At 25.4% G+C, this 60,948-nt stretch overlaps 1 protein-coding gene and 1 long non-coding RNA gene across 2 annotated transcripts; one reads left to right on the forward strand and one right to left on the reverse strand.

Moving 5' to 3' along the window:
* The first annotated feature begins 30,315 nt into the window (after positions 1–30,315).
* Positions 30,316–32,310, forward strand: LOC145841017 (uncharacterized). Its single transcript, XR_014370134.1, has 3 exons — positions 30,316–30,474; positions 30,701–30,804; positions 32,039–32,310. It is a non-coding gene; the product is annotated as an uncharacterized LOC145841017 (long non-coding RNA).
* A 14,824-nt stretch (positions 32,311–47,134) lies between these two features.
* LOC145840616 (large ribosomal subunit protein uL18m-like) lies at positions 47,135–55,853 on the reverse strand. Its single transcript, XM_082947928.1, has 5 exons — positions 55,798–55,853; positions 54,525–54,732; positions 52,101–52,190; positions 47,691–47,856; positions 47,135–47,390 (listed from the first exon to the last, which is right to left on the reverse strand). The coding sequence occupies exons 1-5, from the start codon at positions 55,835–55,837 to the stop codon at positions 47,250–47,252; spliced, it is 645 nt and encodes a 214-aa protein (XP_082804054.1). The 5' UTR covers positions 55,838–55,853; the 3' UTR covers positions 47,135–47,249.
* Positions 55,854–60,948: the final 5,095 nt, after the last annotated feature.

Here is a 60,948-nt window from a genome sequence, read left to right on the forward strand (position 1 = left end):
CCAATTAAGTAAAATTCAAAAAGTTTAAAGTGGTCTACCGAGTCCAAAATTTCGGATTCGTCCGAGTCCAAATCCGAATCTTATTTTGAAATTTACATTCGGCCGAATCCGAATCCGAGTCTTATTTTGAAACTAGGATTCGGCCGAATCCGAATTCGAGTCCGAATCTTGGATTCGGTAGATCAATAGTCTTTAGTATTAGAATAATATAATATTCTTTGTTGAAAGACGAAAAAAGCGCTCAAAAAGTTTGATCCAAGGACCTGGTGTATGAAAAACTTTTTGACTATAGAGTCATACAACAGTACATAGTTTTATGTGAAGCTTATTCAAAGTTTATATTTGTGAAATTAGTTACTCTATAGCTCGAACTAGTGAATACTTTTTTAGACTACTTTATTAGATGTTATGAGACATAAACATACACCTTAAAATTAATAAATTATCTTTAAAATCAAAGTATTTTTTTACAAGATTTATTTGAACGCTTGATTCAAATCTTGGTAAGTCTATATTTTTTTACTTTATTACAAGTTGTCAAGTAAACTAGTACTTTTAGCTCAGTTTAATTTTTGTTAGCTTTAGTTTAAGTTAGATTTAGTTTAGCTTCAGTTTCACTTCAGTTGATCTTTAGTTCATAATAATAATACAAGTTATGAAGACAACATAATGAAAACAATTATGCATACTATTCCAAAGCAAATTAAACTTATGACAAATAGACATTCATTAAAGCTGAGTACTTATGAAGTATGAATTGTTTAAATAAAAAAATTGTCTAGAGTTTTAGTAAATTCAACTCGATCAAATAAGTAAATTTTGCTATAACTGTTAGATTTTTAAATTAGTACTTTGTTTTTAAAAGAAAAAATGTGTGGTTAGTTCTTAGCAGATTTTTTTAAACAAACTACTCGAATTGAATTGTGAAAATACTCCTTTAAGTTTTAGAGGTCTATAAATTTGTTTTAATAAAAATCGTTCTACTTAGTTTAGATTACCAACCAAAATAGTACCAAATTGTAGTTTATTAAAAAAATACAATTTTTTGATTGCATATATTTCTGTAAGTAAAAAAAATAAATAATGATTTATACACGTTTCTGTAAGAGAAAACAACAAGTTCAAAATATTTCTTACTTATTCTTTATTAATTTTAGATAAATAAAGTGCGAAATTATAAGTTAAAAATAATCATTGGTGTTCTGAAATTAAAAAGAAAACATACTTTAATTTTTTTTCTGAAAAATCTTTACTAATATGCTGCTGATGTGATTCAAACTTCACTTAGTTTTACTAAACTAACTTCAAATTTGTTGAAAAGTTTTATATGCATCAGGTGTTTGAGCGTTTTTGTTTTTTATTCTTTTATGATTTATTAATTTTTTTAAAATGAATTTCAGATAAGTTAGTTAGTTGTAATAAATTTAAATTAGTATGACACGTTTATTTATCATTTATTGTTCAATGATAAAATAATGTGCATAAAATTTTATTATTTTAAAATTGACTGTTAGTTTACATAGATTATTTTCGTTACCGGTTAGTTGTTTTTTTTTTAAAGTATTTAATAGGGTAAACAATCTTGTTATAGTTTATCAAACCACAAAAGAGAAGCTTAAAATGATTGATCTCTTAAAAATTCTTACTAGTTTTTTAACGCATGTGGATGGATGGTATAAAAGGCTGTCCATCTGACGTATTAATATAATTTATTGAACCACAAAAAAAAAGATGGTCAAAATAATTGATCCCAGGACCTGGTGCACGAAGAATTTTGCACTATTCAAGTTGCACACCACGGTATTTTTTTAACGTCTTGTTCAGGACAAATGTTAAAAACGCATAAGTTGATTGTTTCTAATAAAACTTAACATAACTACTTTTGTTAGTTTTTATATATTGTTTATTGAACAAAAAAAAAGCGCTCAAATATTTGGTCCAAGGACCTGGTGTACAAAAAAACTTTTCGGTTATCGAGTCATACACCAGGATACAGTTTAAAGTCATGTCCAGGATTTGTCCAGTATTTTAGCAATAACTTGTATACTTTATAATAATACGATAACTCAATTTTAGTTCTGTTTGATTATAAATAAAAAATACATAAGTTAAATTTATTTGACACAAAAACTTTTCTAACAATAAAGTTTGCAACTAATATTTTAAACGTTTATGGTTTTTCGATGTCATATATAACGGACACAAATTGAAAAAAGCATATATTTACCTAAAGTAGAAAGAGAAATGAACAAAACTTTTACGGTTGTAGTTTAGTTAATTAAACTTCACTTTGTGCAATGCTTTTAAAAAGTTTTCTGTTGCTTAAAGTATGTATTAAAAGTTTAAATATATATGTTCTTAAACTTAATCTTTTCACTGTATTGTACACTAATAAAAGTTGGTATTTAACAAAAACAGCTTTTAAATAACTTTTGAAGTCTATTATACTATACACAAGCAAAAAGTAATAAGCTCTTCTAAATCTTTAGTTTTTACAGCTTTATGTAAACAATTTTCATTGCGACATGTAGTAAAATCTTCTTTGAATTAAAAACTGCTTTTAGCATTTGTAGTTTGAAATTAGCTTTCTACAATATTTTGTCTGTTAATCGACTAAATGCGCTTTTAATAACAGTGTTTTCATTTAATAAATCCTATAATTTAAAATATCATTTTTGTTTTTTGAGAACTTTTAAATAATTTTATGATAACAAAGCCATAGGTGGTTATCAAATTTTGTGTTTAAAGTACACAATTGCGTTTTTACTTTTATCTTTTAAAACATTTGCAAGGAGATTTAAACTTAAACCTAAGCTTTAAAAAAAGTATGTTACTTAAAAAGAAAAATAAATTAACTAAAACTAAATTCTGTCAAAAAGTAGAGAACTTTACAATAGAAAATTACATAAAGTCTCAAGTACCTTTAATGAATTAGATGAAGTATGTAATAAAGATCCTAATACAAATAACATAAAAAAATCGGAACAAAGTGAAAAAGTGACTTGGGCAACCAGTTTTAAACAATTTATAAACTTTAGCAAAAATGAACAATGTTATAGTACAGAATCATTAAGATTAACTTATAAGTGACCAAAAACACTGAGAAATATATTAATAAACAAAAATATATTTACAAAAACAGAAAACAACAAAACAGCTGAATGTGGAAAGTGTGCTTATGTGGAAATTTTGGAAACTATAATAAAAGTATGATAAGTAATAATAAAACAATACAAAATATGAAAATTAAACAACATTTAAATTGCAAAAATTATGGAATTTATGCAGCTACATGCAACATATGCAAAAATTTATACATTGGACAGACTATGAATAGCTTTACTAAGAGGTGGAATGCCCACAGAAACATATGGAAAAACAATAAAACTGAACTAAACCATGAAATAAAAGACCAATTTGCTCTAATTATACATTATAATAAATTTCACAAAAACAACATACCAGAAAAGATAGAAAATTCCTACACAATCCAGTTTTTAGAAAGCCCTATAAGAACTAATTTAGACTACACAGAACAATAATGGATTAAAAAAACTAAGGCAAAAATTAATTTAAACGGTGTTTTTAAGGAATAGTCTTAATAAAAAATTTAAAATGTCATCAAATTTTTTTTTTATCAAGTACAATACTAGGGGATTTTTTAATTGTTTGTTGTTTATAGAAATAGTTTGTCTTAGTTACAGTAAACAAAAATAATTTTATAAAGTGTCGTTTTCTCAGTTTCTCAAATTGAAAAATTATAACAAACTTTACTGACTAATCTCAAATATAAGTGTTCCATTAATTTTGCAGTAAAAGTATGAAATTCAGTATTTTAGTGATATGGTAGTTTTTAGTTTTATTTTAAATTTTACTAAAAATATTTAATTTACGGTACTTAATTTTCTCTAGTTGCTAGTAAAATTTTTTGTTTTCTACAGAATTGAAAATGTTTGTTTTTTAATAAACGAAAGATCTCTTCAAAGTGCTTGTATAAGACTGTGACTGATTTTTTTAATGGTTATTACCATTTTTATTTTGTTTATCTAAAATTCAATCCTGTCCGGTCTTTAAAATCAAAAGAGGAAGACTACCTTCATCCCATTTTAATTTCTAAAGTTTCAAGTAGTAAAAAAACGTATATATTTTTTCTTATAAGTTTGTTGGATATCAAAATATTTTTTTGGCCTCAAACTAGTTAAAGTTTTATTGTTTACTTTATTTGCAGCAAACATTCCATCTCTTCATGTCAATTTCTAAATGTTTATTGACTTTTAAAGCTGACATCTGAAATACGCTTAAAACTTATTATTTTTAGCTGGGTAATGGTATGGCGCTATCGCATAGAAAATAATAAAGTATAATTTGATATCGTAAAAAAATTGACATTTTTATAGCTAAACATTTTATTGAAAATTGTTTTTATGCTTGTCATAAGTATACATATACTTTGTATAAATTCTATCCTAGTGTGATTAAAAGTACTTTAATAAAAGCATTAAAATTTGCTGCCTATAACAGATAAAAATATAAACCTAACAATACACTCTTGTAATGCAATTTTAACAAATAACAATGAAACCTGGAAAAAAATAAGTTCAAACCAACAATTTAACGTTAGTATGGGATCTGCGACTTAATAGGACAATTTTTGCGAAACGAAATTAAAAAAAGTAATATTTTTACAGATATTGAATTTAGATTATATAGAGATGAAAGGATAGTGATAATAAAAATCAAATCACCGAGATCAACTGAAAACACTGCTAAACACCTAATAAAATTGTTTAAACAAAACGGTTTTAAAATAACAATAGAATCCGGATTATTCAAAGCAGATTTTTTAGATGTATCATTTAACATATTAAATTCAAGTTACCAACCTTAAAACAAATCAAACTCTCCAGTTTTATACGTATAGAACAATTCTAATCACCCACGACAAGTACTAAAACAACTATCTGAAACGATAAACAGACGACTCATAAAACTTGCTATTAGTGAAGAATCTTTTAACAGTGTAAAAAGCAAATATCAAAAAGCACTAGTTTCAACCACGATAAATTAAAATACGACGAGACTATTCTATAAAAAAAAAACAAAGACAAAGAAAAAGATATATAATATTTTTCAACCCACCATTTAGTTTAACTGTAAGTTCTAAAATAGGCAAACAATTTTTAAATTTAATTAGTTCATTCCAGTGGCGTCGCGTGGTATTTATTTTAGGTGGTGCAGAATTTAAAAAAAATCCCCTACTTTAAAACTCTTTTTTATTTAAAATAAAAACTTTTTTCTATAACAATTACATTAAATTGCTAATGTAACTGGGGAAATTTTGTTTTAAAAAAAAAATTCAAAAAAAATTATTTATGAAAATAACTTTAAAAAAAAGTAAATACTTTGAAAATTAAAGTGAATATAGGAATAAAAAAAAACCTAAGTAATTTAAAAGATTCAAAAAATGTTAGCTTACTTATGAGTATTAATCTTCAAGAAGGCTTTAAAGTTTAAACTAACAGTAAAAAAAATTTAGACAAAACAAATGTATATTATATTGAAAAATACGGCAACTTAAATAGTTCTTTTTTTTGCCTCAATCTTATTCAAAAAATATTTGATTAAACATCATACTAAGAATAATTATTTTACTAATACTTAACTTGACAAAAAAATCTTATTAGACTTGGCAAGAAAATTAAAAAGGCTACAAACAAAAAAAATGTTATGTACAAACTGCAAGTTTATTTTAAGTAAAATTTATTTTACTCAGTAGAAAATAATTGCTTATTTACTGCTGAATATTGAAAATATAAACGAGTATCAACTTATAACTAATTAAAATTTTTGATGTTTTGAAAAAAAACAGCTTGACTACTAAGTTAAAAACACAAAAGTAAAATAGGAAAGCTCATAAATATCAAATTTTACGAAGTCTCTAACTTACAATTTAGATTAAACAGACTAATATTATAATAAGAAAATACAGCAACTGCAATAATATTTATTTTAGCCTCAACTTTAGTTAAAAAATATTGGATTAATTAAACATCAAACTATTAATAATTATTGTACTAATATTTAATTTAAAAAAAAATCTATTATACTTGGCAAGTAAATTAAAAAGTCTACAAAAAATAAAATGTTGTGTACAAATTAATTTTTTTTTTAATAACTTACATTACTCAGTAAAGAAATTTTAAAATACAATTAAGATTAAAAAAAGAAGTTTGATAAGTAAAAAACTCAAAAGTAAAACAAGCAAACTAAATAGTATTAAGTTTTTAAAAGGCTCTCAAGTTAAAACTAGAAGTAGCTTACAGTTTAGATATAACAAACTTATTTTACAATAAAAAACACAGCAACTATAATAATACTTCATGTTTTCATGAATAAAATGTTTTCAGTTCTTTATTAACTGTTTACATTCAACTACAGGATAACACTTCTTCACTGTTTCTATAAGTTCTAAAAGAAAACAAGATTTATAAACAGTAAAATATTTTGCCAAAAATAACTGTTTTATAGTTATTTTCCTTAACTGTGAAATTCTTAACCTGAAAACATGAACCTTTCATTAATGTTGAAGCTGACACTATCACATACTTCTTTTACTGAAGAAGAAAGGCTTTTTTTAACATTCTCTGTACTACTTGAATTTCTTATACTGTTAACTGCAGCTTGAAGTTTTCCAAATGCTATTCAACTTTTTGAACAGTTTAGTCTGTGCATTGCATGGTGTTATACAAAGTTTCAACTGCAGGCATAATTTCTGAAAACAATTTCATTCACTTCCTCTGAGTGAAATCTCTTGGAAACCACAAAAAAGAATAATGTCAATAATTATTGACAAAACTTTTCTGTTTTTCTGAACTTTGGTATTGTGCTTATCAATACTGTCCATATAGCTTTGACTTAAAAAGGAACTAATATTATTTTTTCCTAATAAATTAAAAGAGACCATGCTGTTTATATGGCCAAGTGAACATTCATGGCTTTTGCATCTTGCAGAGATGTTAGAAATATTTTTGAAGCCAGTTTTAGTCCATGCTGCTTTCTTCCCAAAGAGCAAGCATAAGAAACAAAATAGAGCTTTTGTTTCCAAGCATCCGGACAGCCATTGGTGTTTGGAGTAATAACTTTTGTTGAACTTCCTCTTAACTTTTGTACCTATAACAAAAGTTTAAACATTATTAAATCAGCTTAACAATTTTAAAAAGCTCAACTTGTTATATATAAAAAAATATGTAAAAGATATTGTTTTATTTCGATTTAAAGATAATAAATCTGACTATACAAACTTTTATTTCTAATATTTTTTTTCTCTAGGATATAGGTATATCTGAATATTAAAAATCAAAAAAAAGTTATTGTGACAACAACAATTTAAAACTTACTGAATAAACAAAGTAATATACATATCTTTTTCATAAATTAATTTTTAATTACACCCTTTGGTCTTTTAAGATTTCAAAGCAATTTGTATTTAAGTTAAAAAGTCATAAACTTAATTACATTTAACATCTTTAATTTCATTTCTATTTGAATAAGTAATTTATTGTAAGAACTTTCACTGAACAGTGACTGAAATATTTAACTATTCTACTGGTTAAATTTCTTATCAGCATAAAAATATAAATCTGGATTAGAATTTTTAAAATAATTATTTTTAATGACTTTAAATCTTTTAAAGTTTTGGCATTGCATATTAACAAAGCTAAAACAAACAAACTAAACCTCAGAAGTTTTAAAAGTATCTAGTGTTTAAAATATTAAATTAGTATCATTAATTAAAACACCTTTTGAAATGAACTCTTGCTCAATTGAAAGATCTGGGGTTGGTCTACTCTGTTTTAATATAAGCTTTTCAGCCTCTGTTAACTTTGATAACTGGCATGATTAAGCTTAGAAACTGTCCAATTTACTTGACTAGTATTTTTCTGCATTTTCTAGTTATAAAATCTATAAAAATTGCAATTACCTTATTCAACAAAAAATAGTTTTAACTATATATATCAATATTAAGAAAATTAATTTCAATACTAAAGGTTACCACTCTTTGATAAAGGTTACCACTCTTTGATGAAAATTGCCACTCTTTGAGTCATAAGAAACTGTTGTGAGTGACCTTGAAACGCCCTGAGTCACCCTGTGTTTAAAAAAAAATCAAAATTCCCTGAGTTTCCCTGAAATTTTTTAGAATTTAAACAATTATTAAGTTTCACTGAGTACCCAGAGTGTGTGGCAATCTTGAATAAAGCTAAAAAAAAGTTTAAAATAATTTCAAAAAGAAAGAATTTCATTATACAATAACTTCAAGGATATTAAGATATTTTTATTAAAAATATATTTTTACTATCAAGTTTGAAAACAACTGAATTTTTGCTAAACCTGAAAATAAGCTTTGCTTTTAAGGGCATAAGGGGAATGAAACACTATTTTCAGAATTTGATCTTATTTTATGTAGTTTTTACTAAGCTACAAGATGCTTTTTACAGATTTTAAAAATTCAAAATATTGTTTTAGATATAGCTTGTTAAAGTCGAAGGCAACAAAAGGTTCCTTATGAAGCACAAACTAAATCAGCGTTTAAAAAAAAGTGTTTTACCCTTTTAGTTGGTAAGAAAAAAAAGTTTAGTTAGTGAGGCTGTTGAAATTTCTAAGAAATTTAAAGATAATTTTTAAATATGTAACCATTATAGCAGTAAAAAATTGGTTAGTTAGTTTTCATGTGGCCATAGGGGTAAAACACTTATTTTTTAATTTTAAATAAGCTTGTTATTTTCAGAGTAAAAAAACTAAAACTGCTTTAGTCAGCCTGACTTTTTTTCTAATTTGGTCTGTTTTAATTTATCTTGGGTCATCTTGAGTTTTTTTAACATTTCTAAGTTGTCCTGATTATGAGGCAAGGCAACTATGTTTCAACAATTTTATCTAAAATTTTTGCTTTGTTTATGAAAAAGTTAAACCAAAAGTCATATAAAGTAGACCAAATTTTTTTATTGTTAAACTACTCTAAGTAATCAAAGTTTCTTGGGGGTTAGACAAATATTTTAAGTTAAGGCTATTTACTTTATTTAAATATGTGACTGTTTCAATAATAATAATTTCTATTTAACATAAATCTAAATTATTTTTCTGTAAGCATAAACTATAAGTTTATAAAATACTTCTTAACATTTTTTTTTTTCAGAAATCAAATTTTATATTTAAATATAATATAACTAAATATTTTATCAACTTTATGATAACAATAATCAGTTATAGTTAAGTTTATCTATGCAGATTAGAATAGAAAATCAAATTTTTAAGACTTTGGTGATTTAGGTTTTTTATCTTTTTTCTTTTCAAAATGTGTAATTTATGACAATTTTGTTCTTTTATAGTCCCGTTTTAATATAAAAGACCTCTTAAGTTTAAAAAATCATGAGGGTACATAAACTTAAGATTATTCCTTTGCAGTAGCTTAGCTTTATTTTCATTTTTTGTTTACAATAGCTTGTAGATGATAGTTAAGCATGTCTTGTTTTAGGGAATTTTCAACTTAGCTTACTTACCGAAAGATATTGATTTTGCGGTAATTCTTGACATTGCAGCATTTAGTGTAGTATTCGCCAAGTATTCGATGTAATTTTGTTTCGGAGAATTCTAATATAAAGAGTCAAAGTTGGTCTAAAAAAATGGTATGGGCGTCTTCCTTAAGGTCTGTAGTTTTGCAATTCAGTCTTTGATTTTTATTTTTTGACGTATTTTTTTTTCAAAAATGACGTCACAAAAAAAAAAAAAAAATTCGTCATAAAAAATAGTTTCGGAGAATTCTCATATAAAGAGTCAAAGTTAGTCTTAAAAAATGGTATGGGCGTCTTTCTTAAGGTCTGTAGTTTTGCAATTCAGTCTTTGATTTTTTACTTTTGACGTATTTTATTCAAAAATGACGTCACAAAAAAAAAGTCATTTTTCGTCATAAAAAAATAGTTTCGGAGAATTCTTACATAAAGAGTCAAAAATGGTCTTTAAAAATGGTATGGGCGTCTTTCCCAAGTTCTGCAGTTTTGCAATTCAGTCTTTGATTTTTATTTTTTGACGTATTTTTTTTCAAAAATGACGTCACAAAAAAAAATCATTTTTCGTCATAAAAAAATAGTTTCGGAGAATTCTCGTATAAAGAGTCAAAAATGGTCTTTAAAAGAGGTATTGGCGTCTTCCTTAAGGTCTGTAGTTTTGCAATTCAGTCTTTAATTTTTAATTTTTGACGTATTTTTTTTCAAAAATGACGTCACAAAAAAAAGTCATTTTTCGTCATAAAAAATTAGTTTCGGAGAATTCTTACATAAAGAGTCAAAAATGGTCTTTAAAAATGGTATGGGCGTCTTTCCCAAGTTCTGCAGTTTTGCAATTCAGTCTTTGATTTTTATTTTTTGACGTATTTTTTTTCAAAAATGACGTCACAAAAAAAAATCATTTTTCGTCATAAAAAAATAGTTTCGGAGAATTCTCGTATAAAGAGTCAAAAATGGTCTTTAAAAGAGGTATTGGCGTTTTCCCTAAGGTCTGTAGTTTTGCAATTCAGTCTTTGATTTTTATTTTTTGACGTATTTTGTTCAAAAAAGACGTCAAAAAAAAAAAGTCATTTTTCGTCATACAAAAATAGTTTCGGAGATTTCTCATATAAAGAGTCAAAGCTGGTCTTTAAAAGTGGTATTGGCGTCTTCGTCTAAGCAAGTTGAAATAAATAAATGTTTCTGAAACCTATAAAGTTATCAATTTACTACACAATATTGTTGTTCATATAGTATGTATATTCTTTTTGTTGTTAAGTACTTTTTTTCGTAGATAAAAAAAAAAAAAAATACATGTTACAAATAGTTTACTACCATCCGGCTTTATAATAAATTAAAAAACTAAGCTTTTAAAAGCATTTTATTAACTATAAGTTAGTTGGAAATTGGTTTGTTTTACTTAATTATTAAAATCAGTCAAAGTTTAGCATTTAAAAATCAATGAATTTTAGAATAAATAAAATTTAAAGTAGCTATAGTTTAGTAAAAATAAAGAGAAAAATAAACATCAGTAATAAGTTTTTGTAGATATAAAGTTGACTTAAAATGTAAAGAAACTTTTAAAGCAATTAATAAAGAACTGCTTTAAACAGTAACTTTTATTTTAAGACACTTAATTTGTTTTCAGAAGTAAATAATAACATCAAAAGTTCTAAAAATAATACAAGAAGGAATTTTTGATTAAGAATTTCACCCCTTCAACATAAAACTCTGTAAAAATTAACTACTACAGTAGAATTTTTTGATATGTTTGATCTTTTATAAACATGACCATAAAAAAAACACCAAAAATCTACTTCTTTGTTCAAAAAAAAATAAATTTCAACGACCTAATAAAATAAAAAATAAAGTTCTTCTTAATACATTTAAATATATACAAACAAAAAAAAGCATTACTTTAATAACAGCTATTTAAAAAAATCAACACTCTACTATAATGCAACGAAAAGTAAAGAATTCAAAAACGAAAAAGCTGACACTTTCTTCACATTTAAAAAATGTTTTAGTGTCAAAATTATATATATATCTCAATGTAAATAAACTATCACACTAATTAAAAAACAAGGCACTTTAGTTTACATTTTAAATAATGAAAAACAATCTTCATTAAAAAAATATTTACACTTATACACAAAATTCAACTGTAATTTATTGTTTTTATAACTAAAACAAGGCAAACCTGTTCACATTTTTAGATTGTATTTAAAAACTAATAAATAAAAAAGGCACACTTGTTTACATAATTAATAAAAAAACTGTATTAATAATCATTGATAAAAACTGTATCTAAACTAATATACAAAAGCTAACTTGAACCTAACTAATACACTATTTAAAATCAATGCAAGCCTGGTCACATTTTAATAAAACAAACTGTATGAATTAACAAAATTGATCAAACTTAATTTGTCTAAGTAGTACACTTAACATAATTTAAAATCAATTTTTTTTTTTGGTTGGTAAATAAAAAGTAAAATTATACAAACAAAACATAATCAAAAAATAACTATCACTGAATTTTAATAACGATAAAACTATAATTAACACAATGTTTTCTTACTAATAGTTCTAATTAAAAAGAAAACCTAAGACAAGCTCTGCCACCATCTCTTTTCTTTTACCATAAATATTCTTAAATAATAAATAATGTTAAAATATAACATATCAGAAGCTGCATTTATTGATATTTAATACACTTTTTAAGAACTTACTTTTGTGATGTTTTCATTCTGCCCTCTTTGCTTGATTTTCTTTTCAAAATCTTTTCCATTCTTCTTCCAAACACGTAAAAATTTTTCAATAAATCTTCTCATAAATTCTTTGGATCTTTTTCCTTTAATTATTGTTTTTAAGAACACTTCTGCAGCTGTTCTAACACTACAATTTTCTATGTGATATAGTAGAGAACAGTCAACAGCTGTCTTAATAAATAGCTCCTCATCACAAAGTTGGCTCAATGGTGAAATATTTTTTTTTGGCATTTTATTTAGTTCTTAAATGGATCTATAATTTTTTAACAAGTATTATTATTATATAAAAAGCATAATGTTGCTAAAAATATACTTTTAGAATTTAAAAAACTTATAAATTGAATTTAATAAAGAAAGTTTAGATTGTTTACAAAAAATATTTACACAAAGTTAAGTTAGAGTTTTTTTTGCTGTGGCAACCAAGAATCGTAAAACTATGGACTTTAAAAAGTATGTTTTTGTATTCAAAGCAGAAATGTAAGAGTTTTGATAGTATAAGAAGGTTATAGTGATATAAAATTTAAAAAAGCTTTTATAACTTATCGCTGATTAATTAGACAAGTTATTTAACAATTAATTTTCAAAAAAAAAAAAAAAAAAACATATAGCATCGTCAGTAAAAATTCCTCTGACATTATAGTTTTTATTTTTATCGTTTTTAAAGAACAACAAAAAAAGGAAAACTATACTTCTTATTTTAATTTTGCATAAAAAAAAACATGATAATCAAAAATTTGTTTGTAAAACAATTTGATTACTGAAAGTTTTAATACAAATTACACCACAATTTATCTAGTTTGTTTTACAAACTATAATTATCTTTTCAAACGATTATCAGTTAATAGCTATTTACAAAAACCAAGTAACTTGTTTTAGTTAACTTTAATCTGAATTGATTAAATTAGTCAGTTACTCTATTAACTATACTTTTATTTTTAAAATTAATTTTAAATGTTAAAACTTATTGTACTAGTGTTTTGAAAACTATTTTAACTTTGACAAATACATATTTTATAAACTTGTTTTTATAACTAGTTTTATGTTTTTTTATGTGCCGTTTCTACTTTTTTTTGAAAATTTTTGTAATTAAACTTTATTTTATTGAATAGAGTAAATTAATATTATTAAAAATTATATAAAGAATTAAAACTTTAACAATCTTTTTGGAAATTGTTATTTAACCATTAAAAATTATTCAATGTTAAAAACTTTATTTGTCATTTTATATTAGATTGGCTTAAAAATTATGTTTATAATCAATTTAGGTTGAACAAACTAATTTAAAACTTAAAGATTAGTTTGAAAAACTATTGAGCAAAAAGAGGACGGAACGGAAATACTTTTTTTTTTTAAATAAATTTAAATTTTTTAAATCTAAAACGTCTTTAAAACAATCAAAAACTGATTTGCAAAATTACAAAACTTGATAAAGACTCTTAATCTTTTCTTATCACTTAATATTCGTCATGAGTTAATACACTTAAGAAATAATTAAAAAAAGATTATTCTTCTATGACTTAATTGTAGTAGAATCGATAAACAATAGTTAATTTTCAAAGAAAGAAATCTTGAAGTAGGAGCTTATTCTATTCTAAATAATTAATTTTAATATTTCTAGGAGAAATGTTCGAAACAAGTTTTTTAAAGCAAAAAATGATTTTTTGTGACGTCATTTTTGAAACGTTTTAAAACAATCAGAAACTGATTTGCAAAACTACAAAAATTGAGAAAGATTTTTAAGTTTTTTATTACTTTATCTTCATTATTAGGAAATACTTTAAGGAAGTGTTTTAAAAACGATTACTTTTACATGAATTAATTTTTAAAAAATAGAAAGTCAAAAAAAATTTTAAAAATAAAATTTTTGAATAGATGCAAATGCCCCATACTATTCTAAATTAACAATATTGCCTATTTATAAGAGTATTCTCCGAAACAAGTTATATTGGGCGAAAAATGACTTTTTTTTATGACGTCTTTTTTGAAAAAAACACGTCAAAAATTAAAAATCAAAGGCTGAATTGCAACACTACAGACCTTGGGGAAGACGCCAATACCATTTTTAAAGACCATTTGTGACTTTTTATAGGGGAACTATCCGAAACCATTTTTTTAACGACGAAAAATAACTTTTTTTTGTTACGTCATTTTTGAACAAAATACGTCAAAAACAAAAAATCAAAGACTGAATTGCAAAACTGCAGAACTTAGGAAAGCCGCCCATTCAATTTTTAAAGACCATTTTTGTCTCTTTATATGAGAATTCTCCGAAACTTTTTGATTATAGCAATTGTTTTTTTTTTTTTGTGACGTCATTTTTGAAAAAAAATACGTCAAAAATTAAAAATCAAAGACTGAATTGCAAAACTACAGACCTTAAGAAAGACGCCAATACCTCTTTTAAAGACTAACTTTGACTCTTTATAGGAGAATTCTCCGAAACAAAGTTTTTTTAGGATATCAAATAGAGAAAAAAAAATACTACTATTGTGACGTAATTTAAGGTAATTTAAAACATATATACTTAAAAATAAAAACTGTTTTCTAAAACTTCAGACCATCCAAAAAAAGAAGGTACTTTTTTTTTTGGTATATACTTAACTTTTATATGATAAATTATCTTTTTAAAAAAACTTCGAATACTTGGCGAATACTTGGCGAATACTACACTAAATGCTGCAACGTAAGAATTAACTTTTTAAGAAGAAATTTTGCTTTTTTGAGTTCATTTGCGGCAGTCAGCTAGGAGTTTGCGGCAGTGAAGTGGGCAAAATGGTCGTTTTCAAAATTGGAGTTTTAAAAGAGATTTCGTTTTAAAAAATAACGAAAACGTTATAGATACTTATTTTTTTTCTTACAAAATTTCAAGGTGGTGCAGTTGCGGCAGTGCAACACCCCACGCGACGCCCCTGGTTCATTCTCTGACGAAATCCACCCATATAAAAAGTATTTAGTTGCAAAACAATTAAAATATCATACAGTTGTACAATTAATTTTTGAAGCAAAATTGTAGCACATAACAATAAGATTAGAAAAATAAATAGCACAAAAGATAAACTTTGCAGTTGCCGCAAAGAACCCTTTCCATTATACAACCACTAACTAATATCTAAGATAATCTATAGAGCAACAGTAATAATCAATAAAGTTACCAAACAGTACGTAGGGTCTACGGTAAACAGTTTTAAAGAAAAATACAGGAGTCACAATTCTTCGTTTAACAGTATAAATAAAAGATATACAACAGAACTTGCTAACTATATTTGGGATTTAAAAGATAACAATAGAGATTTTAAGATAAAATAGGAAATATTAAGCAGAAAAATCAAAATTTTATACCAAATTTGGCTGCAGACTTTGTAATCTAGACAAAATCGAAATATATAAAGTAGACAAGATTAAATCACTAAACAAGAGAAGCGAAAGACAAGATATAAGCATACATTACCAAAAATTCTTTTTTAGCTAAATTAAACCCATTTAAAAAAAAAAAAAAAAAAAGTTAAACCGCGTACACGACCAGTTTAAAACGTTTGTCTACTTTATTCTTTCCCCATTCGTATTTTACAAAATCTTTTATAGAAATTACTACAACTTTTTCAAAATGCACGAGTTCTTGAAATGATATTAAAACTAAAAGCCGCGTATTTCAAGCTTAACTAACTGCAAAAAAACCTTCATTATTACTACGTCACAATACTTATAAAGTTATTAAATTCTAAATTTTTGTAAAACATGTCTAATAAGCTAAAGCTTTTCTGAGGATTACGTGAGATATTTCTTTCTCACACATGAAACAATTGTAAAAAACTATCGCTATTATATATTACAACTTTTTGTTTATATTTTCTTTAAGACTTTATATATATTTGATGTGCAAGTTACTTGATAACATATAAAACAATTTTTATCTTAGATTATTTAGTACAACATGCACACTATTGCATACATGTTTTCTTAATTACGTTATAAATTTTACTAAAGTAGAACAACTCTACAATGTACATCAAATGGATAAAACAAGACTTCATAACTGTAATAAAGTTTATGTACTTTGAACGTATTTAGTCTGAATTTTTATAATAAATGTATTATCAAGTTATCACTGATAAGACTACTGTTATAATATTAAACAGTCTATTTTGACAGCCTTTAAACAACTTTTAGTTAACATAAAAGCCAATGACACTAAAGTCTATAGTTGAAAAAAACTTTTCTTATTTTAAATAACATGTAAAATTCAAATAACTAAAAAAATTGTTTTAATTCGATTTATAAACTAAAAATCTGGTTTGTTCTAACGTCTTCTTGACTTTTACATGTTTTAAATACTTATCATCAAATTGTTTTGGATTACTTTATCTTTTAAGTGAAAAATACATACTCTACATGAAGCTTTGTTTCGTTTTCCCTATTTTTGTAACAGAGCACCTTTGATTACTTGCTTTTTATAATTTCAGATTCTTTACAATATTTAAAATATTGCCCGTTAGATCATCAATTAACATAATTTAGAAATAACAGAGGCTGATAAAACATTACCAATCATCAGATTAAAAGTAAAAAACAAGGTTTTTTTTCGTTAAGTTATTGATAGCAACAAAGTAAAATCAAACTAATCTTAAACTTTATTTTACTAACTTAGGGCTTTGTATATATTAAATAAAACTTGATTTCTAAAATTTGTTTCTTTAAAGCTGCTACATAAAACAAAGTTGATTAAAATCTAAAGCTATGTCAACAGTTTCTCTTTATTTACATTAAATATATAAATTGTGTCATTGTCAATAATAAAAAAAAAAAAAACTATAATACGTTTAAGTTTTATTTACTAACCTAATTTGTTTTTGTTTTATTCGCAATTAGGTTTCATAAATCTATTAAACATTATGTTTTGGTACGACTTAAGAGATACACAAAAAACTAAAGTTCAAAAATTTTGCTAAAATTATTACGAAAATCTTTAACAAAAAACTACAATGACATAATTTTTAAAATAATCTAATTAATAAGGATAAGCGTTTTTTTTCTCTAAAATTAATAACACATGTACTCGATGGAGTTTGTCATGGTTACTCACTTACTTTAGCTATGTAAAAACAATTCCTAAATCAGCAGTAGGTAAAAAATATAAAAGATGAAAGAAAATATCTCGGTTGTTTTTAAACCGTTTTTTTTTTAATATAAATATCTTTCAAACATTTTTTGTTATCATTTTTACTTAACTAGTTTTAAAGAATAAAAATAAAATGCTTAAAAATGGAAAATTGCAACTACTGTGATTTGTATCTTAAATAGTTATGTAATCATAAAACTTAAATTTTTTATGTCACAACAATGTGCTTTTTTAGTTTTGGCTACCTTGTATTCCTTTCGTGTGTTGTAAAAAACTCCAGTTGTTTTTACAGTGTGCACCCATGCACACTAAACTTATTTAGGGGTGCACAAAACTCATGTAGGTGTGTACGAAGTTTATTTTAAAACTAGCGCTATACCTTCCGGAGTTTATGGCAATGGCATTAAATTAAAGTTTATATGCATATTGGAGGGGAGTTTTAAAACTTACACTACATATTACGAGAAATTTATAATAACATATACTACATAAATTTTTGGATGCACATAATTTTTCTAATCTAGTTTGCAGTGCATAGGTTTCAATTAGCGTGAAGACCACTGGTATATTGTACTTAAAAAGTGTACTGTAAAACTTAATTTATACTATAAGTAATGCTTTTTTATTAAAGAAATAAATTCGTTCACTAGTAATTAGTCTTATCAAATTTTTTGATAAGTTATTTTGTCTTGGTATTAATAAAGCGTTTTAGTTTTTATAACCAATGTTTTGAAAAGACTTCAAGTAGAATTAAAGATAAAAATAGTGTACTTGTAAATGCGAAGCCAAGTTAAGGTATTTTTTAAGTTTGAGACTACTTATGTTACAAACTTAATTTTAGATTTAATATTTTCTAAAGGTCTAGATAAAATACTTTATTAATTTATTAAATATTTTCAAAATAGTAATCAGATTTAAGATATAATTTAATAAACTGATTAATAAACATTATTCACTTATTTTACAAACATTGTTACAAATTGAGTAAACGTAAAACTAAAGTAAGAATTAAAAAACTCTGTGGTTCTGATTAAAATTTGTTCATTAATATTAATAATATTAGATAAAAACAAATTTGTTTACAGTTTATAAAACTAAAAATACTTTTGTGATTTATTATTATCAACAAAATAAAAACAGTTTACAAGTTCTTTAGTGTAAAAAAAGAATCAAAACTTTATTTGAAGTATTTCAAAAACTTACTTATTTCTTGTAAAATATTTTTTGTTTTTTATGGAATGTTTTACACAAAGTCTTGCAAATAAATCCTATAGCAAATAAAGTTTAAAAAAAGTTTTTTTTTTAACTTTAAAAAGTTAAAAGGTTTTTACATGATAGACATACTCTATATAGTTTTTGTTTTGTAAGCTGTCAAACTTATTTTTTACAGTTAAACACTAATTATTATAGTAGTAAAAACTAGTACCAAAAACAATAAAAACTGTTTTGTTCTCCCTGAAAAATTTAGTGATTTCAGTCTTATATTAAAAGTTATTTTACATAATCTTTAAACTTTCTTCCGTTTAATTTCTCACATACTTTTTAAGTCTAAAACAACTTTATTATCCAAACAAATAGTTAGTGTCACAATCTAAAAAAATACTGTGCTTTTAATCTTATATTAAAAATTATTTTGCTAAAGTTATAAATATTCTTCCGTTAAATTTCTCACATGACTTTTAAGTCTAAAACAGCTTTAATATCCAAACAAATACTTAGTTTCACGATTTCTCAAAAAATTCCTTTAGATAATATACTTTATAAGACATGTAAAAATTTATGTCTACTACACAATAATTTTGATTTGTTTTACATTTTACTCATTCTAAGTTCCTGCATAACAGAAGTATTGTAATATATGTTTTTTTTTATCTTTTACGATAGTATTCTTTTTAATTCCGGCCTTATACTCAAATTTTTTTTTTTTAATTTTTAGCTTTTTTATAAACTACGTGAACGAAACTCTAAAATTTTAGAAAACAATAACAGTAACTAACTTGTTGTTATTAAACATTTACGTAGTATAACGTCTACTAATTATATTGTAGAATTAATTGTCTTAATAACTTATAAATAAAGTAGAAAGGTTTTGTTAAAAAACATAGCTAATAAACAAACTTTATTATTAATTTATACACCAATAATATATAAGCACTAATGTCTTTAATTACATAACTTTTCAAGTACTTATTAGCAATCATGTTTATATACTCATAATTTGTTTATATATCTCAGGGTTTTATAAACAAATTCTAATAGTCGATCACTTTTCAGATATTTAAAAAAAATTGCCCTTTTACCATAAAACTTCTGGTTTATTCGCAAATCTTACTAGTCATTGCCCATTGATATTCTCCGGGAGTGTGAACAAATCACAGTTCAGAAAGTTTTAATGATTTAATAAAATTGCAGAGTATAACTTTTGAACATCGCAACTAAGTGCTTATGAAGAAAGATTACTTTTTAAACAAAATAAAGTAGTTGAAAGTAGAATTTATGCAACTATAAAAAAAATTGAATTATTTTAATTAAGTCAGAAATGTTTTTTTTTGTCATCTTGTGTGAAACAAAAAAGTTAGTTAAACCGTTTAAACAAAATACTTTTACCTAAAATTTGTAATTAAAACTAATTAGCTTATATAACTGCACAACATTAAGTGATATTTTTAAATTTTTCTCAAACACATTACTTTTAAAGTAAAGTTGACCTGACCAAACTTGACAAGACTTCAAAAAATACTTTTACAGTTTGAGTAGCAATATAGTAAAAGCAGTACAGCTTGACATAAAAACTACGAGGTTTAAAAAAAAAGTTTATTTTACTTGTAAAATACCAAATTTTATTTGTTTTTTTGGTGTTTATCTTTACAAAAACTGGAAACTGTTTGGTATTGACAGTTATATCTTTTTAAATTCAAACCAAATTTTTTATATTGTGTTTATATTTTTACTGTATATTTCAAAGTTAATTAGACTCAAAAAAAAAAAGCTTTCAAAAAACAAGCAATTAACATTGAAAAAATTAAAAATTATACATAAGTAAATTTTTATTCTATAATATGTTTTAGCAGAGTCAGAATTTGAGCTGTCACCGTTACAATAGTCGCCTTTGCAGCAGGTAACCGTGTAAATTGTAGATCCGTGCCCCCTTTTGACATAACTCCCTTCCTCTTGACATACATCAGTATTTCGAGTAGCAATAATTCGCTATGTGAGTTGTCAGGTTTGAATTGTCGGAATTTGAATTGTCCGAGTGTGAATTGTCGTAATTTGAGTTGTCAGAACTTGAATAGTCGTGCACCCCATTCAAAATAATTACATATAAAAAGCTAGTATCTTGTAGTTAGTAAACATATAAACAAAGTTAATGTAATCATTGCTTTTCTTTTATTTATTCAACATAAAAATGGTAGTAACAGCAGGTTTTGGGCTGGAAGGTTTAATTTAAAGGCTTGAATGTAAAACTTAAGTAAAACTATATATAATCAAGTCGTTATACAAATTAAAAATTAAGGTTATCTACAGAGTATGAAGTTTAAAACAACTACTTTGGTAAAAAAATAAAAGCTCTAGTTAAATTAAACATTGACATTCTAATTTTGATAAAAAAATACTTTTTACTTTAATATCAATAATTTTGAGCTGTTAGTTATAAAATTTTAAAAGTGCTTGTGAAAAAAACTGGGTTTTAGAACAAAAATTGTATTAGTAATATTTCTAGCGTCCTCGATTTTTCAGTAATTTAAGTATATCAGTTTTTTTTAAAGTTCAGGAACTACAGAAACTGGATCAAAAAACAATGAAAAAAACTTTTATACTTTATGTCCATAACTTTAAGCACACTTTGCTAAATAATTTGTTTTGGTCGATATAAAAGATACTATTTTTGATGTAGATTAAATATTTTAAAATTTTCAATATAATGCGTTGCTACTTTTAACACAATACAAAACGAGCTTAATCAATTATAAACTTTATTAGAAACAAACTTCACTAATAAATTTGTTAGCGGTAGAAATATACGATAAAATAAACTTTTGAACTCTTTTTCTATGAAACTAATTAGTCACGGGCTAATTTAAAGTTTTTGATTTATTGGTTGTAACAATTCAAAGTAAATTGAAATGCTTATAAGAATAAAATATTAAATTTATATTAAAAAGATAGGCTTTATCTAATTTAGCGACAAGGGTCATTGGAACATCTTTTGGTTTTAAAGAATTCAAAACATGCTTAAACAATGTTGATTATTCTAGATATAATGTCGACATAAGTTTAAATAAAAAGTTATACATAGATAAGTTTACTAAAAAAATATGTTGAGATTTAAGTATTTTTTACCTATAGGGTTTCATTCGCTACTTGGACATACAAATACCTGGTTAACTTTTTAAAGTTACAATTTTAAAAGTAGTGAAGTTTTTTTGAACATTGTAAGTTGTGTACAATTATTACAAAAAGGCTTAAATTTGTCTTAATACTCTCAACTAATTACAATTAAAGTTATTAAACATACTAAATCATATAAATAAGTCAAAGAAAAACATTTTAAGTGTAAACAAACTTTAGCTCTACTGAGAAAAAAAAATTATATATTTTTAAAAACAAAAAAAAAAAGAAAGAATTCATTAATATTTATTAAAATTTAAAAATTATTATTGATCATTCTCCTTTTTTTAAGTTGTGAACTTTAATTGCCACCTTTAAAGTATAAAGTACGCAATATTTAATTAACGTTAATCTATCAGCACTTTATCATGTTAAATACCCCTCTTTGACATTTAGAGTCTATTAAGCTGAAGTTTTTAATACTTTTTTTGTTTATGTTTTACTATTATTGTTATAAAAGTTATTGTCAGGTGTTTATTCAAGGAATCAAAACCAGAGCCACTTGAGAAACTAAAAAAATTAAGAAAAACTCTAATATAGTTAAAACGATTCAATAAATCTAACATATAAATATCAGATATTTAAATATTACAAACTGTGTTTAAAATTTGTTTTTTTGTTCTTTTATTCCTTGGCTTTAAAAACTATTTTTAGACTTAACGTTTTACATTTTTATCACTTTTATAACTTATTTAATCAAAATTATGTTGACAACTTCTATTCTTTTGAATGATCATCTACCTTAACATTCTTTCTAGGTATAAAATTTTTATAAGTTCTGCAACTAGTGATTGTTAGTCTTTTATCAATTTTAATTTCTTTAGTTTTCATTAGTTACAGTATCATTTTGAGATTTCTGTGAATTTAGATTAAATGAAAGGTATTATATTACTGATTACGTTTAATTTATTAAATTTAATAAATTATGTCTAGAACGCAAGTTAGTTTTGGTAGTATCATAAAAAAATAATCTTAATATATCATAAAAAGGAGTATTTTAAAAAGCATCCTCATATTTTTTGAAAAAAATAACCTAGCTAATAGTTGTACTAACAAACAGTAAATAACACATAATAAGTTGCAATTTCTTTATATTTTTGTTAATCAAAGTTTTTTTCACAACATATTTGCTACTGAAACTTTTTATTGTTTGAATTTTTAGTTCAAAATGTTTGTTGTAATTTGTTTATGTAAATCCGTTTGTTTTTAAAAGAATAATATCAAATTCTTTAGTTTTTTAAACCTGAAAAATAGATGCACGTGTAGTTGAGACTTCTTTATAGTCCACGAAAGTTTCCTTACATTCATATATCTTTCCAAATGAGGTTGAATAATAACACTTATACAATAGCCCGTTTATATTAAATCAAAACTGTTCATGCGTTTAACAAATACAAATCGTTTCTTTTGACTTGTAACTAGTTGCTTTACTTTTAATTTTTGAATTAAAACTCAGTAAGATTTTTGAGCTAAATACCCTATAAAATTACCAAAATGGTATAAAAAAGAACCTAATAAAGTAAGCTCAACTCAACTTTTATTTACCGCATAAACAGTCTTACATGAGTATAAATTTTATTATTGCAAAAATGCAATTGTTTGTTTCAAACCAGAATAATTTTTAAAAAGAGTTCTCAAAAAAGAATTAAAAAAGAAATTCTTCAAAATTAGAAGGTAGTGTACCGTTAGTTATTTAAAAAGAGATAATAAATAAAAGAAGCAGACAAGTTCTCAATGTTTTTATAAAGATTGAAGTATAATTGTTTTTGTTTGTTTGTTTGTATCGATCAGCCACAACTTAAATTTTCTGTTTTTTGGTTTAAAAAGCTAGTTGTTTTTATATTTTTGTCTGTAACAATTTTCATGGATTCAGATGTTTTATTAATTAATCAAGTATTTCTAATAACAAGTCCTAACAAATATTCTCAAAAGAAAAAAACGTGTCTAGAAGTTGTTGTAATCAGTATGGTTTTTATCTTTAAACAAGCAACTAGATATAAATATACCTTAACAGTGTATACTTTTTAAGTATGGTTTCTAAATTTTACAGACTTTATATAGTTTAAGTATATGACTATCCCAAATAAGTAAATAAAACATGACTTACATACGACAAACCCGGAGTTATTTGTTTTAAATTTGATTAAACGGGTATACGAAATGCGAACAAATGCGTTGAAATTTACAAGCTTTTTAATTAAAAATAAAATTTTCGATAACTTCAAAACAAATACTCTACACCTGCTACAACTTTCTCTCTAAATTCAAAACCATTGATTTTTTGATTTTCTATTTTTTATTAAGTTTAATAGTTTTAATTTGCAGACCTTCAAGGGTTGGGTAAACATTTTATACAGTAACCTGTTCTACAAACTGAATACTTTTTACTGTTGGTAATACATTACCGAGTTCTTACATTTTTTAAACTAATTTCACTTTAAAATATAATAGGTGGTAACTGACAAATTTTAAGAACTTGTAACATTTTTTTATCAAGCGTAGTTTTTCTAGATAAAATTAATATTTTTCTCACACACCAAAGTATCTATGTACATAAGAAAAAAAGCTTACTAATCTGTTATCTAATGTATTAAGCCAAAATAATAACTTCTTTTGTAAACAAAGACTTATACAATGAGCCTCTGTGAACAGAAAAAATTACATCATTTAGTTTTGCTTTGTTTCGTGCCAAAAAAAAACTTGCAATATTTTACTATGAAGTTTTTTTTCATAACTTTTACTTTTGTTATGTTTTCAATATTCTTTATTATAAACTTTCTTCATTAATGACTAGCTAAAATTGTTAGAAGGTTGTGACAAAATGTTTCTTAATTTGTAAGTCGAAGAATACTTATGTGTTCTAGATATGATATCATCATCAAAATATTTACCTTAAAATACTTAAAACATTTTACACCTAAAAGCTTAAAAATACTTTTCTTGACATAATTATGGCTGAAGCTTTTAAAGTTTCTTTAAAATTTTAACACAAGTTTTAGATTATCATTAAATGGAATAAAAATAAATAATTTTAAGTCATTTCAGATTAAACAAGCCCATTTTTAAGTTTTGCCTAGACTTCTAAGTCTTTAGAAAGTAAGACACGATATTTTACCATACTCATAAACTTTCTTTCACCACTTCTTATATTGGAGTTTTTGTTAAGTTTAAAAGTTCATATATGACAGAAAATACTATGTGAAACTAAAGTATGTTCAAAACTAATTCTTTTGTTTGACATAGTTTTAGGAGCGTTCATTATCGAAGGATATCGATATGTGTGTATGGAAAAATTATTAATTTTATAAATTATAACAAGACGTGACGTAATTTGTATTTAACTTTAAATAACTAAAGTTTAAAGCTTAAGTTAAATTTAGAAAAACGACATGTTTAAAACTTCTTTAATTAATTTATAGTTACACCTTCATTTTTAAGTCGATAACATTTCTTAGTAACTGGTAAAGTATTAAAAACTAATGTATAACATAAAATACAAATTTTATACATTTCTTTTTATTTGAATAATAAACTGTGTAAAAACTAAAGTTTTTTTTTTCTAAAACTAAATTAAAACTTAAAAAGATAACTTTAACTATATGTTTAAGAAAATATAACACAAAACGACTATTGAAAATACAAACAATAATAGCTTGTAAAACGCTGTTAGTATTTAAAGCAGTTTTAAAAGTCTTAACTTGTCAAGTCGAATATTTTTTTTAAATACCGTATCATTAAAGCAATAAAAACTTTATTTGTAAACTTCTGTCAAATATGCAACTAGAATTTGTCTTTTTACTAGCTGACCAAGTTAATAAATGTTTGTACTATTATTTAAAATTTTTAATAAACGGTTTTTAAAGTTTTGTCATTCTTGTGATGTTTATACGATATAACACAGCCAAATACACAATACAGCTATTATAGTATTTTAAAGTTGTGTTTTAAGTTTTAATATTTAAGTTTATGAATAAATGTTCTTTAAGTATTTATACAAAGCTCAAATGTTTATTTTACAATGTCCTATATTTTAAATCAATGCTTTGTTGTATATTTTATTAAAAAAAAAAATGTTAACGTGGGTACTGGTTGAATGGAATTCAACTATTATTTACATCTACAACAAAATATCGACTATTTTTTTCGCACGCTTTTCTAAGAAATAACACTCGTAACTTATTTGTTCACTTGTAGTAAAACAAGGTTTGGTATTATGACACAGTAGCATCGACACTTTTGTTCGGAAATATATAAATTAAGCTTAAGTTTTTTTTTTAAAGATATCTAAAATATTGAAAACAAACTGGAAATGCTCTATTATAATCTACTTAGCGAATTTTTTAAATCATAAATTGCTCTTTTTTATAGTAGTTAAAGATTTAAATATATTACGTTTATTAAAAGAAAAAATACAACGTTACTACATGAAAATTAACAAAATAACTAACAAAAACTTTATTTATTTATAAAGACATAAATATTCAAGTTGTCTTACAAAACTAAGTTTTAAACTAATAGGTGTCAGTGTTGTTTTTCAGAAATTATTCAAAAACTTAAAGTTATTACCATATGCATAAAGCAGTCGTACAGTATTTCTTGAACTACAGGTGTTTATGAATGTGTGTTTTAAGTAAAAAGAAAATCCAAATAGTTATTTTACTTTAATTTTATACATATGGTTAACATAAATTTGTATACTTAAGTATTTTTATATAATTAATTACGTTTTAAACAAAATAGATTTTTAATGCATAAGTAAAAAAAAAACTTATGAACATTAATAAAAGAAAAAGCTGTTTAATAACAAACGATCTTAATTACTCTAGTTATACTTATGTAGAGTAAAAAACTTTAGGCTTTGTTATTGTAGAAAAAAAAGAAAATTAAACATAAGTTTTAACTTTATCTGCCTAAAATGTAATGACTTAGTTTATTTATACCTAAATTTTTTATAGACGATTTTTGCTACAAAATCCAAATGTATTGTAATATAATGGTCTTTCAAAAAAGTTATAATATGTGTTTAATATTTTGTACTAAACTGATAATTTTAAATAAGTTCGTTGTTAATGTAAGTTGAAAATCTAGGATTTTAGTAAAGATATCATATATACTTTTAACGTTAGCTAAACTTATATTGGATTTTATAATAAAATTTTTTGTAATGTAGACGTATTATTTAGTTTTACTAAATACTAGTTTTTTAAAGTATTATAACTTGATTATTATTACTTAATGTTTAAATAACAATAGTAAATAAATAAATAATATTTAACTATGTATTTCTTAAATTATTTCTTTTTAACCAGCTGTTTTTGAGTTTTATTTTAAACTTTTTAATTAACTTAAAATTAGAAAAACTATAATAAATTTATAATTCATAACTATATATAATAAATTTGATAAACAAAGAAGTATTAAAATAAATTAATGCTTTGTGCCGTACTTAGTTATAAATAAAGTTTAAAGAAAACTGATAAGCAAACATATAACAAAACTTAAATTACCTTGACATATTTGTATTTATAATTTATATCCATTTAATTAGTTTAGACCCTTTTTAAAGCGATCTTTTCAATAAGCTCGACTAAACTTCAGAAATTAATACCTTTCATACAAAGTAGTAATATATAGTTTGTATACTTTAAACAAGTTAACGATCTAAAAATTAAAAAAGTTTTGTTTTTATATTCTATCGGCAATCATGTGCTAAATAGAGTTCAAAAAATATCCATTAATAGCTTTTTATTCCTAATGTAAAAATAGCATATGTATTGGATAAAGCTTTTATCGTGCCCATTATTATGGATTAAACTCTGTTTAACTTGATTATATTGCCATATCAAGTATAATACGAACAAGACAGAGAAAAGTTTTATTTCTATTTTATAGAACAAAAATAAATTATTACAAATGATAGATAATCCCCTATCAGCGACCGCAAGTTTGTAAAGATCTCAATGATGTTTGAAGTCATTGTTTTTAGTTATTTTAATTTAGTTTCAACCGTGAGAAGTTTTAAAGGTAATCTTTAATTAAACTCCATGTTAATTGTATGTGTTTAGCTGAAGCAGAATGGTATTGGCAACATCAAAAAAGTAAAAACAAAATCCGAATAAATTTATACGTTTCATAACACTTTTTGAAGTTCAAATAACGTTTGTGTTTTGTTACAGTAAAGTTAAATTCCTTTGAAAATATTAATAATATGAAAAAAAGATACTTGTGTGAACAAAAACATAAAATTCCTTAGAAACTTAGTTATTTTAAGTCTTGGTTTGACTAAAAATATAAATAAAAATGAAAGATAACACTGAACATATTTCAAAGGAAGTTTTAAATTTTTTCTATATATTGCGTCATTAAAAAATAAAAAGTAATATATAAAATTAAAATGATACAAGTATTAAACATTTTATGCTTTGACCTAACCAATCAAGTACATTTATTACTATTTTAGTATAGTATTTTAAAAAAATAAAGATACATCAATCTATTGATAAACCAGTAATTATTTTTACTGCTGTTTTATATATATAACTGTATCCTTTTTAATAAAATATCTAACTCACATCTTCTTTATAATGAAAAATTTCAAGCTATAATTCGCGTCTAATTGAACTTACTAATTGAATTGATAGGAAAACAAATATACTTAAATACTAGTTTTGTTAAAAACAATTTAAAGTTAAATATCGTAAAAACAGTATATTGCAATCAACAGAAACACTTGTGTAAAAATACCGTTTTTAAGATTCGGCTCTTAAGTTTTGTTTTTTTTAATAAAAAAGAAAGTTAATAAATTAAAGATGTTTTAATACTTAGTTTAAACTTTTACAACAATTGTAGTTCAAAAAAACATTAATTGTTATTTGAGCTGCAACTATTAGTTTTTTAAATGTGTAGAACATTACCTTATTTAAAAATCTATAATGTTGCAATATACATAAGCAGTTATGTTCTACAGATTATCTGTAACTATAATCGGTATACTCATTTATTACAAAACAACTGTTGTTATTGTTTAGATTAAGTGAATTACGAAATAGCTAGAAACTTTTTTTTGACTAAACAGTGTATAGTGTTTTTATGTTACTAATTGTATTGTTTGAAATAAAAATAGTTTTGACTATATATTGATCAGATATTTTACTAGGCATTTTTAATGATTTTCATAATTCTGTTTACTTTATTTCATTTCAAACTATTTAACTGTATCAAGTTATTTGCTGTCGTATTACTGTTTTACGAATTAGATTAAAGTTATGCTGTATTATAAGTTTTAATCTAAAATAAATGAAATAGTTATTTAAAGATTATGCGTCAAAAAGTTTTTTAATTCAGATTACAATAATTTAGCCTATTGTTCAGAATTTACAGTGGTACAAGTTTTTATATAAATATTTAAAAACTTACACACTGCATGTATTTCTTATCAACTTAAGAGTTTTAATTGACAAAGTTCAGAAATATGTTTATAGTAAGTAAAACTAAATCAATATGAATTACTTTGTTAGTATTCTTTTGTTTTTGATACTACTTAAAACTAACTTAGGAAATTACATTTTATTATTTATGAAACAGTTTACTGGTTAAATGTATTTATGACAGTAGTCATAATAAGTTATTCAAAAATAGAAGTTTATATGAAAAATTATATTTCAAAAACTAACCTTCCTATAAATAGGTATACGGAATGCTTGTTGTGTATATAAATGTGTATTATCTGTTATTTTTAAATTTAATGAAATAATTTATTTAACACAATTAAACTCGAATATATTAGAATGGTATGATAGTTTTCTTTTTCGCTTAAAAGAGCTTAACATTTTAAACGAGAGAGTATGAAACAAAAAAAATCTTTTGTGTAGCGATACAAGTAAAAAAAATTACAAAGCAATATATACAACGCTAAATTATGGATTTTACGATTACAGTTAACAAAAGTGTTTTCTTGATTTTGTTTGTAGTTTTAAAATTATAAAATTCTAAAATAAAACAAAAAACAGATATCAAGAAGTTAAAGCTATAAACATAACTAGGAATTAGACTTAACTTTCGTTTTAGATAAGGTTTTTACGTCAAATTTACAAAAGACTCTAATCAAACTTTTTAAACTTTTAAGCAACAATAAAAATACAGAACAGTAATTTCATGCAGTTAATAAAAATTTCAAAACTATAACTATGTCAAACAAAGCTTTGCTGCATGCATTAAACATTTTAATTTTCTTTCAAACCAATTTTTTATTTATAGTTTTATTTTAGTACAAATATTAATTTTGTAGTAAATTTTTGTGTCAGCTGTCAACATTACATTTTGAAGGTTTGACCGACCCAAATAAAAACATGAGTTTTCATTATTTTCAATTATTGAACGATGTGTGTTTACGTGGGTTTTGTTTAATTAGAACACTTAAATTCACAGAGTTTTTTTTACAGGTCAAATACTATGTCAGTTCTAAAGTTATCATATACTTCGGTTTGTTTTATCATAACACTGTACTTAGTTGCCGACAAAATTCAAGTATCAGCTGCTAACTCAGTTTTAAAGGATGACAGTGAAGTTTCTAGTTTCAGTGATGTTTACAAGCGTTGTAAGTGGAAACAACTAAACACATTGAACGAAAAAGCTGTTGCTCTTGGATCAGATAAAAACGGTAAGAAACAAAAAAAAGTTTTTATTTTCATAAATTGTAACAAATTTTTTATAATCAATGTTTTACTACTTTGTTTAAGGCTAGTTGTTGGTTATATAGCAAAAAGCTTTTGATACTTAAATGATTCTTTTGGTTAATGCACTCTTTTATATTTTGTATAATTTGTATATTTTGTACTCATACATTTTGATATTTACTAATCACTTACAATGTTGTTAAACTTTAGATGAGTTGCAGCTCAGTTATGTTGAACCAAAGAAAGTTATCATTCGCAGTTTAAAATCTCACAAATATATTTGTTTTGACAGTTCTAACAACTGGGTCGAACAGGTAAGTATAAAATTTATAATACTTTAAACAATTTAAAAGTTTTATAACTGCAACATCTATACTTATTTATTCAAAACTATTTAAACATTCCTAAACTTAATTTTCACACAAAGCATTGTTACAGGAGTTTTTGAACATTCACATGTTTATAAATTTGTGTAAAACACTTGTCGCTTTTAGTTGATTAAATTCTTTTAATCCTTAAACAAAGTAATTGTATAGGATTATTGTTTTAATTAAGTTAGACTGATAGAAATTAGTACTTATTTGTTATTAATACAGGGTACATTTTAAAGTTTTTAAATAGGTTCTTTTTGCATAAAACTTATTCTAACCCATAAAAATCAAGGTAAATTTTTTAAAGATTTGACTAAAATTTAATAAAATAAATTAACAATTCATTTCTTTTTGATAAAAGCTGAACAGAATTTTTTTATTTTAGCTATGACTAGTTAAAGATAAAAGTATAAGCAGAATTTCTAGAAATAATAAAAAATCGATAGTTAAATTTTTATAAACGCTTTTGTTAATATAACAATCAAACATTATTTGATTTTTTGGTTTTAACTACTGCAACAAGTCGATTCTGTTTTAATTATTAATCGTCAAATTAAGAAAATCCACGGAATTTTAAAACTAGTTGTAAATCGATTTAAAAAATGTTTTGTAGACGCTTTTCTTAACACAACAAATAAATGTTGTAATGGTTAAAAAAAATCTCTTTGTCAAGTAGTATCGATTAAATAAAATAAATATGATTATTTTATGTACTTACTTTTTATCAATAGTAAAATCTTTGAATTTATAAACAAGTATAAGTGTTCTAGTTTCTATAATTCTTGTTTGTTGATTTTATAACGTAGTTGTAAAACTGTAACTTAAACAAAAAATATTGAAAATTTAAAATCATAGTTGTAAAAACTTTTCTGTAATGTAAAGTAATTCAAAAGCATTTGGGTTTTTTGTAGTTAATAAAAGTATTAAACTTTTTAAATTTTCTAAAAATTTACACTTTCACATTCTAGAATTATAAATACTTTGTTATTTTACTTAAGTAAGTATCAACCCAATTTTTTAATCATCTTTTTTTACTTAAAAAAATGTTATCAAGCTACCTACTGATAAAAAATGTTTTTAACGGTTATATAAACAAAAGATAGAACAATATTAATTTAAGTTATCAAATTAAGTGCTTATTATATGCTATGCAACTTATATACATTTTTTTTCGTAGTTAAACTACAATGAGTCCACATGTATACTTAACGAAGAGTCAATCGGAACTGGTTACAAATTTTTCTACAAGTTCAGCAAAGAAAGCAATTCAAGAAGAACCAGGAAGCTTAAAAAGAAAGTCTTCTTGAAATTCAACAAACAAGGAAAGGCAGTTAGAAGGAGCAAAAAAAGCAGAAACTTTGCACTCAAGATAAAAAGAGATTCGAGCTGTGGTCGTCTAAGAACAAGACCTAACTCCGACTAGATATTATTGTATGTATGTATGTATTTTTCCGCTCTAAAACTTTAAATTCTGTCTTCAATCGATTTTTGTTTATTTTCTAGCACCTATTCAAAATGTTAGTAGTAAATATACGTTCCAATATTTAAGCTACACTTAACTTAAACATACTTTACAGCTAGCTAATAAATGGTAAGCGTGTTTTAGGTTGTCGCATGAAAGTTAAAATTGCAAAAACTTAAACTCTTACAAAAAAACTAAAGGGCCACTTTTCACAAAGTAGCTTAAAACTAAAAACATACTTAAAGGTGATATTTTTAAGTTGATGATAGTAAAAAAAGTTGAAAAATATATAAGTTAAAAAAATAAAGCCACAATTACCTAACAATAGTCATGTTTTAGTACTTTTAAAGAGCTATGCTTTATCCATATCTTAAAAATGAGTTGAAATTGAAACAAAAATTATTAAGTACCATCAAAAAATTACTATTTGAAAAATAATTGCAAATTAATCTAATAAAAGAGATAATTCAAATTAAATCAGAACTAAATGAATTTAAAATGTCGATGTTTGAATTGTCGTGCATTAACTTTAGGTTGTTAATATTAAAACAATGCATAAAATGTTTCATAAGAATACTTTTGATTAAACATAAAAGCTAAGTTTGTTTAACAACTTTCAAGTTCACCTGAATGCCTGAATAACAACTATCGCTTGTAAACTCAAGTTAAAGTGTTTTATCATGCTTGCATGTAGGTGGAAGTGTAAATAACTAACTACTTAGCTGTGCTACTTTTTTTGAATTTTTGTTTACAAATTGTACTTAGCAACTTTAAAGTTGCATATACACATCGAAAAATATGAAAATATTTAATTTTTTAGATTAAACAACATTTTTAAATGTTATTTTCCCAAAGTGGTTTTTAAAACTATTTAGCACGATTGTAACTTTTAGAGAGAAAATGACAAGTTTTTAGTTGTTGTTTGTTAATAGTTAGTTGTACTTATTAATTTTATGTAGAAAAAAAATGTTATTTCTAATTGGATCATCGATTACTTGTTTTGTTCTTAGGAACTTACAAGCACAACTTGTTTTTTAAAAGTGGTTTTTAAAGTGTGAAAAAATAGTTAATAATATAATTTCAATTTGTCAATGATGTTAAGTCATGTTTGAGTAACACCTACACCGATTAAATTCGTGGATCATGTGCCGACAAACTACGGCTCGCGATTCTTTTTATACTAAATATACAAACAATTGTGCTTTTAATTTGACTTTGAGTGAAAACTGTTTTTAGTTTCAATAAAATTTTGCTATCAAAGAGCTTATTTTGATTTTAAATGAAATAACATTTCACTTTTTTGACCACCAACGAAGATTTTTTTTCTATTAAATCTAGCCTGCAAAAGACTACTTCAATTAAAGCTGGTATAATATTTCTTAAGGCTGTTGAATCCTGTTTTTAACTTGTTTATCTAAAAAGACAGTCGAAGATTTTTATCTACAAAACATGCTTCTTATGGAAAATCGTGTCGTTATCTTAATTTCAAGTAAACAACTAAAGTTTATAACATTAAGTCCTTTTAATCGAAAAATAGATTTTTTTCTCAACCCTAAAAAGTTCGAGGCTAGAAAAAAAAAAATTACAATACTCTAATTTTTTGTCTATTTGAAATTTATTTATAAAATAACTGATCTAAATAGTTTTTTTATATTTGCTTCCTTCAATTTTATAGTTTTTTTTAACTTAAATCTCATAAAATTTTTAAATTTTTCTTTTATTTTGTTTTACTGAGGTAAAATATTTTCCATTTAGAAAGTTTTTGACAAATCTGTGAAAGTTAGAAATACAGAGAGTAAATTAAACTTAAACCTATGTAGTAGTAGCTTTTTATTTTAGCTTTTTATCTTAGTAGTAAAAAGTAGGAGTTTTAAATAGATCATGACGTTATTTAAAACTTGTAGCTTAAAGATTTTGGACAAATTTCAAAATTTTAACAATTTTTTAAACTTCTATGAGTAAACATCTTTTTATAAATTTGAAGTCATAATATAACTTGCCATCTTTTGTTAGAGCATTCTTTGTTTAACAACGAAACTGAAACAGCAGTGGATTAAAAAAAAGTATGAGCGATTTATAGGGGTATTTAATTAGCGATTATTCAGTTTTCAACACTTTTTACTTGATGCTGGAGTTTTTTTATCCGTGCTTAATAATGTAGTTACAAAAATTTTAGTTTATTATTTTTATAAACAACTATGATAATAATTTCATTTTGATATTATATAATGCTTTTTAGCTGAGAAATTTTAAAAGAAATAACTTTGCCAAGTTGTATATACAAAAAGCTTAAACCATTAAAAAAAATTTTTAAATAGATCATAAGTTGTTTGAACATACTTAAAATTCTCGTCTACTTAAATAATTTTAAGCTAACACTAAAACTTATTGCTGGTATCATTAATCCTGATGTAGTCAGTTTTTTAATCTGAAATATACTATGTACAAACTAATTTACCTATTCGATGAAGTAAAGTGATTACTTTTTTATATAAATAGTTGATTTACCTCACGTGTACTTATTTACAAAAAACGTGCTTGTCTTTGCATCTCTTATTAATTTAAATTTTTTTTTTCTGAATCACTAACTTGCTAAAGCAATTAAACAAAACTTATTTAAACGACTAAATACCTTAATTGTTTAAATAAGCATTTAGAATCTAGTTTGACGTGCCTGATGAATACTAACTTTTTAGTTAGATTGTCATGTGTTAATATAGAATTACCGAAACACATTGTATAATAAATAATTTTTCTAAAGAAATATTTCGATCAACGCTTTTCTACGCACTACCTTTGTAAAAACATGATAATAATAAAACATATTATGATCAAAAAAAAAATGTATATATAAGCATACAAAATGACTGAAAAATTATGTTTTCTCTCAAGATGAGTTTTAATTAAACTAAGAGTGTAACTGTTTTAAATGATTTAGTTTTGTAGTTTAAACACTACTGAAACAAGTTAATGACAAGCAAAATTACAAAAAGTAAAACTGAACTTTTAAATGGTGTAAGAAAACATTTTTCATAAAGTAGTCTGATATAATTATTTAAAAATTTTAATCTGATAAACAGATTATTAATTTTAAATAAACTGGGCTCTAACGATTGTATACATAAAGCTTCCAGAATATGCAGCTGAAAAGAGTTTTGAGCTCGCATTAAAGTTGAAAAGTTTCCATTCTTAAAGTTGCTGGAACTCTAAGGATTGTCACTTAACCTCTCAGAAAATAACCTTTCTTTGGTTTTTCCGATATACCCTTACTATAACTTTTGAGGATTGTTGGCACATACTGATCAGCTCGCAAGTGAAAATACTACCACAGTGACAACTAAAATTTTAAACGGTATGGCTTTGTTTTGGTGTGAGAAAAGTCCTTGTGAATTCCACTTAGAGGTCGATTAGTGTACATAATCGTTCTTAAAAGTTTTGCTCATATTAGTATATAAGTACCTTAGTTTTTCTTTACTAAGGTAGTGTAAAGAAAAGTTTTAGTCTCTACAATAAGTCCTCTGCGGGCCGCAGTTATTTTAAACAGTTGTAGTAATCAAAATAAAAATGAGCAACAATAAAGCAGTGATAATAAATTTTTACTTAGCAAATATTTGAAACTTAGTTTAACCTTTTAACTTTTTTGTTGACATGTAGAATTTTTATAAAATGATTTTTTAATTCTTAAATTAACAAAATAATTTGTTTCAACTAAAACTTCAACAAATAATTATAGTTTTAAAAACAATAGAACATTTGAGTTCTGCATGAAACGCAGCATTATATATTTGTTTATTATTTATTATACACCAAAGTAGTTCAAATATTTAAAGTTAATCCCAATACCTTGGTGGTTGAAACAGTTTTAAGTAAAAATTAAACAAAATTCCCGTTCCCGCTATTCCAAGCATCAGAAGAAACGGTAAAGCAAAAACAACTACTTTTTTCACTATTTTTTTTCTAGCATCGTCTGCATTTGTCTTTGCAGTTTCAGCTGAACTTTTTTTAGTTTCTTCGTCTTCGTACGTTGAAGATGTCATTTTGATAGTAAGGTAGGATTTTATATAGCCAAATCTGTTGCAGCGGTATTCAATGTAAGTTATGTTCGAGTTTATTTCAATAGTGACGTAACATTCATAGCACGTTTAATTAAAACGGGTAAAAATTAACTAGTTGTCAAACTTCGGCCCGCGATGTACTATATTTACTTTTATATACTGATAAGCCTTGAATTACAGCAGGGGTCAGCAAACTGCGGCCCGAGGGTCAAATTCTACCCTGAAAACCAAAATATAAGGCGCGAGGAAAACTTTTTTTTATACAGTGCTGCCCACAAGAAACTTTTTCTAAGAGAATTGATCTGTTCGAATAAAAAATTGCTATTTTAAGTTATACAAGTAAGATACTTAAAAAACTAGCACAAGAGACTTTTAATCTAAAAAGGTCGTTAACAAAAATAAAACTACTTGTACTAATTTTAAGAAATAGTTCTTTTTTTATTTTGAGAGCATTTTTGTGACTACTTCCATGCAAGACACATATTTTATACTGAAAAACCATTCGCGGGACAGCTGTTTTTTGTACTGTGTTAAGTATAAAAGTTTTTGGTTTCATAACTGTAACTAAAAAATTACCTGATTAGTACAAATGCTTGCTCATAATTAAATTGACATAATACTTGTGACTTTTTTTTTTCTTAATTTTTGATTGTTTTAACTAAAAGAGATTTCGCGGGACTTAGTTTGCCCCTAATTTGATTTCTACACAAAGTCTGTTGAGTGATGTTAAAACTACATGATATTAGTTAGATTAAATCAATTATCTAAAGACTTGTATAGACATATTCTGATTCCTACACTTGGTAAACTTTTTACACAAAACACTCTTACTAACATTGCACTTATGTAAAATTCTAAACTTGTAGAGAACTTTTATGTAGACCAAAACTAACCTTAAAACATCATTAAATTAATTAATCAATAGCGGTTTAATTTTAATGATAATTCACTTGGTATTATTATATAGTACTTACAACTAAAAGGCAAATACATAAATACTGTAAAGTCATTTATGTTTCGTTTTATTGAGGATAGCTGTGTTAATAATTAAGTGGTTATAAAAAAAGTTACTATTTCTTGCGATTTTCGTTTAAAACCTGTCATATTAAAAATATTATTATACTTCAAAAAAAAACAACAAAGATTTTATTTTACACTTATTATTATTTCTTGAACTACTTTCAAATGCTTTGTCAGCAAGTAAGTAAAATAATTACACCTTTAAAATATGTATATAATAACATAGTTTCTACAATTTTTAAGCACAAAACTAACAACATGTTCACACATTTATCAAATAATTTTTCGTGCAAAGTTAAAGTTCAAATAATCGAGTTTTTAAAAGTTTTAGATTCTTTATATTGACATTAGGTGTAAAAATCATTACATTTCAATTAAGGTATAAGGTAGTAATTTTATATATGATTTTGAAAAACTAACTTCAAGCTAATATTAACACTGGATCAAATATCTCTACACAGCGGTCACAAATCGCGCTGCACTGAAATAAATAAATTTAAATATATTATTTTCAAATTTTTAAAATATGAAAAAGCAAGTAGCCCGAAATTCTATCAATTTTTTTTTAAAGCAAAAGTTATAAGATTTCAAGTTGTACTTAAATATTTAGCTACAAGTGTTTTGTGTATAAAAAAACAGCTATTTTAAAACTAAAAAAAGGCTATGAAAATATTTTTTTTTTGCGTGTAACAGCTTGCGCATGCGTAGTAGTGTTGAACGACAAAGAAAAAAGCTTAAAAAATCGGTGTGAGGACTGTGAAAGAACCTTTCGGTTATTGTGTCGTACACCACAAACTAGTTGTGAAATAAAAATTATTTGTGGTAATGAAACTTACTCGAGATTTACTTTTATCAGTTATAATTGAATAATTAATCGTACAAAAATTTTAGCTTCGACAGCTGTATCTAATTTCATAATATGTTTTAAAATGTGAATACCAATGATATCATCTAAAAAAGACTTCTGTTGATTTACTTACTACCTCGTGTTCTCACAATTTGGGGTTTTCGAGGCCAACATCTAAACAAAGCAGAAGATAATGAGTATTTTTAATTCCTAACAATTGGATTAGGTTATTAGTTATACTTCGTTGACATAAGTTTTAAAACCCATTATTTTAAACTTATGAAAAATTAAAACAAAACATTAATGTTGGAGTTTTTTTCAGATTATACTTTTTTGGGTTGGTTGTGTAACCTTTTCAAACCTTATCTGAACAAAACCTGTTAAAAATCTCGCACTAATTGAGTTTCACTTATAAACTGATTTTATAATAGGTTTAAAGCTCTACACTTGTAAGATTCTGAGCTTTCTGATATTTTAAAAAAGAATATTTAAATGAAATATTTCCTCTATTTTCAATTGTTAGTCAACTGTGCTCTACAAGCAAAGTTTTAGAGCTTATAGTTAAAAAAATTATGCTTATATCTTTGTTAGTTTTGGAATGTGTCAGTATTGCACGGTTGTGCTTTTAGGTTTATGATCTAAGAAAGGGGTTAGCAAACGATATTTTTTAGTATTAAAATAACTTGTACAAAACAATCAAAGTTGCACTTTTTATTCTAAATATTTAGAATTTTTGAGCCAAATTTGTTTGAAATTTGTCAAATATTTTAAAAATCTTTTCCACATTTATGATTTCAATCCAGGATTAATAATAAATATAATTTTTGTTGTTTCGTTTTAGTAAATATTTAAACTAAAGATTGTTTTCTCGGTTTAGATTTACTGAAAAGACGATGATTGCTGTTTTAAATGAGTTTCAATTGCAATCTGTACTGTACTTTCCAGGTAGTTATTTTAAGACCTTAATATAACATATATAGTCCTATAACTGGTCTGTACTTACCATTTATTTTAACTTTAATTTTTGTTAGAAGTTTGACTTTAATAGATAATTTTGTAAAATCTATAAATGTTTTTTTAAGAATACTTTACTTAAAACTTCATACAATTTAAGAAAATAAATAAGTTGATGTTTGTATGTATTTTAATCCCCCAAAAACAATCATATTTTAGTAAGTTTTGAAAATAGTTTTAGCCATAAGTATTTTAGATAAAAGTATTTAAAAAAATTATATAAGTATATTATATATCATTACAATAATAAAATATAACTGTTAAAAAAGATAATTTACAACAAAGAATTGATAGAATAAGTTTTTGTGCACCCTTGTCTTACTTCTGTGTGAGTCATTCGATGTTCTATAACATTGTGCTTTTACTTTTTTATAAACTTTCTTTTTATACGGATCTTAAAAATATTGGTTTATAGCAATTAAAAAAAAAATTTAGTTTCTATGAAAATGCTCAATTAAATACATACAAAGATCACATTTTCAATGCTAAACAATTTTTCTAATATTTTAAAATTATGGCGATCAGTAAAAGACTATTTATAGTAAATCTGGCCGGTCACTCATAAAAAGTTACAGATTTAATCGTGGGTTTTAGATTTATTTTAGCTCAAAAATATTCCGTAAAGCAAAATGATACTTGATCACTTAAAATTTTAGTATGATAAATATACTTTTTAACTAAAAAATTAAAATCAATTCTAGCAAGCATTTTTAAGAACTCTGCCTTTCGTGAATAAATCTCTTCATCATAAATTTTTACTTGGTTTTTAATTGTGAGCTTAGAAAGATCGAAATTTACGTCCTCAAAAAAAATTAAGAGGTTAAACAAGTTAATTAAAAACTTCAAACTATTTTACAGATAAAGAACACTCAAAGTTGGGTGTCTTGCCAAACGTGAACTTTTTTCCTTTAAATATACACCAGTTTTTACTGATTCACTAAACATCACTGAGCACAAAATGTGCAGTTAAGTAATATTTTTCAAAGTTCAACACAAACTAATAAAAGACAATATGTAAGCTAATAAGTCAATTAAGCATCAAAAAATAAGAAAGTGAATAATAAAAGATCGTTAACTTTCGAACTAACTAAAGAAGGTATGAAAACAAAAATAAGTAAGCTACTAAATTAAAAACGATAATAACTTAATTTTTTTTTTTTTTTATGTTAAATTGTAAATTAAAAAAACAATTATGTATAATATATATGTCTTACAAAATAATATTTTTCCTAAATTTTCTATTTATTTTTTCTATTTAGTTTTAAATAAAACTGCACTGTTTTTTTAAATTAAGGAAGAAGATACTATAAATCAAGTAACAATTTTTCAAAATCTTTTTGTTAGCTGTTTAAACTAAGTTTAAATTTCAAAACATCTTAAATTTGTTTCGTTATAAACTGAACTCTTTTTAAATATAATTTTTAATTATTTATAACATTTTCTATTGGTAAACAAGAACAACCGAACCTATTATTTATTTTGTAAATGGTTACTCGAATGATTAAGAAATTACTTAAATTAATTTATTTAAAAATCAGATAATTTTAATTTTTCACGACTATTTGTAAAGTAGATATTATTTAAAAAAAACTTGCATTGAATTTTTTTTTCAGTTTTTAGTTAACTTATAACTAGCTAACTAATAAATATATAATTCCAACTATTCACTTAAAAATAATATTCCAAACAAAAAAAAACTTTTAAGCATAAATACTTGAAAAAAAAACATATTTAGTACTTGAAAGGCTAGATAGATACAAAGATCTGTTCAGACTTTAAAAGTTTTTTCAAAATTGTATGCTATTAGAAATTTTTTCATAATAATAGAGTCCTCACATTATTTAATCAGCGATTATGAAAATTAAATTCTAATAATTATCTAATACGTATAATAAGTAGTTAAAAAATTCTAAAACTTATTATTTTTGATCACAGTAATATTGTTTGATACATACTACCAGTACTATAAAGACTACACATAGGTAAATAAATAATTTAAACTATTTAAATAAATACTATGTTTAATAAATACAATCTTACGAGAAACTTAAATATTTTGTTTTAGTTTATTACATCAACGAAGTTGCATTTTACAGAACTTAATTTATTATTTGTAATTTAAACCTTATCATTACTTATAAAACAGAAAATTGAACATTTAACCCAAAAGAGTAATCAAATGCATAGCTTTATTAAAATAGTAAGTTAAGTAACAAAAACAAACTGAACTTTATTGTGTTTAATCAAACAGAAATTTTATTTTTAATTTTTTGGTTTACTAAACAGCTTCTTAATTTGCGGATGTTCAGGTTTGATGACAATAAAATATAAAAAAATACATTCAACTTTACACTTGTATTTATTTAAGTATTAGCAGTAATTCCTAAGTAAAAAAATCCTCTCTGCAGCATATACCCTTCACAATTTACTTCCCTAACTAATTATACCAATTTCAGCAACCAGTTTATATTGGTGAGCAACTTCTAATGAATAAATCAATTGAATAATGACTTAAATGTGAAAGATAATACTATAAAATAAGAAGTAAGATGAAAATAGAAATTATTTGAAGATTTTAAACTAGTTTCAATAGTATATGTTAGTTTTAGTTTATTATTTACGAACAATATTTGATTTATCACATATTTCTTGAAATAATAGTTGTATATGAAGTATAACCGCAATAAATAGTTTTGTTATTAAAAAGCAAAATTTATTAAATATATAAACGCAAAACTTGCCAACTAACGGAAGTCGCGATGGCCGAACATTCTAGTGTGTTACAGTGAGAAAATTCTATTTACCTTCCATGGGTTCGAAACCGGGTAGTTGAAAAATTTTTACCATAGTTTTTTCAAAAATATTTAATTTTTACTTATGGGTACAAAAATATTGTTGATAGTGTGTTTCTAACTGAAGTATAACCGCAATAAATAGTTTTGTTATTAAAAAGCAAAATTTATTAAATATATAAACGATATATTTTGAAGATGGTTATTTTTAAAACTATTTACAACAAATCAATTAGCTATAACCACAGAAAATGGACACAAAAAAGAATTCTAAAAATTAAAAATACATCATAATATAAATACACATATTTTCTGATCATAGGGGGTCTATGATACCCCTTTTTACAAGTAGATTTAATTGTAATGAACTTTGTGTCCTAGCTATCAATTGCTTTTCACAGTTTTGTAAAGTACAATGAAAATAAGTTCTAAAGGTTTTATATGTTAAAGCAGCAAAAAAAATAATTTCAGAATAAATACATTTTGTTTTACAAATTTTGAAATATAATTCTTTAACTTTTTTTTCTCGATTCTTTTTCTGAAAACAATATAACCATTCATTTTTACTTTAGGGTTACAAAATATTGTTGATTGAGTGTTTGTAACTTATGACTGTTGAACAAAGTTTAGTTTTAAGGGAATAAGTAAATATTTCATAAATTTAGTGACATAAATTTATTTACAAACTACGAAGTACAATACAAATTTATTTCTTGTACATTACTTTGAATAATTTAGTATATTTTCAACTTCCAAGTAGTTTTAACTTTGTTTGTTTTGGTTAAAAACAGTAACATTTTGTGCTCATTAAACCTGCAATAAAAACTGGTGCATATTTAAAGGAAAAAAGTTCACGTTTGGCAAGAAACCCCTTAAAGTTGAGTTGAACGAAATATATTTCGCACCTACTCATCACATTCTACTTAAGAATTTGAATGAGTTCAGCTGAAAAATCTGGTGTCGCTTTGAAATTTACGTTTGTTGATAAAAGTTCAGGATTTGTGGAGAAAAAAATTAATTTAAGTTCAGCTATAAACTCTTTTTAAGCACAAAACTTAAAATATATTTTTTTCTAGACCACTATTAACATCTCGTGGAATACACCCGAAGTATGGAATTTTACCAATTAGATTGCTTTTATAAGCATGTTATATCGGAATGATGTTTAGGCAACTTAAACAGAGAGAATTAAGAAACATGCTTTAAAGAGAATAGTAAATTATTGTAATACATGTTGAAAAGGAAAAAAAATAATTTTAAAAGCCATACTTAAATCTTATTTCAGAACATTAAGTAATATCCGTGCATAATGGATTATGTATAATTTAAATAGACTAAAAAAATTAAAAAGTGTAAATAGAATTTTGTTTTTATTAAGCTGGAAACCATATGTATTTTATAAAGAAAACCTAGTATTTGTTGAGCCCACAGGAAGTTAAGGCACTTTTTTACTTGTTGATCTTATTTTAAAGATCTTTTACTTAACTAACAGTTGCTTTTTACCGTTTTATAAATTCAAACAAGTTTTAATGATATGATGGTATAAAGTCGGAGAGATCAATAGGTTCCTTATGGAAAAACTATTGTAAAAAGACAAAAAAAAGCTATTTCATTAAAAATATATCCTTTCCTACAGTTTTAATAAAATCGTTCTGAAACTTTCTCAGTTCAAACTTGACTAAATATTAAACATTTCTACTGTAGGAATTTTTCTAACTTGAAGTTGAAATATTATTAAAAAAAGATTATCTATTTTGGTCAAGAAACTTTAAAACTTAAACTATTTTTTAATTTATACAATAGAATCTCTTCTATTAATGCAAGGAACATTACCTCAAAACTTCAGTTTAATTGACAAAAAATAACGAGAAGATAAAATTTTTGGTGGACTTTTCAAAATTCAAATAAAATCTGCAATGATTTATTTTCTTCCATACGTTTGTATTAGAAGCTTTTTACACAAATGAGAATATCTCACAAATCAATAAATATTTTTCTATAAAAAGTAACCTAGAGCAGTTGTCAGCACGCTATTTCGAATCCGTGAACCCTAATTCACAAATTTAAAATTCTATGCACCCCAATTTGCATGCTTTAGCGCCGTTAGTGTTTAAGAATATGTAAACACTTTTAATGATTTTTATTTACTAATAATTCTGTAACACCCAGTTAATTTTTACACGCTACATTTAAATTTACCAGTTTACCCTATCTATTTCTAGGCTAAGGGTAGAAGAATTTTTACATAATGTAACAGAATAGAACTAGGAGAGTACAAAAATGGTCCTTTTATTTACAAAAAAATGGTCAATTAGATATCAAGGTTGAATATGTCTTAAATGTAGAAATATTAAAAAAAAAAAATTAATTTAGTTTCTGCGCCATAAAAAAAATCATGTACCCCAAAATAAGTTTCAAGCACCCCAAAAGTCTCGTGCACCCCAAAAGAAATTTCATGAAACTAGTGTGCACCAGTGTACACCGTGCCGACCACTGACCTAGAGTATATAAATATTGCTTTGATATAAAATTTAAAGCTATTTGTTGTAAAAACTAAAAGTGGACACCCTACGGCCTTAACATAAAGACTTAGACTACACTGTTTCTTTACTTCCGTAATTTGTTACAACATCTTTTTTTAAATTTTAATGTGTTTTTTTTAATTGTATTGCACTTTTAGTAATTGTAAGTAAATTGTTCGTATCATTTTTTTGATAGTTGCTTATCACTTTTTGCTTCAATAAACTTGATGAATCGAATAAGAGTTTTTCTTGGTGAACGATCTTATACCGTTTTTAAATAGATGAAGAAACATACATTAAATGGAGTGAAACAGGAAAGAATAAACAGCTCATTGAATTTCCTTTTGAGAAATACAACACAATTATCTTCAGTTTTATTGCAACTGAATTTCCTGGAGCTTGTGCTCTCGGGTACAAATATCTCGAGAACTTTGAAATTGACAGATGATGTTCTACACAAGCCAACTAAATTTGAAGGTTGAAAACGACAGACGTATTTTGTCACTAAAGCCGAACACATCAGCCACTTCATCAAATCTTGAAGGCGTTACAAGTAAAACACCGCTACTAAGAGTTGACCAAGGGACAAGTCAAGAGACGTGGCTGGAGTCCAAAAGAAAATAGTAAAATTAATGTCAATTGTAAGCACTGAACCTACGAGAATTCAGCTATTTAAACAAAGCGCAATACACTTACGTGATTTTATGGTGGCCATTGATTATCAACAAAATCTGGGAACTGCGTAGCTGAATTGATTAAATCATTGGCTGTAATGAAAGATCCAGAGGTCAACAGGGAAGATCAACCGATTAAAGTGGAACATCCAGTCAATTCAGAATACCCATTAGTCATCGTTAAACATCAACTCAGTGTGGAAGATATGTTTAAAAAACGTGGAACATCCGATGTTTAATAAGTTAGACCCAATTTTCAATGTGGAAGATCCGATGGTCGATAAGGAATCGATATTGAAGATTCAATGATATACAAGGAAGATCTAGTGGTTAACATTGAAGAAGTTATAGAGGACAAGTACCTAAACTTCTAGAATTGAAAAAAAGTGACATCAGCATTTTGTTAACGGAATGATTTTACATTCCCAACACTAGTTTTAACTTTGCTTACAGAAACACCAGTTATGTTGTAGGGAAGTGGAAAGAGCGGAAAATAATACAGATATTGTAGATTGTTAAGTTGTCTTTACAAGTTTTGCAGAAATTTTAAGAGAGATGTGTCGGCAGAAGTAAGAAACAGGTCAGCAACATTGTGGACAGAAAATATCTTTAGGACGTAAAGGAGCTCAAAGAGGTCATTTACAATCTGAAAAGAAAGGATCCGCCAGGAAAGAAGTTTTAGAAATGTCCCCTGTATTACAACATCATACTCGAGAAGAGGCATGATCATGTGACGCATTTGACAAATACTGCAACAAATCTCTTCATTTAAGGACTACATTGTTGCATAAACAAATGGCAAGTCATTTGCAGAGAAAAGGCTAATGAAGACCACAAAAGAAGGCACACAGGAGAAAGGCATTCAGATCATTTTAGGTATTGCAAAATGTAAAAAGAATAACAAACCAAATCATCAATTAATTAGAAATATCAGAGATGCTAAAGATTCCGTGGATAGAATGGACCAAATGATAATTCTTGGTGAGAAATTACAGGTTCAATTTGATGTTGGTGATAGAAAATCTCCTTACCAAATGATAAAAGATACAAGTCATCTAGCTTCCAAGGCTACAGACGATTGCATTTTCCATACTACAGAGACTGCAGACATTCAAAAGCCATCTGCAAAAATTACTACATGTCCTCATCCAGTTACAGAATCCCCAGTCCAATATATTACAGCAGGAGCATCAGATAATATTATTAACCTACCAGATATAAAAATTATTATAACATCCAAATTCTGAGTCTAAACAGTGACAGCATAAGCAAGTACAATGAATCACAGGCGTTCCAAGGTAGCTATGGAAATATACCCTACCCAGCCATGAATTTCATAATTCCCTTAACAACTCTTGTGATTATTCCGATGGTGCCAATACTGGTTAAACAATAACTAGTCAAGTAGAAGAAGAGCATAATCTTGTTTCGGTGCTTCCAAGTAGAAAAGATAAGCCACTTGCCTAACGACCATAATGCGCCAGGGATGTTTGAACGTGGAGTAAACGGTATAAGAAAGACGATGAGCATACCCTATTAACCAGATTGGACTTGCACATATCCTAGATAACTTAAATATTTTCTATGTGTTCATTTTCATAACTTTTTAATTAAGATCCTTGCTTTAATTTTTCCAAATTTAGCTATGATAGTATTCTTACTAGTATTTCTGGAACCTAACTCTGTGTTTAAAAAAATTATAATTTTCTCAATTCTCTCTAAATAAAGATTAGCTTTTGGGCTTTCAATAAACTAGGGCGGTGTAGTGTAGAGTTATGTAAATAATTGTATCGTATATCATTTATTTTAATTACATTTACAGGTCATTAAATATTTAAAATTAAACAAGCTTAATAAACTATATAAAAGATATTCTTCAAACTTCAGTTTAAAATTAAAAAAATATTTATTCAAAAAACCTAGCTTAAAAACGTACATAATTTTTCATAGCGAATCAAAAAAAAAAATAACTAGTACACAGCAAATTGACTAAACAAAAACTTCAGTGGTGGTTAGGAACCTGCTGGGGCTTGACCCAATCCTCAACCCCGTCAACTTCCTCCGGCACCGGCCCACTCTTCTTCCATATGGGCAGGTCGTACTGAAGGTTTCTCGGCCTCGGCTCCTCCAAGCTCACTCCGACCTTGAATAAAAACTCCTTGTGTTGCGATATTTTAAAAACAATGAAAAAATATGAAACAAAGACAAGCACACATACCTAACATTTATTATAATAAAGTGAGATTCTATTTGAACAAGATATTAGTTTGAGTACTGATGAGCTCATTGAGCGAAACACTGTTTACTTAATAAAAATTAGAAAGAATAATAAGTTTTGATTGACCTTTTAGAAGTGGAGATCTCTGTTTATAGATTTTTAGCGAACAAAAACACTAATAAAATTTTAAAAGTTCATTAACAAACAGTGAATTTTTCTACCCACCTCCATCATCGCATTCCGTGCCGCTTGAACGCTTTCAGGTTGGTCGTCGCTGGTTGGCCAGTGAACGCACGTGATCCCGGCTCTCAAGCACCTTTCTCCTAATATTCTTGCCACATTTTCGCAAGCCGAGACGTCCGAGCCGGAGAAGAGGTGCTGGCGTATCAATCTGTGAAAAAATTGTAATTATTTTACTCATATATATATACATACCTATTCAAAAATATCCTAATAAAAATATGCTAATAAAGATCCTAGCGAAACAAGTTTTTGTTAACCATATAATATATTATAATAACAAATAACGAATATAAATAATAATAAAAACTACCTCACTATATGTGTGTAAACAAGTTAACAAAGGAACTATGAAAGTTGAAAAAATTCAACTTAAGGTTCAAGGTTAAAATTACGGTCTTATGGCCCCCTAAATTTCTAAAAACTTCCTGTAATAACTGGTATAATTTTCAAAACTACCAATAAATACGCCTAAAACCTTTTTTTTTTCATCATCAACTACAGAATATCTAGTGTAAGTTTCAAATTATGGCCTCATGTCCCAACAAATTTCTGAAATGGTCTCCAAGAAGGGTCTCTTTGGGAAACTGTTACCCTATTTAAAAAATAGTTGTTGTATGTAATCTTTTTAGTATTGATGATTTGTTGCAAGGACACTTTCCTAGTGAAACTTTGATATATACACAAAATTTGCAAAATTTTAGAATCATACTGTTTTTTGATTTAGTAAGTTATTAAGATCTTTATAATTATGCACTTAGTTTAGTATTTTATGTGACAAGTTTATGTGTATGGTTTACATTTTTATATAATTTTTCAGAGTTATTTGTTTAAAAAAAGTAAAAGCAGGTTATGTTATTTATTTTTGGATGTTAAAGATTTCATAACAAATAATAGGAAGAAACATTTTACAAAACATATGTATGGTTTACTTTATTATAATTATTATTTAGTTTGTAAAGAAAGAAAAGTTAGAAAAGTATTTATTTATAATTTAAAGGTTTTATTTTAAATTATATGCGAAAATAAATAATTTGTATAACAGACGTGGTTTAGTTTAGTTATTTGTAATATTTTGCAGAATTACTCAAGTTTTTAAAACAAATAAGGGTAGATTTTATTGTAACAAATTTTCAAAATCAAAACTTTTACATTTAATAATTTTTTTTTGCACAATCACTTATGATTTAATTTGAGTATTTTAATTGAAAATTTTTTGCCAGTAGTTTACTTCACAATTGTGACACTTAAAGATTATTTACACAGAGGTAAGTAGTTAGAAAAAAGTTCAGTAGAACTTTTTTTATAATCAAATTTATATTATTAATTTTTTCACACCAATAGCTTATTATTACAGTTATCTATTGCTGAAGTACACATTCTGAACACAGAAGCTACTCAATAAAAAGTTGGTAGCTAAGAATTACCAGTCTAAATAAAAAAGAAGCCTGACAGAAAGCTATTATTTTGGTTTAAAAATGTGTACAGAATAAGAAGTCCGTACTTGTCAAAATATGTGTACTCAAAATATGTACTTATCAAAATATGAGTATTTAACTGGAAATGCGTACTTAAGAAGAAGGTAAAAGTCAGGCTAAATTGGTCAAAATCTTGGAAAGCTAAATTTACAAAATTTTGCGTGTCAAACATGATGGTATAATTTATTTTTTCGAAAAATGATGCTTTATAACTAGATATTAACAATTACAGCTTAAGTTTTTTTTATAACGTATATATTTTTCAAAATAAGTTGATAAAAACCTTTTAAAACAAACTTAATTCTGAATTCAAAATTTTTGTAAACTTTTCCTTAGCTATTTTTTATATATTGCGTGAAATTTTAAGTAAGGTTTCCTCAAGGACTTTTGATTAATTTAACACTTTGCTTCCTAAAAAGACCCGAGAGACTTTCAATAAAAATTAGTAGTTGAAAAAAAATTCAAATAATTTGAGCTTTCAAATCATTGAGGTTTTTTTAATGGTAACTATACCACATCAAAAAAAAAACGATACATATTTTAAAAATTATCTAAATACATCAGGTATTTTTGTGTAGTGTTTCAAGCTTGAATTTGACTTAGTATTAAGAATTCTTTTTGAAAATTTTTAAAATTAAAATTTAGGGTTGCCATTCGTTTTTTCAATTTTTTTTCCAGGTTTTTCAAATTTCTTCCAGGTTGTTATTAGTACACTTTTCTGGGTCTAATTTTATTTTAAAGTTAATTTTAAGGTAAGAAACTGTGTTAAGTAGTATAAAACATTGAAAAGATACTCTAAATCTATTTTAAATGTGATTTTAATAAATTAATATTTTGATGATAACAAAAATGTTTAGTTTATATGATAGATTTTTAGAGTCAAATCGAAATTTTACGACTTAACATGTTAAAATTGTTAAAAATTCCTGGTTTTTTGCCTAAATTGTCAAATTCCATGTTTATCCAGGTAAAGTGGCAACCCTGAAAATTATCAAAAGTCGGCCGCCTTTTTCTCCACAATTTTTTAAACACTTGATGAGACAAAGAATCAAAAAAAAGTCAAAGTCAGTGTTGAAAAGAAGAAAAAAAGTTTGCTATACAATGTAAGCTCTTTGTTTTTTTAGTCACCAAAAGTCAATTACCTTGTTATCAGCCCACTATGAAATAATCACTCAGATACTTAGAATAGATAACTTTATTAATTTAAAAACCATATTTACACATTCTCACTCAGGGTTCCCACTAAAATTTCAAAAAAAAATTACAGGGAATTCCATAAAATATAGCAATTTGTAGGGAAACTATCAAAAAAACAATGAATTTTAAACGTTACAAACATAATAAAGTAAAGTATGTCATTAACTGTTTATAGTCACAGTCTTAATAAGAAATTTACGGAAGTTCGAGGGTTCTTGAGCCCTAATTTTAGTTAAATTAGCTAATTTTAGATACATTGTATTTGATGCAAATAAGGAAAATTTATCCGCTAGGTGGTGCCATGGAATAACATTTTTGTACTGAGATTGCAAATATATTGAACTAAAAAAATAACTAAAACCTTTTTTATATGTTTTCACCACGCGGTGTCACTCTTTTAGCTTCCAAATTTCAAGCACCAACCAAAAAACGGAATTTATGGGGATTTCTAGATATTTTCACATATTTCTTAATTTTTCTAGGGACTTATAGGGATTTTCCCGAATATTGCAAATTTCCAGGGATTTATAGTAAGTAGGAACCCTGCTCACTTTAGTATTGCCTATCTATAAAAAAGCTCAGGCAACATAGCTTGAATGATCAGAAGTTAGCCCAAGTTAATGAAAAAAAAACATATAAAAATACCTAAGTAACAACAAAAAAATTAATAAAAACTTAAACTTTAAGAAAATAAAAGAAAAATATATGCAAACAAGCCTCATTTTTGCAAAACAAAACACTCAAAAAATGCGGAGTTATCCCAAGTGTAAGATTACGATGAGTTACTTAGGTTATGGTTAAAAAACAATTAGTTAAGTTATCATAGTTAATTTCACAGTTTTCAAAAAATTTACTATTCTACGACAAAACATACGTTTTCAAAAATAATTATTATTTAAAAATTAAAAACAATAAAACTAGGTATTAAAATCAGAATAAATTGTTACTTTTTTAAAGTAGAGAAAAAACACAAAGCGAATAAAGTTAAAATATAATCGATTTTCAAAATAGAACATGTGGTTTCTAAATGATTGCTTTACCAGTACAAAATTTACAAAAACTAAAATTAACTTCATTGGGTCAAAAAACATAAAATAATTTTTAAAGAATTATCATAAGTCATAAATATAAAAACTGATCTGAATATAAAAACTAGTGTACAATGTGTTATTTCACAAAAGGGAGAGGGAACGCCAAGATTTTTTAAGTTATAACAGAATAAACAGCATTTTCATCTTACTTTCAAACTGATTAAACACATTTCGGTTGTTTGTATTATTAAATAATTTTGTTTTCTTCAAGAAAGGATTTAAAACAGTATTTTCTCTCAGAAAATGGTTAACTTATTACAGGAATGGGCAAACTGCAGCCAGCGAAAGCCAAAACTTCGACCCGCGAGCATGCAAATACAGTCTACAAATGAAAATTTACACTAAATATTCTAGGGTTCGAAGTAAAGAGTAAAAAAAAAACATCTCTTAGATACAATTTACTATAAATTTTAAATTTACACTAGATAGTTAAGTTTTTTATGAAAGGTAAAAGTTACAACTGCGCCCCGCGAACACTTTTTTTTTTTTAATCTGCCAGCGACCACCTGCCAATCCCTGGCTTAATATTAAAAAAAAAAGACATTTCTATTATTCAAAAGTTTGTTGGCTCAAAGCTAAACACAAAATATATGTTATGAGTGTTTTTTTTTTGATTAAAAATAACTAACGGTTCAAGGGTAGAAGATTTGACAACAGTACTACCATTAGCGTGCTCTACTCCAATAGTGACATTTTTCCCTGTTTTGTCCATATAAACTCTGAAGTAAAAAAACTAAAGCTTTTATCAAAAACTAGAAACAAATTAATGTCGACTAACAATTATACTAATTGTTAAATAGGTTTTTAAACGTGCTTTATGATTAAGTAAGAACTATAAAATGATATTCTTTTTCAGTCACACCTGGAAATTATTAGTTTTACATACGATGAAGTATCTAACAGCATATAATTGATAATTTTGTTGATTTCCTTATCAAAATTCTCAATTACACAAATTTCTAATGAGGTTGATTTAATCTATTTTTTGGTTTTTGTAAAAAATAAATTTGTAGTACCTTATTGTACATTACAAATTTAACGTTTTAGAAATTAATTCCATTTTTTATAGAAAAAAACTAAAACTTTTTCAAACAATAATTAATAAACTAATTTTATTAGTAACAACACTTACTCAAATCAATTTTATGTTAGTTTTTTTTTTAATTTTTATGGTAAGGTGAAATTTTTAATTTATACCACTTACTTTGTACATAGTTTGTAAATAAACTTTAACAATACTCTTTCTTACATGCTACTTACATCAGTCTCATAATAATGCAGTTTTTAAGTTAAAAATGAGTAATAATATTTGTACTTTTGCTTTGCACTCATACATGATAATTATATGAATAAACTTTTAAAATTTACAAGCCTCTGGAAATAAACTTTTTAATACCTGTGTTTTATAAGTAACCATTGTTTAAATTATGTACACTACACACCAGATAACTTTTATACGTTACTAGTAAATCTTTGTTAGTTTTAAGGTGAAAAACTTTTTTAACAAGTTAATTTTATTTTGCAGGTTTTTTTAAAGCTACTAGTTGCTTTATATTAAGTTTTAAGATTTAAACTACAAAATGAGATATAATGGATCAAAGTAAGGAAATTCAGAAGGTACTAAAAAGAGCGAGCAAATTAGTTAGAATAGAATATTTCTTTAAAATTTATCTTCTTACTTATTTTGTAATCAGTGTTTATAAAATTTCTTTAGTCTAATGTTCATAAAATTATAAACAATTGTAATTTATGATGTTATTTTTAACATTAAATAGTTTTGTTTAAATTTAAATTAAAAAAATATTTAAAAAGTTATTTGATATCAAAAACTATTCAATACTGTATATAATAATCATTCAAGCAACTTTTGCTGAAAATGTCAAGTGTTTAGCATAAAAAATATTTTTTTAATAATTAAAAAATAATTTTAACTTTTCAAAAATATCTTATAGTTTAGAGGTTGGCAAACTGTGGCTTGCAAGAAAAAAATGACCCTCAATTTATAAAACTGCAGTCTGCAATGTAATTTTATGCTAATAACATACCAATTTAAAACAATAAAAATGAAGTTTTTGTAGTAACAACTTATTATTTGGTTTTTATTGCAATAATGAGTAATTACTAAAGTTTATTTTATTTCCTAGAATTTCAAAATTTCTTGAGTACCTTGAGTGTGTGGCAACCCTGAAATAAAGTTGAAATACTGATTTTTGAAACTGTTTTTCGAAATATAAAAATCGAATTATTGAGTTTTCAGCTAAAAATTGCTTTACACGTGGCAACTATCACAAAACACATTGTGAAAAACTTTAGCTGATTTGAAATGAAAAACCTTCATAAAGGCTATTTTTGATTTTCTGAAATCAGTCCAGTAAACAGTATGGGACCCAAAAATTTTACGTAAGGAGTTTTTAGCTGAAATCAGTTTAAGAAATTATTACAAAAACATATTGTACAGAACTAAAGACTGTTTGAGAACAGTTTCATGGAGGCTTTTTTTTATTATTATCTGTAATTGTTTATCTGTAAGTGCCTATGTGAAACTTTTTTCAAATTTAATAAATTCCAGACAATATGTTTTCGTAAATGCCACATATAAAAAATTATTTCAGCTAAAAACTCCAAGGTTGCATTTTTGTAAACACCTTAAGGGCATAGGGGGGGGGGGGGGGTAAACACCCTTTTTTGGTTTTTTATCTTATTTTATATAGTTTTTACTAAGCTACAAGATGCTTTTTACAGATTTAAAAAATTCAAAATAATTTTTGAGATATAGCCGGTCAAAGTCGGAGGCAACAATAGGATCCTTATGGGAGGCGCAAACTAAAACGGCAAAAATAGACTATTTCACTAAAAATCTATCTTCTCCTACATTTTTTGAGATAACTACTTCAAACTTTCAGGAAATGTTCCTTGATATATTTAGAAAATTCTGTCAGAAGGAATTTTGAAAAAAAAAAAAAAAAAAATTTATATAAAAAATAAACAAAAAAAACAGTTTTGTACACCAACAGTAAAAAAAGTATGCACTGTTTGTTAAACTTTTTACTGACCTGTGATAATAGAACCTTGAAGGAAAGTTAGTGGATTCTTTTTGCTCATTTCCGTTGCCCCATCCTCTGTCTCTGCGAGCAATTGAAAGTTTTTCTAAATTTCTAGGGTTTAAATTGATGTACTTTGAAGAAGGTACTAGGTCTTCATTCTTCCTTATCTCTTTTTTAAGTTTTGTACTAATACTGTATGATTGTTTTATTTGGACTCCTGTAAATAGTTTATTATAGATTTTATAACAAAAACCAAGTTAGTTTTAAAAAGTTCTTAACTTTCAATAAACAGCGTTTGATAAGTAACTTAAAAGGTCAAAAAAAAAAAAAAATTATTTAGCTTTTATATATATTTATAATAACTTAAGTTTCTATTTGAGGGCATAGGGAGGTAAACGCCCTTTTTTGGTTTTTGATCTTATTTTATATAGTTTTTACTAAGCTACAAAATGCTTTTTACAGATTTAAAAAATTCAAATATTTTTTTAGATATAGCCGGTCAAAGTCGGAGGCAACAATAGGTTCCTTATGGGAGCCGCAAACTAAAACGGCAAAAATAGACTATTTCACTAAAAATCTATCTTCTCCTATGTTTTTTGAGATAACTACCTCAAATTTTCAGGAAATGTTCCTTGATATATTTAGAAAATTCTGTTGGTAGGAATTTAAAAAAAACTAAAAAATAAAAATTAAATATAAAGAATAAACAAAAAAATCTGTTTTTTTTTTTTTTTTTTTTATAAAATTTTTATTTTTTAATTTTTTTAAATTCTGTTTTGACAGAATCTTTTAAATATTGCAAGGAACATTTCCTGAAAATTTGAGGTAGTTATCTCAAAAAACGTAGGAGGAGATAGACTTTTAGTGATTTCTAGTTATTTGCCGTTTTAGTTTGCACCTCCCATAAGGATCCTATTGTTGCCTCCGACTTTGACCGGGTATATCTCAAAAATTATTTTGTATTTTTAAATCTGTAAAAAGCATCTTGTAGCTCAGTAAAAACTATATAAAATAAGATCAAAAACCAAAAAAGGGTGTTTACCCCCCTATGCCCTTAATTGTTTATTATAGGTTGTAGAAAACTAAAAACTGTTTCAAATCCTATAATTCAAAACTTTTGATTGACTATATGCATAGCTGCAGAAATAAAAATTTAACTAATAACAATGATTTTAGTAAAAAACTACTGAATATATAATTTTGTACCACTTAAATTTTAATACATAAAATGTTATAAACAAACTTGTCAAAAATTAAATTAAAACCTTTAGGAAGAACATACCTTTGATAGACACTTGTTTAAAAAACTTTGATGACAACATATCAAGCTTTTTACTAAAATCTGCAATAAATAGGTTTAGAAACACATTAACTATGCATTTTTAAATATGCAATAGGTTTTTTACAAACTAAAAATATTTACTAATACCAACAATTCTTTATATTTAAAAACAAACAGTTTTTTTTTTGTCGTGATATATACAACTAGATTAATTGAACAGCAAACCAACTTTTGTTTTTATACCTTATAAATAACCAAATTTAATTTTAATTAATTCTAAACAGTTTATGTAATAATTTCCACATATAAAACAGTTTTCAGCTAAAAACTCCTAAAGTAGAATTTTTGGGTCCAATACTATTTACTGGGCTGTTTTTAGAAAATCAAAAATAGCCTTTATGAAGCTTTTTCTTTTCAAATCTTAGATAAAATTAGTTGTATAAAATAAACAGTAGTGATCTACCCAATCCACAAATTAGTATTCTATCTATTTTTTCAAATTAAACTACTTTTTTATAGATTTGATACTTTTAGTTACATGACAATTCAAATTTTCACAATTCAAATTCTTAAAAAAAATGTTTGAAAGGCCACAACAAAAAAGTAAGATATATTTTTCTAAAAAAAATATGTATGTAGGTCATTAATGGGGACGGTTCAAGTATGCACAAAGACACTTTTTCACGAAATTCAAATATGCACAACAGGACACTTTTGCATGAAGACATTTTTGCACAACAGGACACTTTTGCATAAAGACATTTTTGCACAAAGGAACACTATTGCATGAAGACATTTTTGCACAAAGGGTACCTTTTGCGCAAAGACACTTTTGCACAATGGGTAGATTTTGCACAAGTGACAACTTTGAATAAGAGTAAAACAAATTTTATAAAATTGATAAAAATAATAAAAAACAAAAATTGAAAAAAAAACTACTGACCAAGAGGGGAGAGAGATAAAAAAAAACATTAACTAAAAAACTGTCAAAGACTAAGGGTTAGGTTAACAGTAATAGTAAAAAAATAAAAATAAATTAATAACATAAATAATAAACTAATAAAAAGTTATTGACCAAGGGTAAGGGGTACTAGTGATAGTTAAAAAACCTGTTAAAAAAACTACCACCTTAGGTTAAGGAGTAACAGTGTTAGCAAAAAATATTAAATTAAAAGTTTCAACCTGGGCAAAAGTGTCTTAATGCAAAAATGTCTTTGTGGAAAAGTGACTCTATGTTCAAAAGTGTCACTTTGAATTTTTGACATCTATCCCTAATTAATACCTACAAACACTTAGTGTGTTGATGGGGAAAAAATAATTTTAAAAGAGAATTTTAAAAACTACTGTATCCTAAAACTTATTTTAACCATATCTCCTAAAATATTCAAAACTTTAAAGAAAAAATGTATTTGTAGGTATTTTAGGGGGACAGGTCAAATATGCATAAAGACACTCTTGCTTGAAGGACCGTTTTTGCAAAAAAATAAATGGTATAAAAGAAAATAAATACCAACCAAGGGTAAATGGTAATAGTGGTAGTAAAAAAAATAAAAATATGTAATAATAAATACTAAAAACAAAATAATATAAGAAAGAAAAAAAAAAAACCATGGATAAGGGGTAAAAGTGATAGTAAAAAAAACATTAACAAAATAATAATAGAAAACTAAGTTACTGACCAAGGGTAAGAGTTAGGGGTAACAGTGATAGTCAAAAAAGTTACCAATCAAGGATAAGGGTTGACAGTGATAGTTAAAAAAATAAGAACATGATTTGTGCGCAATTTTTTTTAAATTTAGGCTGATTTAAGCAATTAAGCCTGATTTTTTTTCAAAGTAAGGAAAATCACCTTTAGAACTAATTTTGGTATCAGGGGTCTTGATTAGTAAATTGACAAGATAAAAAAATTCACAAACACTACTTTAAAAAAATAAAAACTTAAATAAGTTATTTTTTTTCAAAAATTTGTTTTACAAACTAAGTTTCGGTCAAAGACCTTGTCAGTGCGTAAATAAATCTTATTCAAATATAATTTCTATTTGAATAAGATTTATTTAAGCACTGACAAGGTCTTTGACCAAAACTTAGTTTGTAAAATAAATTTTTGAAGAATAAATATATTACTTCTCCTCCAGCAGTTGAGATCTCTCTATTTGTTTTCTTAAAACAAAAACATATAATAAGTTATTTTTCAACGTCTATCAATTCACAACCAATAGTATACCATGAATTGTTTACCCAACAACTTGAATATTTTTAACTGGGTAATTTTGCTTCAATGAACTCATTCAAATGCCTTGTTTAAACAGAAATTTAAATCCTTTGCAGAGCATTACTTAGGAAACTTGGATTTATTGTACACAAGATTTCTGCTTAGAACAATCTCAGTATGATATAACAACATCCCTTTGTTGTTTTTTAACAACTTCATTGAGACTTTCATCACAGGATAACAAATAAAAAGCAACTTTTTTACACACTCCAACTAGTTTACTGTGGAAAAATGGACCAAGTCAAAAATAGTTGACATGGAGCATTTTTGAGCTCCCACGGTAAAGGTGCTATACTTTCCTGTATTCAAACATTGTTTTGAAAGTTTTACTTATGTCACTACAGGAATTTGCTGTAAAAATTCTTCTGTCCCACCGTCAATGCCCAAATAGTTTCAGCACAAGCAGCATCAGCAGGAACAGTATAAGTGCTAGACTTGCAGGAACTTGGTTGGCTGCTTGAAGAAAAAAAAAGAACTAATGCTTCTGGTGCTCCTTACCCGTTTCAAAGCATTCTTATTGCTATCTTGGTTCATCTTGTTCGTTACTGCTTTCTCACTCATATTTGAGAGCATGATTTTGATTATTAAAATGGATTAAAATTAATCTCATCTTTTTTAATTCAGAAGTTTTCAAGCATTTTGAATGACATAAACTAAAAATCTAAAATTTTCAAGCAAAAAAAACTGATATTTTGCAATTTTTTTCAAAAAACTGATTAAGCCTAATTTGACCTAATCCAAACAAACCCTGTATTAATAATAACTGAAAATAAAACAAATTTCAACATGTGCATAAGTGACCCTGTTTGCAAATTTGACGCTAAGCATTAATTAGACCTACCATAGCATTTTTATTATTTTTTAAATACATTTTACTTTTTAAGTTGTAAACCTTAAAAAAACCAGAATTTCAATTTTAAAAATTTTAATTTTCAAATATGAATAGTTGTGTATCTGTTATTTATTACAAGGATAGTAAGCTTTTCTTAATTAAGAGCTACATCGACTAGAAAAGCCTTTTGCAGGACAAAATAATTTTTGTTGTTAATTAAAGAGTTATTAAATCTTTGAACATAGCCTAAACTATGCAATGTTAAATCTAACTTAGAAAATAGTTGTAAAACTGTATCTTTAATTCATTTTTACTGTAAAATTTAACTTAAGGGCATAGGGGGGTAAACACCCTTTTTTGGTTTTTGATCTTATTTTGTATAGTTTTTACTAAGCTACAAAATGCTTTTTACAGATTTTAAAAATTCAAAATTATTTTTGAGATATAGCCGGTCAAAATCAAAGGCAACAATAAGATCCTTATGGGAGGCGCAAACTAATACAGCAAATAACTAGAAATCACTAAAATTCTATCTCCTCCTACGTTTTTTGAGATAACAACCTTAAATTTTCAGGAAATGTTTCTTGCAATATTTAAAAAATTATAAAATAAAATTTTTTTAACAAAAAAACTGTTTTTTTTTTTGTTTTTTTTTAATATAAAACTTTAATTTTTTAATTCTTTTTAATTCCTTCTGACAGAATTCTCTAAATATATCAAGGAACATTTCCTGAAAATTTAAGGTAGTTATCTCAAAAAATGTAGAAGAAGATAGATTTTTAGTGAAATAGTCTATTTTTGCCGTTTTAGTTTGCGCCTCCCATAAGGATCCTAATGTTGCCTCCAACTTTGACCAGCTATATCTCGAAAATAATTTTGATTTATTTAAATCTGTAAAAAGCATTTTGTAGCTTAGTAAAAAATTAGTAAAATTTTTTAAATTTTGCAAGAAACATTTCCTAAAAATTTGAGGTTGTTATCTCAAAAAACGTAGGAGGAGATAGATTTTTAGTGATTTCTAGTTATTTGCTGTTTTAGTTTGCGCCTCCCATAAGGATCCTATTGTTGCCTCCAATTTTGACCGGCTATATCTTGAAAATAATTTTGAATTTTTAAAATCTGTAAAAAGCATTTTCTAGCTTAGTAAAAACTATATAAAATAAGATCAAAAACAAAAAAAGGGTGTTTCCCCCCCCCCCCCCTATGCCCTTAAGTTAAATTTTACAGTAAAAATGAGCCAAAAATACAGTTTTACAACTATTTTCTAAGTTAGATTTAACATTGCATAGTTTAAATTTTACAGTAAAAATGAACCACAAATACAGTTTTTGGCCAACGCCAGGAAATCAAGCGAAGGGAAACTTGAAGTTGTTTTGATCTAGACATATAATGACTAATGATACAAAGTTCATTACACAATTCATAATACATGATAGTTCTATAATGCAATTAATAATTATACAGTAATTCATAATAAAAAGTTTCTAAAGAAATTACATAATATATAACTGAAAGACCAGACTTCACCTAAACTGCTTTAGGTATTTAGGTCCAAAGTTTTAGTCTAATGTCCCAGAAACTGTTAATAAAATAAAAAATATAGTTTTAAATATACTTTTTATTAAATCACTACAAGAATTATGTCTAGAAAGCTTTTGAATCTATGTTTTTATATGTACTTTGATTCATGTTATATCTAAACCATATTGCGCTGTGGTGTCATTTCATTTTATCATTGTCTGGTTAATTGAACGACAAAAAAAAGCTCTAAATATTTAGTCCTAGGACCTGGTGTACGAAGAAACCTTTTTGATTATTGGGACATACACCACTTGGATACAGTTTAACGCCATTGTCCAGGACTAACGTTAATAAAAGAGTGACTGTTCAAAATACAGTAACCTGCCAACTAGGTACGCACTTGAACACAGTTGCAGAAAAACCAGCAGTACATACTTATGAATTTTTGGTCTTTAATTACCTTTTATTTATTAATTTAATGTAAACATGTAAAGCTATGTTATGAATATTAAGGTAAAGTCCCCTA

This window comes from Thalia democratica, chromosome 7, assembly GCF_965202585.1.
Source record: "Thalia democratica chromosome 7, ktThaDemo2.hap1.1, whole genome shotgun sequence".
NCBI lineage: Eukaryota > Metazoa > Chordata > Thaliacea > Salpida > Salpidae > Thalia > Thalia democratica.

Coding starts and splice junctions, on each gene's coding strand:
- LOC145840616 (XM_082947928.1), bottom strand. CDS start 55,837: ATGTTGTCATCAAAGTTTTTTAAACAAGTGTCTATCAAAG. Junction 54,733..55,797: donor TAAACAAGTGTCTATCAAAG/GTATGTTCTTCC, acceptor AACTATTTACAG/GAGTCCAAATAAAACAATCA. Junction 52,191..54,524: donor TCAAGGTTCTATTATCACAG/GTCAGTAAAAAG, acceptor TTTTTACTTCAG/AGTTTATATGGACAAAACAG.